At 37.0% G+C, this 72,089-nt stretch overlaps 3 protein-coding genes across 3 annotated transcripts; 2 read left to right on the top strand and 1 right to left on the bottom strand.

Moving 5' to 3' along the window:
• Positions 1 to 4,572: 4,572 nt before the first annotated feature.
• Positions 4,573 to 9,790, top strand: MEE50 (ARM repeat superfamily protein). Its single transcript, XM_089999744.1, has 3 exons — positions 4,573 to 5,124; positions 5,964 to 6,636; positions 8,200 to 9,790. The coding sequence occupies exons 1-3, from the start codon at positions 5,041 to 5,043 to the stop codon at positions 9,198 to 9,200; spliced, it is 1,758 nt and encodes a 585-aa protein (XP_089855870.1). The 5' UTR covers positions 4,573 to 5,040; the 3' UTR covers positions 9,201 to 9,790.
• Positions 9,791 to 18,986: 9,196 nt separating this feature from the next.
• On the top strand, positions 18,987 to 39,823 carry LOC149843365 (26S proteasome regulatory subunit 7-like). Its single transcript, XM_090000898.1, has 4 exons — positions 18,987 to 19,229; positions 21,067 to 21,210; positions 21,371 to 21,552; positions 39,450 to 39,823. Exons 1-4 carry the CDS (start codon positions 18,987 to 18,989, stop codon positions 39,454 to 39,456), a joined length of 576 nt encoding a protein of 191 aa, XP_089857024.1. The 3' UTR covers positions 39,457 to 39,823.
• Positions 39,824 to 49,317: 9,494 nt separating this feature from the next.
• Positions 49,318 to 50,999, bottom strand: LOC149843364 (uncharacterized). The gene has a single exon (XM_089999746.1). It carries the CDS (start codon positions 50,282 to 50,284, stop codon positions 49,520 to 49,522), a length of 765 nt encoding a protein of 254 aa, XP_089855872.1. The 5' UTR covers positions 50,285 to 50,999; the 3' UTR covers positions 49,318 to 49,519.
• Positions 51,000 to 72,089: the final 21,090 nt, after the last annotated feature.

Raw genomic sequence — 72,089 nt, 5'->3', positions numbered from 1 at the left:
TTTTGTTATGCAGTTTTTACACTTATGAATACCAACTGCCTAGTCGTACTCTACAGATTTGATGGGTATTTGATCTGTTTGCATGTGGATGCCAATAGTATGAGTGTATTATGCATAGAGATTAATATCATTATTTCTTCTCTTAAAATATCATGGATCTTGACATATGAATGCTCAAGATATGCCATGTTCGGAGTATGGTTCCATGATCACACTACCACATGTTCTGACAGGTTAATACTCAGATCCCAGTGTATGTTGAGAAACTTTGGGTTTTGGCACAAGTCAGTGTCTAAGCATGTACAGGACATACATAAGTTAATTCAATAAATATAAGTTGATAGCTCTATTTGTTATATATATGTAGCTAAGTTTTGAATATTTAATGGCACATGTTAGCATGCTTGTAGACTCTGCATTTTTCTACGTAAACTCGATATGCAATTGGTTCTGAAATATTGATCATGCCTGCGATGCTTTTACCTGTTAAGCTGCATAATTTTGAAGCTTACGTACCTATTAAGCTGCATATTCACTTATGCCTATTAAGCTACAAATGCTCTAATGCTCAATGCTTATTTAGTTGTATATCAAGTTGCTATTCAATTTAATAGTTAGCTACATATTCAGTTGTGGTTCAAATGCATATTTAGCGGCATAGTAAATTGATGATTCAAATGAATATTAAGGGACATAACTTTTGATGTTCAAATGCATATTTACTGAAATGTCCAAAATGCCCATTAAGTTGTATATCATCTAGAACCTAATGGTAGATTGTGGCCATTTGCTATTGAAAAAAAAAATAATGATGAAGAATGATGATCTGGTAACCGAACTTACGGGTCGATTTGTTGTGGACACATGAGTGTCAAGCCAAGTTGTTGAGGGTTATGCATGGACCATCAAAATTATAAGGTGAATTCACATGAAAATTGGAATATATTAATATTTTTGCCCGACTGGTTTAAAGGTACCAGGGCATTCGCGTTTGACGGTTTAAAGGTACCAGAGCACTCTGAGTGGGTATGCGTAATTAAATGAATAAACTTTGGTTAACATATCTATTTAAGGTATGAGTGATTGGAGATCTACTCCTAATGCGGTATGATTCAAAATTTTGGAGAAATCTAGTGTTGTTGTGTACTGGGTTCAAATCAGGGAAAACCCTGACACATTGAGAAATACAAATTAATAAGAGAGCAACCCACTCAGATTCAGGCTTACCTTGGAGAGGGTAGGTGGTATAAAAATCTGGGGACATGTGTTTTTTGCTTTGAGCGGCAATGACTCATTGGTCCCCAGTTCTCGGAGTTAGTGGACCCAGACTACCAAATTTGTCCTAGGTTGCAGTTCCACGTTCTTTTGCAGAAGTTAGGGATGCATCCTGTTTGTTTGGGCCTTTGGGAGGTTCTCTCGGTTACAAACCGCTCCCTTAGGATTACAGTTTCGGTTAGAACGTTCGGGTTAATGAAATATTAATGCGTAATAAACCCCTGAATGTTCTCTTTTGTTATGGTTGCTTTGGCCCGCGTGTACCCGCGGGATAATTAAAATATATATATATATATATATTAAATAAAAACATCTTGGGTACATCAGTTGAATAAAGGATCATTAGGTTTGCACTTTAACATGTTAATAGTTACTTTTAGCTTATGGTTATTTGGATTAGCATGAAATAAATTTTGTATATTTGTGAGTTTGATTTGAGCTTGCTATTGTTCACATATGCTAGTTAGAGACTTATAATTGTAAGATCGGACAAAACATTGTGAGCTTTATACCTGAACTTGATTACTTGTGATTAGAAAATTGAACATGTGATTAAGTATTTAAACCAATGTTTACTATTTTGATTGGATGTTAATTCCTGTTATGTTTTTGGTGAGTTAGAATTGTGATATGCAATAAGTTAAATTCATGTTACTTATTTCTTATGTCATGCTTAATATCATGCTTTACTGCTTATATTTAATCATACACATTGCATACTTGTTACAGAGTACTTCTGCAAAATCATAGTATTCTCCTACGTAGACTGGTTGTAGTCTGTCACAAATTACTTTATTATTTTTCAAGAGAAGAGTAAAAGATCAAGAGTGGTTGTGGGGTGGTGTGCGAACCAAGATATATGATCCATTGTGTTTCCGGGATGTCAAAATTTATTTATGTTATTTCAAACTCTGATCTTCTGTTTCAAATGGTTATTAGTAATGAAATGAATGGTAATTGCTTTGAGGATTCCAGTGACGCGCCTGAAATGTTTAGCTTATTTAAATTTGAATATTGTTGTTGCCTTCAAAAAAAAGAAAAGAAAAATTCTCAAAAATTTGAGTTAAATTTTGGGGCATTACAGTTATAGTATCAGAGCCTCGGAATAATAAATCATAAATCATGGTTGTACAAAAACCCGACAAATGCTCTTTGAGTATATGTTATTTTATTGTTTATGTTACTTGCATGTTCTTTGTATCATGGTGCCATACTCTTTTATATTCGTAGACTTTATTGGGTGTAAACATTGAACCAATGAAGATTGTATTAGGCGTATATATCCCTAACAGATATAATTCTATGTGTGTAAACTATATACCAGACGTAAATATCATTGGATGTAAAGGAATTACCGCTGACCTGACCCTACTAGATATGATTAAGTAAGATGACATATTGGATATGGATGAGTTATTTGAATATCACGCCAATGTTATATACCGTCAAGGTTAGATGCTAATATTATGGTACCGACGAAACCATATAAGAACTAGATATTATATGCATACACATACCTATACAAAACTTCATTCATATGAATATAAACAATGTTTGCACATATATATCTTCAAACTGCATGTGTATACATTTTTTGTATATATTATATATACTTTTCATCTTCTATTTTTTTTTTAAATTACATTCTCAAACAGGGTTCACTGTACCTGATCTGAACTGACCTAGGTACAAATCGGGTCTGAACTGAAACCAGGTTCAGGTCCAGTCTGAATTAACATGGGTTCATACCTTATCTAAACCTAAACCAGGTTTAGGTTTGGTCTGAATTAGCCTGGGTTTAGATCTGACCTCAACCGAACTAGGTTTAAGTATAGTCTAAACAAACAAAAAAAAACATGATATTAATAATTTTTTTCTTTAAAACATAGCATATTTAAAAGCTGCTAAGATATACATATATATTATATGTTTTTCCTTTTTAACAAGACAATCCCTTATGAGTTGGATCTTATAACTCTTGTGCAGTTTGACATTTGAAACATGCACTTGGTTCATCCTTGAATCCAACGTATTTGTGTATTGCATATACACATATGCCTACTAAAAAAAACATTTATTATAGTTTTTTTTAAGGTTCATACATGTGTGTACACGATGATTAACATGTATCAACATGCATCTATATGAAAATGCAACCATTAAAATGTAAGATACATGAGAACTAACCATGAACATGTATTAAAAATGGATAACCATCATTAGAAATTCAATTACATGAGATCTAACTATGAACATGTATTACAGATGGAAAGCCACAATTAAAATCCAAGATACATGAGAATTAACCATGAATATGTATTAAAAAGGAAAACTCATCATTAAAATTCAAGATACATGAGAATTGACCATAAACATGCATTAAAAATGAAAAACCACCATAAAAAAGCAATATGCATGAGAACTAACCATGAACATGTATTACAAATAAAAAATCACCATTAAAATTTAAAATACATGAGAACTAACCATGAACATGTATTCAAAATAAAAAAACCACAACTAAAATTCTAAATACTCTCATGCGATTTTCAAAGCGCCTCTCTTTCCCATGTGCACATGGCATAGGGAAGGTATACACATGAGAAAGTCGACCCCCTATTTGGATTGGGTTGGGTTCAATCCCAACCCAACTCAAAATCCAAGCTCTAACCCCATTTGTATTATATTTTATTATTTTGTTTCTTTATATGTGTGTGTTGAGTTTCCAAGACTTGGGTCATCCTTCCTCATTGGATTCCCATTTTGAATTAAGACGAAATTGGGTCCAAATCCAAGCCAATAATGTTAAAATAATTGATCTATGATTTTCTCTCTCTATATATATATATTGGCTATATTGTTTAACTAATTTAGTCACCCTAACCAATTTAATTTAACCAGACAAATAATAATTTGATTTATTTGATAAATAAATAAATTATTTGTAATTTACCTATCAATTAACCAATAATGGCCAACCTTACTAAAACAAGCTAGAAAAATCAAAATAAATCTTTAATCACTCATATAGGTAAATCAAACCTGAAATCAGAATTTCTCATTTATCAATAAATTTTCATTAAAATTCTTGAAATTTTGTGGGTCTTACAAATTTTGGAAATAACGTGTTGGACTCACTCGAATTGAATATCTCAATATATTTGATTTTTGGTGCCTTGATTATGGAAATCTAAGAATCTAAATTAGGGTGGGCACAAACACATTGTAGTATTTGTAATCTCTCTCTCTCTCTCTCTCTCTATATATATATATATATATATATATATATATATATATATAGAGAGAGAGAGAGAGAGAGAGAGAGGGTTTTTGATCTGTTTTTTTGGATCCAGTATTACCACATGTATTTCGGATTCAGATTCAACATTACCTCATCTGATTTTATTCAAATTCGGATCCAAATTCAGATCTACTATTTGTATTTGGAAATCAGATTTCGGTCCAGCAAGATCCGTTCAGAATTCGATCCGTTTGCACTCGCTTTCAGTTGCGCCTTGTCGAAGAAACTAGAATGCGAGGGATCGAACTTAAGCAGTCAAGGTTATGTCGCACGGATCACAATTTTACTTTCGTATCGTGTCTTTTTACGTAATGTGTCATAACTTATGCCAAGCTCGACTCGAGCTTGAGCCGGGCTCCAACCACCCAAGCTCGGCTTGGCTCAAAAATCTGGATATAAATAAAAAAGAGTGAAGAGAAGCATACAGAAGTTAAGAGGAAAGAGCAAGAGGAAGTGATGGCGGCATGGCGCCCAAACCAGAGGAGGAACTCAACGAGAAGAATCCTCACCCTCTCGATGAAGGCGACATCACCCTCCTCAAGACTTACGTAAGTTTCCTGATTTTGCTCATCATATATATTTTTTTAGTTTTAATCTTTGCATCGATGATTCTGTTATCGGTAAAGAATCATCAAACACAACGAGGAAAGTTGAGATTTTGCATCTTTTAGGAAAGAAATCACAACATTACCTTATTTTTGTGGAGTTTTTTAGGTTAAGATGTTCTGATCTTTCTTTTGGTTGGATTTTATTGTTAGGGTTTTGATGATGCATTTGTTATCGGTAGAATTGTGAGTTTTTTCTTCCATGAACTGTTTACTTCTCCGTTTCAGTGAAATCGAACTGGGAATCAGGATTTTTTTCAGGATCGTTTATAGATTTTGCGATTTCGTGATTTCTTTTTGGTCTGTTCGCGTTGAATCTTGGGTTTTTTTATTGCACGTTTTATTCGAAAGAAGGCGGGAACCGTCATTATTTTTTTGTCGAACTAGCGTTGGTATCAGATTCAGGGGTTTAGCTGAGGCTTCCGACTAAAAGAAAAGGGGATTTTTTTTCTAATCTTTTGGTGGTTTTTTGGTTTATCTCTGTCGTGAATTTATTTGCTTGTGGCACCTCATGGTTTGGGTTCAGATTTGGTTGGTACCAATGTCTATTGCTTAATATCTCTTTGGTTAAGTTCTCTCTCTTTTCGGATAGTGTTAGCTCATTCTTAGCAAATTTCATTTGCACATCTTGATTGTGCTTCAGCTCTCCCATTTTTGTTCTTTTATTTTAAATGATATTGGTTGTGTGGCTTTCTCCTTTGCTTTGTTTGTGTTATTAGGAGCATCATAGACTTTCTTTCGAAAAAAAATGTTGACTTGCCTTATGCGTTGTTTGGGTGCAGGGTCTTGGACCTTATTCTAACAACATAAAGAAAGTGGAGAAGGAGATCAAAGAGATGGCAAACGCCTGCGATGGTGAGATGTCAAACGCCTACGATGGAGACGACGACTCGCCAGAAATCCTCCTGCAGACCCTCCCCTCTCCTCTCCGCGACCGAGATTTCCAGACCCTCATCGAGATCTCGAGGACCAGAGACGGCCGGTCGGAACTCTCCGCACTGAACCCTCTCCCTACCCTTCTCGCCCTCGTCCGCGCCCTCCTCGCCCGACCGCCCCACACCGGCTCTGACCTCCTCGTCCCCGCTCTGAAACTCGTTCGGAACCTCTGCGCCGGAGATGCGCCGAGCCAGGACTCCTTCGTGGCAAGCGGCGGCTCGAAGATCGTCGCGCTCGCCGTTGGCTTCGGTGAGCCTGCAGATGTTGTTAGATTTGGTTTTGAGGTTTCAGCGAATGTGGCGCAGGCCGGCGAGGCACATCGATCCTCTCTGTGGAGCGCTCTGTTTCCGAGAGGTTTTGCGAGGGGTTTGTGCTCCTTCGATGATCCAAAAATCACAGATCCCTTGTGTAGGGCCCTGCACGCGTGCATTAGCGGAGCTCGTGGGAAGTTGGTGGGGCTATGTGGGATTGAGGGGTTTCCGATTATGGCGGGTTTGATCCAAAAATCACGCAAATATGGTAATTCTTTTTCTTCATCTTCTTCTTTGAATAGTTTTGGTATTGCACGGTCCTTCATTTGGAGTACCTTTTCTTAATTCCAATGGATTTCCAGCGTGGTGAAGTATGTAGAAACCAACACCAAGTTTCGGTCCGGTCTGGTGGTCGGTAACCAGCGAATTGTAGCTGAGTTTTGGGTGCCTTCAAAGCCATTGATTGACGAGCTTAAATCCTCTTGCATTGACTGTGATACTCGGATGGAGATTTGGTGTTGAATATAACTAACATTGGAAGATGATCCATGCCAATGTGTTTTCCACATCCTATTTTTGTGTTGTCAGCACCAGAAGCCTGCAGGTTAAATTTTTATGTGCTTCTCCAAATGGAGAATAGTTTGACATAAGCTTCTACTCAACATTTCCTATTGCAGAATTTAATCTTTGGTTGTTGGATTGGTTTGAATCAGAGTTACGGGAAGCTTCTTACATAGCTGTTAAGCCTGCTTCCAAGAAACGAAACACTATACTCTTGGCTTCCGAAACTTAATTAGCTTCATAAACTTGCTGGGAATCTTTATTCTCCCACCCACGCTTTCCCTATGCTTTTTTCCACTAGCTCATTTATTCTTCTTATATGTTTTCTCAGTCTACTTTTCACTTGTTTTATGTGTTTCCTTTCAGGCCTCTCACTTTCATGTGCTTCTCTCGCTAACTTTCATGTGCTTTCTCTAAATTGGCAGTCATTATTTTTAGATTTTGTTAAAAATTTAATTTTTACACTGAAAAAATCATGAAATTTAAGAATAATCAATTTTATTTTAGTTTTTATTTTTGTTCCATTTCTATTGCCATTCAATTCTTATATTGTTTTTTTATTCCTCGCTCCCAGTTTCCTATACATTATTGCTTCTCGCTTCTGCTTCCTAGTGTGGCAACCTTGGTTTGAATTGACTGCTATAATTGGGAATTTGGTCAGATGATACCAGTGAGTTCTGAAATCTTGAAAGTTTAGTCTTTTATTTCTTGTATTGGATATACTAATGTGAAAATTGTGTAAATGTTCATCCTTCAAAAATATTTCTTGAGAAGACTTCGTATGCATAGTGTGGCAGTCAACTGCTGAGATTGATGCATTGTTTTTGTGAGTGCAGCTTTCTCATCCTACAAGATCATTAATCACATTGTGTTTGCTTGCCAACTATCATAATTTGAATGCTTAACAACTATCATAGTTTTTTCTCTTATTTGTTCTTTGAGAAAGATTGCTTCACCATTTCATTTTTATAGTGTTGAACACATATCTCTTAGACTCAAGCTCTGTTTGGGAGCCATTGTTGGGAGGGGTGACCAACTCAGTGGATCTGACAACATCCTTAAATCCGCTGATTTTTAATGTGGGCACCCCTCCCAATGCCGTTCTCATCTCGTCTCCCCTCCCAAAGCAGTCAAAAAGGGATGAATCACCCATCACTGCTCTCAACTATGGCTCCCAAACAGAGCCTTATTTCCCAAGGTTTTCAAGCAAAAAATTGCTATTTGTTGTGTGCTTGAGATGATACTGGATTCACTTCAAACTTTGTTGCAGAAAATGGGCTTGAAGCAGAGTGGCTGAAGTTGCTTCTTCAAAGAATCTGCCTAGAAGAAGCCTGTTTTTCTAGGTTGTTCTTGGGGTTGGGTTCGATGGGTGTTTCAAATGATGGCGAAAATAATAGTTCTGGGGCTACCTATACCGTGAACCAAGCATCACTATTGTATGCAATTTCAGATAGTTTGAGCCAGCAAGGGAGAGAGCTTGTTATTTCCAGGGATGTTGCACTATCTGTTTTTAACATATTTCAATTAGCTGCAGAAGTCGTTTGTGATAGCTCCAAAAGACAAACCACTTTACCAGCTGGTTTGCCTGCAATTGATGTTTTGAGGTATTCACTGATGATTTTAAGAGAAATTTGTTCTCTGGAGGATCCAAGTGAGCCGCCATCACTGCAAAAATCATCTCTACTAGCTGTGCAAAACCTGCAGAAAGAAGACTTATCCACAGTTGATTCACTCCTGTCTGCTGGCCTTGTGCACCTAATGTTAGGCTTGCTACAATACCTGGGGGAGCCAACAATTATTCAAAAAGCGAAAGCTCAATCGAAAAAACATGGTGGTCTTGATTCTGCAGAAAACTCAGGAAGGCAAGCAACGTCTCAAGCATCTGAAAGTGTCTCACAATCATGTAATCAAGAGGAGACCGCCGTTATCAGATCACAAATGTCGTGCCCATTCAAAGGTTTTCGAAGAGATATAGTTGCTGTTATCGGCAATGTTGCGTATCGAAGGAAGCATGTCCAAGATGAGATTCGAAGACAAAAAGGACTGCTGCTGCTGTTACAACAATGTGTGGTTGATGAAGACAACCCTTTCTTGAGAGAATGGGGCATATGGTCAGTGAGGAATTTGCTGGAAGGCAATGCTGAGAACCAAAGAGAGGTGGCTGAACTGCAGATTCAAGGGTCTGTGGACACGCCTGAAATTGCAAGGTTGGGGTTGCAAGTCAAGGTTGACCCCGAGACTGGACGTGCAAAGTTAGTAAATGTCACCTAGTGTAAAATTCTGATATTTATAACTAGCCATGATGATAGAAAGATTGAAATGTTTCATTCATGTTGTAAGAATTTCCAGTCTGTTTTTGAGGTTCCATAATGACATCAGGGATTTGCTTTGGTAGAAGGTCCTGCCTGAATCAAGTCGCTTATATTATAGGCAGCTTCAACTGAAAAGATGCCACTTAAGCTGCTGGAGAAGCGACTGTAAGTTGGCAGGCACCGACCAGCGCGACCGGGTCTCCTACTCCGGGGTTGGTTTCTCTGTTCCACATGGAAAAAAGGATGCCAATTAAGTGGGATTCACAGATTTTGAATGCCTATATGATGAAATTTATCAGCCCAAGTGTTTCCTGGATGCAATTACATCATCAGGTCATCAAGATCATGTTGATCCGGTATGGACTGCCCAAAAGATTAAGCAGAACTCATAGTTGTTGAAAGCTTTGAAAAAACTATGCAAATGTACTTCTCAGGAAGGTCTAGTTTAAAAGCATGAAACCGTATTTCTTTATGCTTTCAAAAGTTCATGAAGAACTTGTTTACAATGGATCTTATTTTTCTCAATACAAAATTAAACGTATTTCCTCTGGATATGTACTTTTGTTGAGTTAAGAATTGTACTTTCTGTTCTTTTGAAACTAATGTAATTCTTATAAGGTATTTTTGGACTTAAAACACATTTTCTTATTTGGAAAATGATCCCACTGTATGGTAAATTTGATGGGTTTTCCCAAATGTTCCACAAATTTCAAAATCCGCCAAATGTTCACTATAGCATGTTCTCTAATTTTTTAGGACCGCTTTACTCTTAGAATGTGCAGCTATGTTACCATAATCGCGACAACTCTTGCAAAAATCTCTTACATGCGAAAATCATGACGAATTTTGCATGTGGTAGTTGCGGAAGTCAATTTTTGATGCGAAATTAATGAAAAGTTGTAGAATTCATGGAATTTTGCATGGTATCGACTTTAAGAGATTCAAGATTTTGTTTTATCGTGCGCATTTTGTTGTATATATAGGTGATTAGGGTACAAATTTCATCAAGAGTTTTGCATGTGGTAGTTGCGAAAGTTAACTTTCGATGCGAAATTTATGAAAAGTTTACGGAATTCAAAGAATTTTGCATGATAGCCACTTTAAGAGATGCGAGATTCTGTCTTACCTTGCGAAAATCTTTTCAAGATGAGAATATCGCAAGCATTTAATGAAGTCATTTTGTTTTTTAACCCTATTTTTTTCAATCCAGTGGTCTCCAAACCCTATTTTTGCATAACCTAGGGTTTCTGGTGCCCCCCGAAGATCTTTCTCTCCGAACAAAATTATGGCAACTATTTTCGATGACTCACACATCGGCATCACTTCATCAATGACTGTTTTAGACAATCATTCAAGTTTTTTTGGTAAAGTCATTTTTAGCGATTCATTTTTTTTTGAAACTGAAGGAAAAGCAAAACAGAGATAAAAACAGAGAGATTTGTTCATGTTGCAGATATTCTATATTTTCAACTACATGAGTTTAGATATATGTTGTTTTGTGTGATTTTTTGTACTCTATTACCATATGAGATTATGTTGTTTTTTGTGCTCTATTAAACTGCAACGCCCCAAAATCTTAACTCTAAAAATATATATATTTTAATACACAATGGAAACTTAATTTGAAATTTTGTGGGTAACAGACTTTGGACAAGTTACAAGTGTGATATGAACTACGAATGATAGGATCCAACTTTCCCTTAAGACTTGGATCCATGTTCAACAGTAAGTGTTTTATTTCAAAAAATATTAATCAAACCATTCACAATTTAGAACACGTAAATTAGGACAATTGTTATTTCATTCAAAAGGTTCAAATATGTCAAAATGAACAACTATTACTTAGGAATAAAACTAGTATAAAAACATCCCAAGTATGTCTCCAGGATCCTGGAAGTTCTGGTTCACAAATCCCTACCTTGCCCCCCATTCACAGTTTAGTACCTCATTTATCACCTAGAAGTATAAGGAATCATACTGCATTCAGGCTGGTAGGTATACACCAAAGTACAAAAAATTATAACATTATTTAGATTCGTCAATGCATTTATACATATATTCATGAAGCATGTCAGATATGAAAGGTTCAAAACACATTATGCAACTTGCAACTTATAAATGATAAGCAGTAATATTCAGAATATGCTCATAATCATGCTTTAATTGATTGAATTAATAGGGCATAATTTTAATACAACTTGTGTGAATAAAAAAGTTTTTGTTTCACTTGTTACCATCCACCCGAGCACATGGGAGACAACTGACACAAATAATTAAGACCATCATGAGAGTATATTAATCAAGAATTGCATTTTACCCAGGTGATCGACTGAAGCTGACCCACATCAGGCGGTTTGTAACTGAGAGGTTAACCCCACTATGACATAACGTAAAGTATAAGATGCATTCAGAACTAGTTGCAGTAGTTAGGGACCTATCACCTAGGACATATTGATAGTCACAGTCTTCTAACCTACGAGTGACTAGAGACCATCTGGGATGTCGTTGCTCCTATAAAATAACAACTGATTGTCACTCGAGGTTTACCACATACACTCTCTAAGGTAAGTAATTTATTGAATAGATTATTAGGTTTTTTAAAATAACCCATACTATGCTCGGGTGTCTAAATTGAATGAGAGCATATTGCCTGTGAAGGCAATCCTCACTCAATTATTATGTGTGCATGCTTATGCTCGAGTGTCTAAACCCAACAAGCATCTCGCCTGTGAAGGCAATAACCGTCTTAATTATGTGTGTATATTTTTGTTTTATAAACTGGTGCACTTTATACATCTAACTGGATTCTCAGTAATCCCTTGCTCCCGAAGAGCGATTATAAGTACATGCATGTCATTGTACACCGTAATTATCAATTCATAATCAGGTTTCTTGAACCATAAGCTCTCACGTGAGTCATAAACATTTCATGCATAAAAATCTAACATCACAGCATCATATATCGTAACATGCTTGCAAAAAGTGTTTAGATTTTTCAAGTAGTTCATGCATGTACATTCCGTACGTAAACATTCAATAAAATATCATGCATGCAGATTTGTACGTAATATTTCATTCACTAATATGCATGTGAAGTTTCATACATGAAATTTCTATTAAATTGACATGCATGTGAAGATTGTACATAAAAGCATACTTAACTAATATACATGCGAACTTGTATATAGATTTTTCATTAAATTTTTCATGCATGTGAAAATTGTACGCAAACTTATGCTTAATTATCATACACGTGGACTTGTACATAATTTTTTTATTAAATTAATCATGTATGCGATGATTATACATAAAATCATGCTTAATTATCCTACATGGGAACTTTTACATAAATTTTTTATTAAATTAATGATGCATGCAATGATTGCACATAAAATCATGCTTAATTATATGTATATTTCATACGTAAAACTTTAATGAACTATCATGCACGCAAACTATCATACGTAAAATGTTATCGAAAAGTGTGCATGTGAGCTATCATACATAAATTTATAAAAAAGCACGCATGCAAACTATTTTACATAAGATTTTATCATAAAGTATGCATGTGAACTATTATATATAAACTTTTATTGAAAAAGATGCATGCAAACTATTATACCTAAAATTTTATTGAAAAACATACATGCAAACTATTTTACATAAAGTTTTTCAATTAAATATTAGACATACGAAGTTCAGATAAAAAAATAATAGTTAATTTACAAGTATACTGAGTTTTGCATATAAAGTAATATTTAATATATATGCAAACAATGTTTTTTGTACTTAAATATATACGTATTTTTGTACAAAATTTCACGTATCTTCAACATGGTAATTCTCAAAATTTTTTACATACACATGAATATTTTAATATTAGAAAATTTCTAAGTAGAAGGTGTAAAAATCCCTACCTCATAGTGTGTGTAGTTTTACTAGAAGCAAAAAATCTAAAAAATACCTTTAGGGATTTTTCTCCAAAATATGAGTTTGTCTAGCGAGGTGTGTGGCATTCACGGAGGAGGTTTATTTGCGCCTCAGTATTTTTGTTGGAGGTACGTGCGACATGCAAGTTCGACAACAGAGGTGATAGAGGAGGTCACGGAGAAGGAAACGTGGTTTGGCGAAAGACCGACAAGGGTGGCCACAACTAGACTGTCCACCAAACATTTAGGTGGTGGTTGCCATCACCAGAAAAGAAAGAAGAAAGTGGCTAGGCTGGGTGTTGCTGGCTGAGCGGTTGCTTGGCTTGGCACGACCCAGTGGCACTCAAGAAAACATTGCCTGCTGCAATATTTCACTACAAGAAATCTGTGGATTAGCGACGACCTCAATCCGGCGCTAAACAGTTTAGCGACAGATTAGAATCGACTTAGCAACGGATAACTTTCATTGCAAAATTATAGTTGCTAATTACCGATGAAAACTATATGTCGCAAATTCTATCGTAAATTTGCGATAAATTAGCGAATGCCATGATTTGTCGCAAGGCCGTCATTAATATACAGAGATTTTGGTGTGGCGACGGATTAAAATCCGTCACTAATTCTGTCACTATTGTAGCGACGAACTTAGCAACGAATTAAAATCCATCACAAAAACATTGGCTGATTCATTTTTGCGACGGATTAATATTCATCCCTAATCCGTCGCTAAATTGGATGCCGATAATAAATAGCAACGGATAATATCCGTAGCCAATCCATCGCAAACAATAAAAAAAATAAAAATTGTTTAAAACATTTCACTTTTGTGACAGATTAATATTCGTCCCTAATCCATCGCTAAATTGGATGCCGATAGTAAATAGCGACGAATAATATTCGTAGCTAATCCATCGCAAACCATAAAAAAAAATTAAAAATGTTTAAAACATAAATATCGAGAAAAAATTCTCGTGATACAATTTATATTTCCTATACAATTTATATATCTTGTGTATAAAAACCAAAGTACACATAAAAAATACATATAAAAAGCAACTAAAACAATTTATCGATCCACTATAATCCTCGTCAAGTTCTAATTATTTACAAGTGAACATTTATAAAGAGTTTTTTTTAAACAACAAGAAGGCACAATAAATTCAACACATGAATCTAATCATCGCCAAGATTCTGTGCGTCATCTTATTCATTGTCTCGATCTGCCCCTTCAGCTCCTCTATGCTGATTATCTTCAACATCCTACAAGAGAAAAGAAATGTTAGTATTGATAAACAAAATATAATGAAATAAATTATATGCAATGCACCTAAGTTAAGGCAATCAAAGTAACATGAAATCTAACAACATGCAATACATCACATGAAACTTTCATACCTGAGAGGCACCTACAGACGAAGTTTCCCTGTCCCAAAAAAAACTGCACAACTCATTACGAACAACGTCGGAAATCGCTTCATGTAAATAGTCACGCATTGTGTCCTTAACAAGCTGATGTATACCATCCCAAGAATCAGGCAGGTCAGTCGGATGCTTGGAGCTGATGCTGGCGGGCGAACTCTGTGAGCCGTGATTGGAGGATGCAACGATTGATGAGGTGTTCATATTACTCTCAAATCTGAACACGCAACCCTTTTTGGGTTCACCTGTTGCAATCACCCATGCTGCAGGATCAAAAGGTAGATGCTGAGTGGAGTCATCGATATATCGCTCTACCATCTGTTGCTTATATGACTCTTACAAAGTAATGATTATAGTATGAAATAATAATTAAGAATTATAATATTTATGACAACTTGTATATTATAATGTTTATTAATACAATAAACACATATCGTTGTCGTTCTCGCCTTCTCTGATACGAACTCTCCTGTGGTCTTACATTTATATGTTTCAACAAGCATATCCTTGTATGGCACAATGCCTCTTTTTTCTATTTCCTGTGAAGTTAAATGATAAAAGAATTATTTAATAGGTATGTAACAACACTTATAAAATTGACAATATATATATTGATGAGTTACCATTTTCTTCAGGTGGCTCCCAAAAGTCCTAGATCCACCTGTGTGTAGATGGGCATCAAGCATTTTCACTCGATTTTGTGCAGCCTTTGCTGAGCGGTTTCAAAATTCATGCATCGCCCACGTGTCGCACATTGCATCCCAAACAACTAACCTAATAGTAGGAGGTCCATGTTCCTTCCACTGCAGTAGATCATCTATCCCGCCAAATGTTTTTCTTGCTGCAGTTTTCATATTGTGCAGCATGTCTGCAAATCGACTGGCAGCCACCTTCTGCCACACCTTCCTCGCGTCCTGCTCCTCTATCGTAGTCGCAAAGCGATTCGAAGCCTATAAATATTTTCAGAAAGTTAATAGACATGACTATAACAAAAAATTAAATATGAAATACATTAACTACGAGAAATGATTGTATACCATGAATGAGGACCACAATCTATCCAACACCTCCTTCAGGTACTCTTTTCATTAAGCGACCAGTCCTGGTAGATGTTGAACTAGTAAATTTTTAATCTCTCGTATTACTTCTTGTGGCTCGAACCTCGCACTGCATATGAATTGGTACACATTAACTATCAATATACAATATTTATAAGATAAGTATAGGACAAGTGAAAATGAAATACTTACGGTCGATTATCGATATACACTATTTGAATAAGTCTTCTTGTGTCAGACTGAGAAGACCCTGCATCCAGCGTTATCTCGTGACTTGTATGAACAACTGATGTAGGTGGGTTATGTGCAGGCGAAACATCATTTATAGAAAAATGAGTTAGAAATTCACACAATGTGCATTTAAACTAATCAAGTATATAATTAGTTAAATGATATACCTATCGAAGCAGCTCGTGAAGATAAAGGTTGAGACTGGTTATCACTAGGTGATCGACTACTGTAACCTCCACGAACCATATTCTAATAAATAACAAATATCATACAATACATTCAAACATTGCAATACCTTCAAATCATTGCAATACATTTCAATATATTCAAATAATTCAAATCATTCACTTCAAATATTGTAATATATTTAAATCATTCAAACACGTTACAATACATTCAAATCATAACTCTATATGTATCGAAAATACACAATCAAAGAATAAAAAACGTCATGCAATACATTCAAATCATTCAAATCATTGCAATACATTTCAATACATTCAAATAATTCAAATCATTCACATCAAATATTGCAATACATTCAAATCATTCAAACACGTTACAATACATTCAAATCATAACTCTATACGTATCGAAGATACATAATCAAAGAATAAAAAATGTCATACAATACATTCAAACATTGCAATATCTTCAAATCATTACAATATATTCAAATAATTCAAATCATTCACATCAAATATTGCAATACATTCAAACATGTTACAATACATTCAAATAGATTTCTTTGTCCAATTGTGATCCTTCTCAAATCCAAGGAAGGGCGTCGGGCTACGAGCATCTGTCAATCTATATGGAAAGTATTGCAATCTTCTTAAAATTTCTATGCCAGACAATCTTATGGGTGAACCTTCCATTTCAGTTGTGCCTGCTCAAAACACATTTCTTTATCATCGAAACAGATGGTCACTGGGTAGAAATCGACGATGACACTCAAACCAGCACGGCTTCCTTTCATGCGTCAATCTAAAAGATTTTGTATCCTCCATGCAGTACGGACATGCTAACCTCCCATGTGTGCTCCAACCAGATAATATACCATATGCAGAAAAGTCGCTGATTGTCCATAGAACAACGTCAACAGGATGTGTGATCTTGTCTTCATCATGTCGAACTTTATTTGCATGTCATCTCATGTGTTTAGCTGTTCTTGAAGATATATACAATCGTTGCAATCTATGAGTGAGAGGGAAATAGCGGAGCAACTTGTATGACACTTTTTTTTATCTCGTGCTACCATTGCCCCTTGTCTTTGGCTTGAACCGAGGATGCCCATATGACGGGCATGATCTGCTATTTTCCTGATCTTTGAAATATAACATGTAGTGATTTGGATAAGCATCTATCTTTTGATACCCCATACCTAGAGAGTTGACCATAACCTTCTCACGATAGAAATTTTATGGCAATTTTTCATCTTTGGGTAACATACTCTTCATAATAGAGTACAAACGGTCAAAACATAATTGACTCAAATTAAACTCGGACTTCAAATTCAGTAGTTGAAGAACTACAGACAAGATAGTGTGACTCTCGCAACCATTCCAAAGTGGCTCATCAACATCTCTAAGTAAATCATAAAATCTACTAGCTGCATCGTTTGATGCTTCTTCCTCTACCCCAGTTGTTACATCAAAATTGTTCCTAAATTCTTCACCATGAAACGTTCAATTCTGATAATCACTCACAAAACTCTTCCTGTATAGGTGATGTCTAACACCATGAGGTTCTATAAATCGATTGTTCTTACAAATCTTGCAGGGACACCTAATCTAACCTGTGGAATCCACTGTACTAACACTTGCCGTTGCAAATTCAATAAAACTTTCAACACCATCCATATATTCAAGCTATACCTCATTGTCAACTATCTTACGATACATCCATTCACGGTTTGCAGTCATTTTATCGTATGATGTTACGAATATTATCATAACCAGTTAAAAGAAAATCATCAGAATGCTATGATGAAGAAAATATCAAATTTATCATGCATTCGTGGTGGATGTAATGATTTGATATATCACACACACACACACACACACACACACACATATATATCTATATAATGTCACACAATTACAAGAACTGTGATGTATGCATTGATAACTTAATATTTTCATGTGTAAACTATTCATAACACAATACATTCATTTGAAGCATGTTTTCATGATACAATTTCACATGAAAGTCATAATTAAATGAAAAGTAACTTCATACAAGCATGGATACAATCACATCAAACATTGCAATACATTCAAATCATTCATATCAAAACAATGTCAAACATATACCTGCAACAAACACACTCCAATATCCCGCTAACTACTACCATGACTAACATGAAATCCGAACTCCAAAAATAAGAACACTTCTATTTTCATACATTAAAATCATGCTCAGCATGATCTCCGAACTCCATCAAAGTAATCCTAAATATCCACAACTAAGTGAGTGTGTAACAGAAAAGTGTTGCATCAAAGAAATTAAATAACTTGTGATGCACATGCATCACTTACTAATCACGGGTATTTACCCAATTTGCATTGCTTTTGTCACTTACCACGGGTGGCGGAGCACAAGCAGGATCCGTTGAGAAATCTGCAAGAGACATTGTATTAAAATGAATTTTATTACCCGATAACAAGGAGGGTGATGCTCCCTATCGGAAACGAGCCCGGACAAAGAGTCACAACCCTCTAGTGAAAGCAAGACAGACAGGGGCGCTGCCCCTACCGGCAGTAAGGTCAAGGCAGGGAGGTCTCACCCCCTCCCGTATCAATCATGAGGCAGGGGGGTCTCTCCCCCTGCCGAGGCAAAATTTCTCGGCAGGGGGATTCGCCCCCTCCGGGCAAAAAAGACAAGGGGCAAGGGGGCTTCGCCCCCTGTCAAAATTATCGAGGAGAAAGGGGTGAAGCCACCCCTTGCCAGGGAAAACAAAAGGGCAGGGGGCTTCTCCCCCTGTCGATCATTATTCGACAACGGACAGGGGGGGGGGGGGCTGTCGGCAAAGTCAAGAGGACAGGGGGGGGGCTGTCAGCATTCAAAAAGACAGGGGCGAAGCCCCTTGTCATGCCAGAGAAAAAGATGACAGAGGCGGAGCCCCTTGTTTTGCTGAAGAGATCAAGGGCAAGGGGAGGGCCTGACAGAGGCGATCAGGGCCTCTGCCAGCCCCCGCTGACTACACAGGGGTGGGGAGGGCCCGATAGAAGCTGTCGGGCCTATGCTGGCCCTCTGGCAACCGTAGGGGGAAGGGGACGGCTACACCATAGGGGAAAGAGGAATGGTTACCTGTGGACGGGGCTCATCGGACAGGGCTCGTCGGAAAATGTAGAGGGGGAAAAATGAGAGAGAGAACGAGACAGGGAAAGAGAGGTCGACGGGCGTCGGTCGGGCGGGTGGGCCAACGAAGGTTGATGGGTGACGGGAGGTCGTTGGTCGGGCGGACGATGGGAGGCCGACGGGCGGTGGGCGGGCGGCGGGCGAGTGACGAAAGGTAGACGGGCGACAATTGGGCGATTGACAAAACAGAAAGGGAAAAGGGGCTCGCATTAGGGATTTATGAAAAATTTAGTGATGGATTAGCGACGAAAAAATTTCATCACAAATGTCGTCGCAAATATGTGACGGAGTAGCGATAGAAAATTTCTGATGCTGAGTCGTCGCGAAGTTGCGACGAAATTTTGTCGTCGCTAATTCACGATGGATTCCCGACAGAATTTTTTCTGTCGCTAAGTCTGCAAATAATTTGAATGTTAGCGATAGATAGTTTTCTCTAGCTAATCCATCGTAAATTGATGATGCAAAAAATCTGACGCAAATTTTTGTCGCTAATTAGAGTTTTTCTTGTAGTGTTTGAAACAAGAAAATGGAAAACAAGAGGAGGAAAGGTAATCTCATATTTTTTAGTTTGATATATATGCAATCATTTTTTAGTTACTTTTATATGTTAATCTCATATTTTTAGAATAATCTCATATATTTTAACTTTTGTTGGTTAATCTCATATATTTTCGAGTTATGTAATCAGTTTTTTGGTATATTTTATCTTTTGTTGGTTAATCTCATATATTTTTCAGTTACATAATCATTTTTTTAGTTACTTTTATATGTTAATCTCATATTTTTTACAATAATCTCATATATTTTAACTTTTGTAGGTTAATCTCATATATTTTATAGTTATTTCAGTTATGTAATCAGTTTCTTAGTATATTTTAACTTTTTTTGGTTAATCTCATATATTTTTCAGTTATATAATCAGTTTTTAGTTACTTTTATATGTTAATCTCATATTTTTTAGTACTTATTTGTGATTTTCTATTTCTTATTGGTTGTTATTTCATTAATAAAGTATTTTATTTATTTATTTGTGTTTTAAATTTTTTTTTATAATTTTTTTAAAGTTTTCAAAAGAAAATTTTGAAGCTTACGCTTTACGCCTCTAGGTTTAAGCCTCGCCTTGGTTTTTGGTGGTGCGCCTCGCTACGCCTGAACCCTTTTCACAACACTAGTCACAAGTATTTGAGGTAACTTAGCGCGCCACGATTTTAACATGATAAATTAAAAAAATGAAATTCCTGATAAATTCACATTAAATCTACTTTATAACCTGTGTTTTCAATAGCTCATGATTTTAGAATAGTTAGTGTGATATACCGGATGTTTTATTTTCTTTGAATTTCAATCAATTTTATTTTTATATTCTCATATTTGTTCCAATATTTTTCAGATAGATTACCCCAAAGGCGATAAAAAAATTTGTGGGGTTTTCCTTGTCAAGAAAATCCCAAGAACATGATTTATGAGTACGATTCTAGGTTTCCAGGTTACCTAAGCAGAGCATCTCTTCATGCTCATCGAGAACGTTATGCTACACATTACAGGTTTCATTAATTGGAACATGAGCGTTTTCAGCTCAGAGCCTCAAAACATTTGTCGTACTACATTGGTGTAGTGGGAAATATTAAACCATTTATTACTTTTTTGACTTTATTAATTTGGTGGGCACATTCAGTTTAATGCTGTTGCCTGTGCAGGAGTTACATGTGGTTATTGTCCTTTTATTATGTTAGTGTTGATAACACTGGCTTAATTGGCTTCTCCTTTAAGCTCCTAAGCTGCAGCCCTTGCTTTGTTCTAATGTTCTATTGTTCTTTTTGAACAGGTTGTTGAGTTGCCCATGCTTCATCCAGAGAAATTTGTGAAGCTTGGAATTGATCCTCCAAAAGGAGTGCTGTGTTATGGCCCTCCTGGAACTGGTAAAACACTTTTGGAAGAGGGGGCTCGGATGGTTCGAGAACTTTTTCAGGTTGTTAACTCGTGGTAGTTTTAGATTGTTCCTTTGATTTATCTTGTCAAATTAGTGTTGCAGAGGCATGTGTCAAAATTATCATGTAATCTAAAACTTGAATTTGGTTATTGAGCTCATGATGGGTTAAAAGTTGAGGTTATGGTTTGATTTGCACTAGATGGCCCGTTCAAAGAAAGCGTGCATTGTGTTCTTTGATGAAGTGGATGCCATAGGTGGTGCTCATTTTGATGATGGTTTAGGTGGCGATAATGAAGTGCAACGCACAATGCTTGAAATTGTGAATCAAATTGATGGGTTTGATGCCCGTGGAAACATCAAGGTTTTAATGGCAACCAACAGGTTCACCCCTATCTCATATATGTTGTTTTGCTGATTGGTCATTTATGCGTTTTGGCATTCAGTAGTCTGAATTAATCAAACCCGGATCTGTTGACAAGTGCTTTGGTTCACCCCTATCACATATTTTCTTAAGCTAATTGATCATTTATATGTTTCTGCATTCAACATCTGCATTAATAGAATCCAAATATCTTGATAAGTGTTTTGGTTGATGTTTCTTATTTGAGAAGTAGAATTTTGTGCATCTTTTTGTTATGGTGCTAATGATTTTTTGTTGTATTAAGTAATACTGCTGTTCACATGTCATGCTTATAGTTCTGCTGATTGATGATGCCTGTTATGATGTATATATTCAGTACCATGGGTGATTAGTATTTTTGACTGCTGCAATGCTGATTATAGATATAAGAAAGCATTTGGTACCCTCATGGGTAAGGAACCCCTTAGTTGGAACTCATTGAGCGGTTGTTTTGACCCAATCTAACCCCATGGATGTGTTCAGCATGGTCAAAATAGTAGGTGCTTGATGCAGAAGATGCTGAAGAAACATTTGTTATATTAAAGACATTCTATTAGTCCTACAGAAAACATAAAACCTTTGGTGTCAAAGGTTTTTGTTTTATTTACTTTTCTGCACTGGTTGTTATGCATATTGCTTAACACTTAGCTGATGCTGGTGGTACTGTTTGTGAAATATATTTTACATTATCTTTCAGGATGCTGCTTTGTCATTGTAATCAAACAAGAGTGCACTATTACAACTCCAATGAAAGGCTACACAAGTGGACGAATATAAAATGGTCACTAATGGACCAATAACAATCTCACGAAGGTGATACCGAAAAATCACTCTCACAAAAATAGCACAAGGCTTAAAGCCAAAGGAGAGTTTTATTAACACACAAAAATGCTTTTGAAAAGCATAGCATACAAGAGAGAGGTGAGGCTCTATTTATAGAGCCTCACCTAATGAATGGGAGGCAGTCCAGCAGACGTTGGACTGCCTTCCAACCTTCCAACAGTCATTTTTATGACAGTTGGGAGGCAGTCCAACGTCTAGTTGGACTGTCTCCCAACAGTAAAAAAAAGCTGACATGTACAGACAAAAAAAACAGAAAAAGTAAAAAGTGAACAAAAAATAAAAATTACATTTCACTCCCTAGTGGACTGTTCTAAATAAAAGGACAGAAATATCCTTGTCAGGTATTTGTATACACTTTAATTTTTACACTCCTCAAACTTGTTTGCTAAGAAGATACAAAAATATAGGCAAAGGAAGAGCTTTGGTGAAAAAATCTGCAATCTGAAATTCAGATTGAACATATGGCAATGTAATAGTCCCCTTCAAATATTCTTTGCGAACATAGTGAAAATTCATCTCAATGTGTTTTGTTCGCTTATGGAAGGTATGATTGCTGGCAATATATATGGCACTTTTGTTGTCGCAGCATAATTTTGAAGGCTCTAAAATATCAACTTCTATATCTGAGAGTAATACTCGCATCCACACAACTTTAGTGGTTGTTGTAGCCATTGCCTTATACTCAGCTTCAGTAGAGGATAAAGACACCTTTTGTTGTTTCTTGCATCGCCAAGAAATGAGAGAATCCCCTAAAAAAACACAAAAACCAATTGTTGAGTGACGATTATTGGGATCTCCTCCCAGTTAGAATCAGTATAAGCAATAAAATTTAAAGATGAGGAAGATGATAGGAATAGCCCTTTAGAAATAGTTTTCTGGATGTATCGAACTATTCTTAACACGACACTCATGTGAACTGATGTGGGCGCATGTTGAAACTGGCTTACATTGTGTACAACATGCGCAATATCAGTTCTAGAAATAGAAAGATATATTAGTGATCTGATAAGTTGTCTATAAGGTGTTGTAGCATCTAATAGTACTCCATCTTCAGCTCTCATTTTTGCATTTATCATCTCAGGTGTATCCACACACTTTGTATCGGTGATTCCCGAACGTGCAACAATATCTGCTGCAAACTTGATTTGAGATAAAATGTATCCCCATGGTGAGTAAGCCACTTCAATGCTTAGGAAATATCTCAAAAAATCAAGATCAGTCATATCAAAAGATTTTTAAGCATAACTTTAATTTCTTCAATTTTCTTTTGATCATTGCCAATAATGATCATGTCATCAACATACAAAAGAATAATAATAAGAGAGGTACCTGTTGATCTTATAAACAAAGCAGTGTTAGTGTAGCAGGATTTAAAACCAAATTTCAATATGGTATTACTAAACCGATCATACCATGCTTTAGGAGCTTGCTTAAGCCCATACAAAGCCTTTTGAAGTCGAAGAACCATGTTCTTTTCAATAGTCAAATCGAAAGGAGGATCCATGTACACTTTTTCAGTTAAATTTTCATTCAGGAATGCATTTTTAACATCTAATTGATAAATAAGCCATTTTCTAATGGACGCTACTGCAACTAAAGTCTTAACTGTGGTCATACAAGCTACTGGAGCAAATGTCTCCTCATAATCTATTCCATATTCTTGGGAGTATTCTTTTGCAACTAATTGTGCTTTATACCTTTCTAGGGACCCATCACTTTTTGTTTTGATTTTAAAGACCCATCTACACCCTATAGTCTTCTTACCCTTGGGAAGAGGTTGAATAGTCCTGGTATGAGCTTTATGTAGAGCATCTAACTCTACCTTCATGGCTTCTACCCACTCATTTATGTTTTTAGCTTCATTGTAGTTAGATGGTTCATGATATGCATGGACAACTAGAAGATAAGCTCTATAATTTAGAGTAAAAGATTCATATGATACAAATCTATCTGGAGGACTATGGATTCGTTCAGATCTCCTAACATTAGTTTCCTCGATATTTGTTAATTGATTATATCTTTCTAAGGCACACGGATGCTCCCCAATACTATGCCTAGAATATTGTAAGAGATTTTGGCATGGTTCTCTATCTTCACTAGAGTCATTAATAGATTCGACATTTCAACGTCATTAACAATTTCATTATTTGATTTAGGTAGTAAATCAAATAAAAAGGCATACTCAGCTTCTTCCTTGGGTTTTTCAAAATCAAATCTGTTTTCTTTTTCAAGAAAAATGACATTTCTGGACACATAAAGTTTATCATTTGTTTGATCATAGCATCAATAGCCTTTTTTATTCTCAGCATATCTAAGAAAGACACATTTTATGGCTTTGGGAAAGAGTTTGTTATATTTTTCAAGAAGCACAAAACACTTACATCCAAATACTCTTAGTCTTTTCAAGTCAGGAGAGATTTTAAAAAGTTTTTCAATTGGAGAGTTGTTTTCCAAAACTTAAGAAGGCATTCTATTTATTAGGTATATTGTGGTAAGTTTAGCTTCGGCCCAAAATTGTTTTGGAATATTCTTTGAGATAAGAAGAGTTCTAGCAGTCTCAATAATGTGATGATGCTTTCTTTCGAAAATTTCATTTTGTTGAGGAGTCTTTGGACAAGATCGTTGGTGTAAAATTTCATGAGTTTTTAGATATGATTGAAATTCATTTGAGAGAAACTCTCTCCCTGAGTCAGAGCGGAAGACTTTAATATTTGTTTTAAATTGGTTTACAATAAGGTTATAAAAAATTTTAAAACACGAAAAAAACTTCTGATTTAAGTTTAAGGAAGAAAATCCAAGTATGTCTATTGAAATCATCTATGAATGTAACATAATATGAATACCCTTCTTTTGACATAACAGGAGAGGGACCCCACACATCCGAGTGCACTAATTCAAAGATTTCACTAGATGAGGAAGTTTTTGATCCAAAAGGTATCATTTTCATTTTACCAAGTATACAATCTTCACATACAAAATCTTTATCTTTAAAAAACAAATCCAAAAATGGAAACTGAGATAATTTAGATATACTTGGATGTCCTAATCTTTTATGCCAAAGATCTAAATTCATGTCTTTGACATGATTACAAATTTTTTTTTTTGGTAAACATAAAAAGTTCATATAATAGAGATCTCCTCTTCTATGACCTTGCCCAATCAGCTTCCCTAACTGGAGATCCTGCACCCAACATGCCTTAGATGAGAAGAAGACTTTACACCCATTATCGGAAATTTGAGAAACTGAAAAAAGGTTTAAATCTAATTTTGGAATGACCCTTACGTTTGGAACAAAACAAATTTTTTGAAGTGTCTTTAAGATTTCCAATGCTTTTGACTTTTAAAGAAGTGCCATCAGCGGTTGACACACATGAAAAGTATGAATTGGTGCAATCGGATAAAAGGGATTTATTATATGTAATATGAAAAGATGTTTCCGAATCCAAAATCCAATTAGACTTACCTGGAGAAGAAGATGAAGAGATGGCGGCACCCGATGTAGAAGTAGTAGCCTTAAGGATATTTGAAACAACCTCCACTATTTGGGCAATTGTCAAATCATTAAAATTGCCTTCTTTCTTGATATCTTGAGTTTCTTCACTTAGAGCGGCTACTTTCTTGAATTTGGGGCAATCCGGTCTTATGTGTCCCGGTTCCTTACAATGATGACATATGATTTTGCTCTTGTATCCTCCATGATGTCCTTCTCCATTGTTTTTTCATTCAAAATGAGGAGGTTTATATGTTTTTACTTAGTTTTCGGGTCTTTCTATAGCAAGAACCTCATCATTTGACTTGTGCATGCCAAGTCTTGTTTCTTCTTGGCAAATTTGCTCAAGATCATCACTTATAGAAGGAATTGAGGTCCTATGAAGTAAAGAGGACCTAACTTGTTCAAATTTCGGCCGAATGCCATAAAGGAAAGAGAAAAGATTTTCTCTTTCTATTTGAGCTTTTCTCATTTCAATAGCTGAACCTTCCCATTTAGGTTCTAACATGGCTAATTCATCCCAAATGGGAGATAAAATTCCATAAAAATCTCTCACACTTTTGTCTCCTTGTTTAGCATTACGTACCTTGTCTTGGAGGTAATATAGTCTAGCCATATCCGTTTGAATGAAGGAGTTCTTTAAGAAGATCACATTCATCATATGCCAAGTCTAATTTCACTGCATCTTTCAGGGTGTGCTTTCTTGAAGTATGAAACAAAAGATCAAACTGTTGCAACTATAGAGGCCCTCAACGGGAAGCATAAGATGGAGGTTTGTATTTGCAGCTGCAGATGTATTAGCATATTTCATGATCTTATTGTTTATGTCGAATAAATCCTGCTACAATGTTGATTTATGGCTTTATGCTTAACTTGTGACTCCTTATAATGGATTTGTCTTCATCCATTAGATGGCTTAAAAGGGTTTTTAGTTTTCAAGGAATTATCTCTCTTTGCCTTGGTCATGAGATCCTTGTATTTGCTAGGGAAAGAGTGTACTTCATGGTTCAGTAGGTGTCCCTTCACTGAAACTTAAATTGACCGAATGTATTTACAACAACAGGTGTATATTCGTGGACATGCAGGCGTGATGTTTTAATAGGTAACTTCAATTATGCTCGTTATATATATGTACATAATATATATATATATATATATATATATATATATATATATATTATCTATTGTATGGAAGAGGGAATAGAGTCAATCTGGTCGAGTTGGGATTCTGCAACCAAACAGGTAGTTAGGAAGCCATCAGCACTAATATATTTCCAAACTTTAATAGGTGGTCAGAAGGCCTCAGCAAATACATCTCCACGCTTGCTAAATTTCTTATTACGAGTGGTTCTCTGGATTTGTTCAAGAGGATATGATGTGTTGAAGCCACAAGTTCAACTGTAGATTTTATGTTCACTTTGATCCTTGGACCAAGAACTAGTGTTTGGAGGATGATCCTCATTATGGAAATAATGCTTCCATCTTTTGAGGGTTTTCAAGAGCCACTCTAGCTTTGATGCTTGTTGCAGCATTGAAGCCTGATTTTGGATGATTCAATTAGGGCTTCTCGTTACTAGTGTCTTTCTTGATAATGTAGAAAGTTAACAGTTTCACTTCCTATAAATGTGTTTAAGTATAGTGAAATAGTAACCAGGTATCTGTTTTGATTCCTGTTCTTTGAATTCTTCAGATTTGATTGGGGTACAAAATGGTGGTTAAACCAGTTCGAGTCAGGTCTCATCGAAACAGCGATGGATAAGTGGTTTCACTTCTTTGTTGTTGGAGGAGAATAACAAAAGAGATATTGGGCTCTAGGATCTAGTGGTTGTTTCATTGTCAAATCAAATTATGGCATTTGACACTAGTATTTGGAGAGTTATTTGAGTCTGACCAGAGTTACCAAAAGCTTCTTCGATAGGTGGGAATTGAGCTCCTCGGAAGCTCGCTTTGGAAGCGCAATACACCGCGCTTTCGAAACTTGATGGGAATCTCGATTCTTCCACGGTTCTCCTATGCTTTCCACACACTCCATCCATGTTTTTAATATATTCTCCCATGCTTCTTTTCATGTTTTTTATGTGCTTTTTCTCATGTTTCCTACTCACTTCCCGTGTTCTTTATCCACATTGGTAGTCATCAATTTTAAATTTTGACAAAAATTAATTTTTACACTAAAATCATGAAATTTTAAAATAATAATTTTTATTTAGTTTTTATTTGTATGAAATTCAATTCCCAAACATATATATTGTTAAAAATATATATATTATATATATATATGTGTGTGTGTGTGTGTGTGTGTATTTATCTATATGTTTACATATTCAAATATGTATATATAGATATATATGTATAGAATATATACATTTTAACATATATATATATATAGCGTTGTTTGAAAAATATGCCTTGTATTGTTTCAAGATGGTTTTAGGGCCTGATTCTAGATCATTGTGGGAAGGTTTTGATCAGTAAGTAGCACCCAATATGTTCAATTTGTCTCTTTAAAAAGCAATAATGAAATATATATTAGACTGACCTTTATTTGCATTTTTAACATCCATTTGATATATGTACTAATTTTTAATTGAAGCAATTGCAATGGGGGTTCTAACTGTGGTCATGCGGGGCACAGGTGCAAATGTTTGTTCATAATCTATGTTATATTCTTGGGCATATCCTTTGGCAACTAGCCTAACTTTGTATCTCTCAAGTGTCTCATCACTTATGGTTTTTATCTTATATACCCACCTACAACCTATGAGTTTATTTTCTTGTGGAAGATATTGAATATGCCAAGTTTGAGCTTTTTATAATGCATCTAGTTCTATCCCATTCAGAGTATTCTTTGGCTTGAACATAAAATGAAGGTTCTACATGAGTCAATTAAAGCTATGCATGCTTGGTATTTAGATGAAAAATAATCATATGAAACAAATTTTGATGGATACTTTGAGACTTTAGATGATTTTTTAGTTTGCAGTTCTTCTTCACTTGAGTTAGAGAAATTTTCGAGTTCACATGGAGGTGTGGGACATCCCTGTGTAGAGTATTGTAAGCAAGTTTGATCATTATAAGGAATTTCATCAAGAGATTCCCCATCTCTTGATTCAATGACATTTTAAAAGTCATAATCACAATCACAATTATCAATATCTTGGTTAGAACCAAAATCAAATAACAATGAGTACTCATTTACTTCCTTAGTTTGATCTTTATAAAAAAAAATTCTTTTTCCAAAAAAAGTTACATTTCTAAAAATATATAATTTTTCAGTCTAAGGATCCTAACACCAATATCCTTTTTAGTTGTCGGCATAACCAATAAATGTACAAGGAATAGCTCTAGGAGAAAACTTATCATTTTTGTTGGTTATGTGGAACGATGAACCAATAAATGCCATTGGCGATAAAAACATTTGACACACTTGAGTTATGATATTCAGATAATATATCATGATTTGGGGTCATGTGAAACGATGAACCGAAATCAAGGAGCCAAGAAAATTTACCGGGGTTAGGAAAAGATGAAATGACAGCTCCAGTTGAAAAAGATGCTTCCTTGAAAAGATGTTGAAGAAGTTTTACTAGTTGAGCTAAAGGCATGATTCCAATAGATGATTTTTGGGATGTGTGAATGTCCCTTGACTATTGTGAAGAACCAACCAAAGCAACCTTCTTTTCAAATGTCCTTTTAGTTTAAAACATTGGGGCTTGGTGTATCCTGATTCATGACAATAATAACAAATCATTTTCTTTCTCTCATGGTCATTTCCTGATCTTCTAAGTTAGATGGTTTATATGTATGAACATAATTTCCTAGTCTAGAGATGGCTAAGACTGAGTCATGTTCATTTCTAGCCACATGCTTTTTTAACCTATTCTCTTTCATGCTACTCTTCTATAGTGTCTTTAATAGAGGAAACTTTTCCTCTATGAAGAATAATAGACTTAGTGGCTTTAAATTCTAGTCTTAAATTGTTAATAAATTGATAAAAATGCTTTGTATATATTTGTTTTTGGTGGAGTTCAATATCTTCGGGACAATGCCATTTTGGCTCTAAAATAATCAATTCTTCCCAAGGTTCGGACAAGTCATTATAGTATTCTCTAATACTTTTTCCACCTTGGGTCATAGTTCAAACTCTATCATGCATGTTACATATATGTTCAACATCTTTAAGAGAATATATTCTCTTAAGATACTCTCATGCTTTGTTTGCATGTTCAAACTTTGCAAGGCTAGCACATTTTTTAAGATTGACACTACTCATAAGCCAAGACATGATCTTGACATGTTAAATTCTCATTTCTTTTCACTTCTTCTCATAGTTAGTAATGATATTGGTTTTCTCACTTTCAGTTAATGTAATCTTTTTCTCACCTTCTAACTTGGTGAGAACTGGCTTAGGTTCCGGATCAGACCCATCTACTAGTCTTCACAACATTTTTTTTCCAAATAAAGTGCTTCATGGTAAAAGCCCATGTTACATAGTTGAAATCATTGAGTTTCACGAGTTTAATGGTTACATTTTCATTGTCATCCATTTTACAAGGGGTAGAGGGAGATGGATAAAGAGAAGAAGGGAGAAAAAGAAGAGAACAAAATAAAGGCACGAGCACTCCACCAATATCAAGGAATCACTTAAATCTTGTAATGAAGCATGATCACGATCCACAAGCACTTGCACAATCACGATCTCACGAAACACTCTACCAATGTCTCAAATCTCAATCAATAACACTTAAATGAGAATGAAAAAGAGCCAAGCTCTGATATCATATAAAATATTCAAAGGATCTTCTATCACGAACCAAAAGTCCACCAATCTTCAACTTGAATGGATGATAACAAAAGTGTTTTCTAAGAAACACACTCACAAACTCCACAAAGGGGATACACACAATAAGGCATACAATGTAAAAATTATATATTTTATTCAAAAGAATAAGTGTGCAAAAACATAACTTTACAAAGGGGAAAACACCCATATTTATATACTGTCAGATTTGCTGCATAAATCAAAGACGTGTGAGAGAGAGAGAGAGAGGGAGAGAGAGAGAGAGAGAGAGAGAGATTTGCTGTTGTTGGGAATCGGCAGCTATGTTTTCTCACACAGGCTGCGTTAATACTCTATTAACATTAATAGGGTTACAATAATGTGTACATAGACAAAAGTGCCCCTGTATTAGTAACTTATATTACATTAAAATACAAAACCTGGAACGGATATGGGTCCTTTATTGAATGGATCCATATCCAGCCCACATTCTAATATATTCTAATACCCTCCCTCAAGTTGAGCATGGGAATGAACCATGTGCAACTTGTTCTTCAGATACCAGAAGCGTTGACTTGTAAGACCTTTTGTAAATAGATTAGCAACTTGGTCTTCTGAAGGCACATAAACTGGTTCAATCTCTTTGTCTGCTATCTTTTGTCTGATGAAATGTTGATCAATCTCGATATGCTTAGTGCGATTGTGATGAATGGGATTGAATGCAATTTGTATAACACTTTTATTATCACACATAAGTGTCGAATTTGAGATATCCTCCCCCATCTCTGTAAGTAGATGCCTAATCCAGGTTACTTCTGCAGTGGTGGCTGCCATAGATCTATATTCTGCCTCTGTGCTAGACCTTGCTACAGCCTTTTGTTTTCTGCTACTCCATGAGACAAGATTTCTTCCAATAAAAATACAGTACCCTGAAATAGACCTCCTCTCATCTGGATCCTCTGCCCAGTCTGCATCTGTATAGGCTAGTATGTTATGTTTTGGTGACTTCCATGAAGATTGAGTATATGTAAGTCCATCACCTATCGAGCCTTTTAGATAGCGGAGGATGCGCTTGACAGCATCCATGTGACCAGTCTTTGGTTCATGCATGAACTGAGATACTTGATTAACAGAATATACAATGTCTGGTCTAGTAAATGTAAGATATTGCAACATACCCACTAAACTGCGATACTTGACTGCATTAGGATATAACTCACCATCACAAATACTGAGCCTTTGGTTGACAACACTGGGTGTGGATAGAGGTTTACAATCTGTCATTCCTGCTTTAGCCAGAAGATCAAGAGTGTATTTGTGTTGAGTTAATGACATTTTGCTATCTCGTCTGTCCACCTCTACACCAAGAAAGTATCTCAGTTCCCAAATGTCTTTCATTTTGAACTGCATACTCAATAAAGCTTTAATTCGTTGAATGTGGTCAGGAGCATTACCAGTGATCACAATATCATCAACATATATAAGTAAGAAAACCAGGGTGATATCATTATAAACAGAGAATGATCTAGTTGGGAACGAAAGAAACCATGCTTCTGAATCTCTAAGGAGAAGCTTTCGAACCATGACCTGAAAGCTTGCTTCAAACCATACAAGGCTCTGGTTAATTTGCATACATAATTCTTTGGGTCTCCTTCTGTGTAACCTTGAGGCTGCTCTATGTAGACCTCTTCCTTTAAGTTTCCATGAAGGAATGCATTTTTAACATCAAGCTGACTAAGGATCCAACCATGTTTAATTGCCAAGCCAAGTATGATGCGAATAGTACCCATTTTCACCACTAGGCTGAATGTCTCATCGTAATCCTGATCGTATTCTTGAGTGAAACCCTTGGCTACAAGACGCGCCTTGTACCGTTCAATGCTACCATCCGGTTTATATTTAATTTTATATACCCATTTGGAACCAACAACATTCTTATCTGGAGGACGACCAACTATCCCCCATGTTTGACACTCATGAAGTGCCTCGATCTCCTCATTCATCTCTTCAATCCATTTGTTGGATTGAACTGCTTGATGAAAACCGCGTGGTTCATCATGTTTCTTAATCTTGGATAGAAAAATTTGAAAGTCCATAGAAAAGTTGTCATAACTAACCCATTTTTCAATAGGATGTCTTATCCTGCCTGATCTTCTTGGTACTTCTTTGTTATCAGGCAATGCAACGTGTTCTTCAGCTGGGGTGTTCATTTGCTCTCTGGGTCTCCTGGTGTACACATTACCTTTGTATCTCAGACATGTTGTTTGTGATGCATCATCTAAAACTGTCTCACCATGTATGCCCTCAGGAGTCAAAATAGTATCTTCGGCAGTATGTGAAATAAGTTCAACACTAAGCCATGGATCATACCAATTACCAGCTGCGTCATCATGTTCTCGATTGTGATTTGCTTTACTTTCCAGAAAACTATTTTCATCAAAAACATTTCTGGAAATTCTAATCTTCTTATTGGCAGGGTCATAGCACCTGTAACCCTTATGTTCATCTGCATAACCAACAAATCGGCATATAGAGGCTTTGTCCTAAAATTTAGTTCTCATGGATTTGTCAATGTGTACATAACATGTGCATCCAAAAACTCGTAACTCATCATAATTAGGATGTGCACCAAAAAGAACATAATAGGGAGACAGATCTTCAAGGATAGGCATAGGGAGACGATTTATCACATGAGTGGCAGTATGAAAAGCTTCTGTCCAAAGACTAATGGGCAAATTACAACCATGCATCATACTCATTGCGCTTTCCATAATATGTCTATGTTTACGTTAAACAATTCCATTTTGTTGCGGAGTGTACGGGCAAGAAACTCTACGATGTATCCCATTATCTTGAAGAAAATCTAAAAATTCTTTGGAGGAATACTCACCACCTCCATCACATTGAAGAATTTGAATGTTTTGGGAGAATTGAGTTTTAACATAGGCATGAAAGTGATGGAAGATGGGAAAAACCTCTGATTTGTGTTTCATAAAGAATAATCAGGTAAAACGAGAAAAACTGTCAATAAAAGATACATAATATTTGCTTCCCGAAGAGGAAGGATTGGGAGCTGGACCCCAAACATCAGAACATATTATTTCAAATGGCATGGAGGCTATTTTATTTATTTAATGAAAAGGAAGTACATGACTTTTGCAGACCTGACAACTGGGACACATTTTATCCTTCAATGAAGGTGAAACAGACTCTGAAAAAAAACCATTGGACCCTAACTTGTCAATAAAGACTTGACTACAATGACCAAGACGGGAATGCCAGAGATCTGACTTATTACATTTGGATATACTTAAGACGCTTTTGGAGACATGATCAGACTTGGGCTTCAGGACATTGGAGGCTAAATCTTCATCGAAGACATACATGTTTCCACGTCGCTCTCCTTTAGCGAACATCTCCTTCGTTTGAAGATCCTTGACAAAGACAAAAGTAGGAGTAAATTCCATAGATGAATTGGTAGAGTCAACAAGCTTAGAAACAGAGATAATATTTTTCTTTATATTTGGTGCATGAACAACATCAGATAAAGGAATAGATGACTCAGACAAGGAATGAGAACATTGCCTATGTTTGAAATAGGGTGCTGAGTCCCATCTCCAGTTACAATATTAGATTTACCAAGATAAGGAGCCAAAGTAGAGAACTTACCTGCATTGCCAGTGACATGTGCTACTGCCCCAGAGTCAACATACCATATTCCATCATCATTCTGTTTTAGATTCAAGTTGGCCATCGCAGATAAGAGAAGATCCTTAGCATCATCACTAATTCGAAATGTACCTGCAGTTCCTGAAGCAGCATTTCTATTATTTTGTGTTCTATTCCGATTTTGTGGATTGAACCAGCAGTTGACTTTGATATGACCACGTTTGTTACACTGGTAGCACGTGGGAACATTCCTTGAAAAACTGACATTGGAACTTGGTGTAGGTAGTAACCCACGTCCACCCTGGGTTAGAGTTCCTCTGCCACGTCCTCCTCGTGAGCAATCAGTTATTATTCCTGTGGCAAGAACCTCATGCGTAGATGGTTGTCCTGCTGAAGCATCAGACATGCTTTTCAGAGTCATTTCGTACTGAAAGAGTTTGGCACGTAATTCTTCAAAACTGAGTAGTGTAGGTAGGCACAATAAAGACGTCACAAGAACATGATATTCTGGCCCCAGAGCATTCAGTGTCTGTTGCACCTTTTCTTTGTCTGACACTGGATATCCAACCATGGCTAACTGATCTGTAATGCTTTTGACTTGATTCAAGAATTCAATGATGCTCATTGCTCCTTTCTTTAACATTTGAAATTCGCGTTTGAGAAGCAACACTTTGGCCTCCGATATCTGAGAGTAGGTCTGAGCTAAATTCTCCCACAAAACTTTGGATGTGCAAAGTACTTCTTGTGATAACGTGGAAGTGATGTATGCGACAAGGGCCTGATCGCGCTTCATCCAAGAAACAAATGCAGGATTGCGAACAATATTCGATAATCCCCCATCCTCTTTGGCTTCGGTTGTGATGAATTCTGGAGGCATTGGAGTGGAGTCATCCAAGTAACCTTAAAGGTCTTGACTTCGAATGAAAGGAGAAATTTGCCTTTTCCAAGTCAGATAATTGTTTGTAGTTAGCTTTTTCGAAACTAGCTGCCTCAGGAAATTGGAAGAAAGACCCGAATTAGCTGAAGTATCCATTTGTAGGCTAATTGACAACCTCCCTTTTTTTTTAAACACTAGTGGCAGAAACTTGATTGTTTTATCATAAACTGACACAGTTGACAGAAATCGGCACAAAGTCACGACGAGAGAAATGGGAGCTCTCTCTCTCTCTCTCTCTCTCTCTCTCTCTCTATATATATATATATATATATATATATATATATATATATATATATATATATATATATACCTCCTTTTTAAGTGTATGGAAGATTGTCAGAAGATAAATAAGGGATCAAAAGAATAGATTTTAAATGTATCAACAGGAAACCAAAGAATATCACAGACTAATCAATATCACAGGCAAATCAATATCACGACAGAAACTAGAAAGAGAGACAGAAACTAGAGATAACAGTAAACAGCCCCAGATCTGACGTGATCTGTTCTTTAGACAGAAGACAGCACGTCAGATCAGACCTGTTCTTTGAACAGAAAGAGGCACCAGAGAAACAACACCAGATCTGACGTGATCAGAGGCAGCACGTCAGATATGTCCTTAAATAAAAAGAATAAATGGTAATAAGAAGTAGATTAAAAGCAGGAATAAAAGAAATCAGATCTGAAAGGAACCCACATCTGTCGTGAAACAGAAAATAAAAGTGGGAATAAAAGAAAGAACGAATAAAGAATAGAGAAAACCAAAGACGATCTGTTGAAGAAGATGATGTAAGGCTCGACTTGGCTGAAGAATCTGAAACTTGACTTGTTTCGGCTGAAGAGGATGAAGATGACTTGGCTGAAGGACTCGGCTGAAAAGGAAGAATCTGAAAGAGAAGGACTCGGTTGGCTGAAGAAGATGGAGGCGTGTTATGACTCAGTTGGCTGAAGGAGGTGGAAGCGTGTTATGCCCAGACCTGCCGCTGCTCTGATACCATGTCAGATTTGCTGCATAAATCAAAGACGTGTGTGTGTGTGTGTGAGAGAGAGAGAGAGAGAGATTTGCTGTTGTTGGGAATCGACAGCTCTGTTTTCTCACACAGGCTGCGTTAATACTCTATTAACATTAATAGGGTTACAATAATGTGTACATGGACAAAAGTGCCCCTGTATTAGTAACTTATATTACATTAAAATACAAAACCTGGAACGGATATGGGTCCTTTATTGAATGGATCCATATCCAGCCCACATTCTAATATATTCTAATATATACAATAGGGAGAAGAGCGTGAGGTAGAAAGGGAAGAGATAAAGAACATAACAAAGGGTAGAAAGGCCTTCCAATGGCTAGAATTAAAGCCGTTGGGAGCAAGTTTAGCTGATTTGACTTGGTCTCAACTGCTGGAATTCTAGCAGTTGGGGTCAAAGTCAAATGAGTTGACTTGTTTTCCATTTATATGATAAACAATATATATATATATATATATATATATATATATATATATATATATATATATATATATATATATATATATATATAATTTAACATAGACATGTGGACCAGGTATACTAGGTTCAGCTGGCCCTTTTAACTGAATAGAGTGCCACATAATTGATTGAGGGAGTTCCCCAGAACGTCTACTCAATTGGGTGGGATTCCCAGAACCAGCAGAAGTTTTACACGTCAGACTCACATGTGGTGTCTCAAGAGGAATGGATACTTGTTCCATCAGAGTATGATGGGTTCCAGAAATTTCCTTGGGGCAAACATCAGATGTGGAAGGAAAGTCGGTGACAATGCCCATTCCTGGTAGCACAACCGACCTCTCAATGGGCACCAAAGCAACTGGAGCGGATGAAGAGCTAAGGAGTGGCTTCAGTTCAGCTTCCTGGGAAACTGATGGTGGTGATGTTGATTGGAGTTGAGAACTAATGCACATGGATCACTAGCCTCCACTTGGGTAGATTCAGATTAAAAAATCTGAAATCTATTGCTTGCAGTAACTGATGGAGGCTCTTTCTTCCTCCAAGCTTTTTTAACAACTGGTTTATAGGATTGCAAATCCGCTTTAGAAGACTCGGTCTGTTTAGAAGAGCGGCTTTGGCTAAGGCAGACTCCTTGGTGGTATGGAGAACCACGTGTTATAATATGTCAGAAAAGATTCATATACTACTGGTTGAACAACCCTTCTATCGTGCTCAATCTGAATTTGAACAGAGTATAGCCTAGGAGCTTTAGTAGGCAAATCAACCTGTATCCTTGCATATGCTTTGGAGTTTTTTCCTTGTTAAGGTTATTTTATTTTTAAAAATATAGAATATGAGTACGAGAACATGGTTATGGGGCTATGCTTGGCAGCTTCTTGTGGGGAAGGCCAGAACTTTACGTGGAAGATGAAGCAAACAGAAAGCTGAGAACTTTAAAACAAAGTATTTGATTATGCATATTGTGAAATAATGCTTGATGATGCTTTCAGAGTTTTTGCTGCTAAGTTCTACTCCTAGGACTTTGAGGAGTCCGGCCTGGTCATGAATGTTTCTTGTGTTGTAAGGTCCGGATCAGAAAACCATGTTGACTTGTCTGGAGCAGATGGAGTAGCTGATGGATTTTCTCTTGGCCAACTTCACAGGTCAATAATCATTGTAGATGAGTTGGTCTAGTTGGGTATCCAGACATTTGATCACTAGGTACATATGCAATTGATTAGCTATTTTTGGTTTAAACACAAGGTTTGGAACTTGATTCATTGCTTTTTGTTAGTCATGCATCAAGCCAATTAGCATCATGAAAAACGTTTCAGCAGCTGGAAATTAAATAATTAGTTTAATAGCTCTGGTGTGATAATTGGATTTGCAAATCTTTTCTTAAAGCATGAGAATTTGATAATTAGGTTCACACATCAAATTGCTGCAAAGGCTAGGTTTGTCTTACTCTAGTCTCACTAATAACATCTGTGATTTCTTTTGTATTTCAGGCCTGGCACATTGGATCCTACACTGCTTTGTCCTGGCCGACGCAAAGTTGAATTTGGATTGCCTGATCTAGAAAGTAGGACTCAATTTTTCAAGATCCACACCAGAACCATGAATTGTGAGAGGGATATCCGGTTTGAGCTCCTTTCTCGGTTGTGTCCCAACTCGATTGGTATTGAGTAGACTCTATTTTTGTTTTCTTTTGATTGAGTTTCATACCTCTGGTTTGTTTAAGTATCTTGCATGTTGGCTTCTTTGAATTTCATTTCTATCTATAAAGGAGTTTGGTGGTGGTGGTGGTAACATGGTTGTGTCATTGGCATTTTCTTGGGAACCATGGTAATTGGGAAATCACAGTTAATTGGATAACCTTGGTTAGTCAGTTTGGTGAATTCTGATTAATTGGAAATGTGCTAAATAAATCAGGATTAGTTGCAACTAGTGAAATAAGCTAAGGTTTTTATATTGACAGTTTAATTGTATTGTTTGTAATGTTAATTTTCTTTTAAATCTTAATTTAAGAACCACATGAGCAAATGGGAGGTATTCTCTAAATTAATAACTCAAATTGTGACATCAAAAAGAAGAAATCTTTCCCTTAACTAAAACTAAAAGTTTACAACATTTTAATAAATAAGATATTATAAGAATAGAATCCATGCGACTAGGAAAAATGAAACCTAAAACATTAAACGGCCATTGATTTATCTCTTCACAGCCAACCACCTGGTAATTTACCAATTCCAATGGCATCAGCCATCTTCTCTATTTTCTTTAAGAAAAATCCATGATAATTTGGTGATACTCATGTCTCTGCGTGTGCATCTTCACGATTAATCATGAGTAAACATGCTATTTGGCCATTGGACAATGAAACAACTATCATGCAAAATCATCACTTCATTGCCTAGTGACTGACTTGCCCTTCATGCTACTATGTATTATGTATGGTAGTGCAGTATTAGTGGGGCGTCTTTTAGTAACAATGAGGCATTTTGCTACAGAACACCTATTTCTGTAATTTCTGAACATATCCTAAATATCCTTCTTATTTTCTCACACGAATCTTACTTTTCAGACCTTTGAATGCCCATATTTTCTGCATTTTGAGTTCAATAAATACTTTTAATTGTTTTCATTTTTTTCCTGCATCTTGACTGTCAACACATTTTATGTTATTCAGGAGCTGACATAAGAAGCGTCTGCACTGAGGCGGGCATGTTTGCCATCAGAGCACGAAGGAAGACAGTTACTGAGAAAGATTTTCTCGATGCAGCAAATAAAGTCATCAAAGGTTACCAGAAGTTCAGTGCAACACCGAAGTACATGGTGTACAATTAAAACCTACCTGCCTTCACCAGGCACAAGCATCAGAGCACAAACACAGCCAGATTTTTTGATGACCTTGAGCAGGATGGTTGTTGCTTCTGAAAAGGTGTGCTATGCATTATGTGAGCCATTTCTAGTTGCATGTCATGCTCTTTGTTATAAAGTAAATGGTCAAAAAACTTTTACCGTGTTGTTATTAGTGATGTTTTATTTATTGGAATTCTTCTATATCATTGATTTTTTGTTGTTTAAAGTACACTTTGCTCTTTCATAAGTGAGTGGTCTCATGTTTGAATCCCACAAGGCATTATCCTCTAGCTTCCCCATCAGAAAAAAACAAGAATAACTTGCTCTTGCAGATTAGTCTAAGGATCTATCTAATAACATATTATAATAATATTATTTTTGTTGTTATCATTAATATATAAATCAGGAATTTAGTTTAGTGCTAACCAACCCTTTTTTATTGTCAATGTTGTTACCTTTTTGTTTTTTCATCTTTTTGCCTCTCGAGGCATTGGGTTGCCCATTAAGTGATAATCTAATAGTATGGTAGTTGTTACTAATCAATAAATTACAATGGTAACTTATTATTTTATTACCATGGTAATACTTCATTACAATATTTATTTAAGGTTTCATTTCTCGACCAATTTGGTTGGAAGAGAGAGAGAGCATAGTAGAATAGGACAAAACATTATCTTTCTTTCAGTACAATTAGATTAATATTCCAAAACATGGTAAATTTATTTCTATTTAATAAATATAATGCAGTTATCATTTTATTACCTTGGTAATACAGTAATGCTACTAATAGACTTTCAACAACAACAACAACAACTACGCCTTCATCCCAAAACAATTGGGGTCGGCGATATGAACCAAAAAAGAAAATCATTCTGGGTCTTCCACATGAATCCTTCTCCTCCAATCATTTCTATCCAATGCCATGTCCTCGGTGAGGTTCAAAGCATTCATATCCTTTCCTATCACCTCCATCCATGTCTTCCTAGGCCTACCCCGACCTCTTTTAACTAATATATTTTCTCATTTCTCCATCCTTCTAACTGGAGCATCATTAGGCCTTCGCCGAATATGTCCAAACCACCGTAAACGATTCTCTCTCATCTTATTTTCAATGGGTGCAACGCCTACCTTCTTACGTATCTCCTCGTTTCGAATCTTATCTTTTATTGTATTTCCACACATCCATCTCAGCATACGCATCTCAGCTACACTCATTTTTTGAATATGATGTCTTTTGGCAGCCCAATATTTCGTACCATATAGTAAAGCGGGCCTAATAGTCGTCCTATAAAACTTTCCCTTCAACCGCAATGGCATTCTACGATCGCACAATACTCCAATTACACTTTTTCATTTCATCCACTCAACCTTTATCCTATGATTTACATCTCCATCAATTTCTTCATACTTTTGAATGATAGATCCCAAATATTTGAAACAATCATCCACCGGTACTTCTTGCTCACCAAGCTTCACTACACTCCCATCACTACTTCGTTGCTTACTAAACCGACATTCCATGTATTCTGTCTTACTCTTACTCAACTTAAAACCTCTTGCTTCCAATGTCTGTCTCTATAATTCTAACTTAGCATTAACCCCAGCTCTAGACTCATCAATCAAAACAATATCATCAGCAAACAACATACACCACGACACATTTTCTTGAATTGATCTCGTAAGCTCATCCATCACTATAGCAAATAGGAAAGGGCTTAAAGCAGATCCTTGATGTAACCCAACCGTTATAGGAAAATTGGTTGTCACCCCTCCACAAGTGCGGACATTGGTTACTACTCCTTCATACATATCTTTAATTATACTAATGTACTTGAGAGAAACACATTTCTTCATCATTGTCCACCAAAGAACGTCCCTAGGTACTCTATCGTAAGCCTTCTCCAAATCAATAAAAACCATATGAAAATCTTTGTTCCTCTCTCTATTTCTCTCAATAAGTTGTCTAAGAAGATGTATAGCTTCCATAGTTGATCTTCCAGGCATAAAACCAAATTGATTCTCCGATATCATGACAATCTTCCTCAACCTAGACTCAATCACCCTCTCCCAAAGTTTCATAGTATGACTCATGAGTTTTATACCACGATAGTTTGTGCAATCTTGTATATCACCCTTATTCTTATATATAGGCACCAAAATACTCTTCCTCCACTCATTAGGCATCTTATTTGTCTGTCAAATCTTGTTAAAAAGATTTGTCAACCATTCTAAACCTTTCTCTCCCAAGCATTTTCAAGCCTCGATAGGTATACCATCTGGGCCAACTGCCCTTCTTGATTTCATTTTCTTCAAAGCCTCTGCAATTTCTTTCTTTTGAATCTTGCGCATGAAGTCACGATTCATCTCATGAAAAGGAATGGACAAGTCTTCAAGATCTTGAGTATGACTTTCATTAAATAGCTTATCAAAATAATCTTTTCATCTCTCCTTAATCTCCTCATCTTTGACTAAAACCCTTTGTGTTTTATCTTTGATACATCTAACCATACCCAGATCCCTCGATTTCCTATCTCTCATCTTTGCAAGCCTATAAATATCCTTCTCGCCCTCTTTGGTATCCAATTTGTCATAAACCAACTTATATACCTTATCCCTCGCGTTCCGAACTACTTTTTTAGCTTCCTTCTTTGCTATCATATACTTCTTCAAATTCTCATTATCCTGACTCTTACTTAGATTTCTATAACACTCTCTTTTAACCTTAATAGCTAATTTGACATCCTCATTCCACCATAATGTATCCTTATCTAGCGGTGCACCGCCTTTAGACTCACCCAATACCTCCTTAGCCACCTTTCTCATGCCACCCGCTATCTTATTCCACATTGATTCTGAATCCTCCTCGAGACACCAATCAGCTGCCTTAACTATCTTCTTTACAAACATTCCTTGTTTAGCTCCTTTCAGTGCCCACCACTTAATTCTAGGATCTATCCTATGTCTATCCCTTTTGTGGCATTGTCTAATTCTAAGATCTAAAATTAAAACTCTATATTGTGTAGCTACATTTTCTCCCGGTATAACCTTACAATCGATGCAACAACCCCTATCTCTCTTTCTAAGTAGGAAAAAATCTATCTGCCTCGTATTAACCCCACTTTTAAATGTTACTAGGTGAGACTCTCTCTTCCTAAACCAAGTGTTTGCTAAGATCATATCATAGGACAAACCAAAATCTAAAATCCTTTCTCCACTTTCGTTTCTTTCTCCTATACCATAGCCTCCATGGATACTCTCAAATCCATCCCTACTAATGCCTACATGCCCATTAAGGTCACCGCCGATGAAAAGCTTTTCTCCATAAGATATCCCTTGTACTACTCCATCTAAATCTTCCCAAAATTGACGCTTAATGGAATCATCTAAACCTACTTGAGGAGCATAAACACTAATAATATTAATAATCTCCGAACCTAATACTAATTTAATAAGTAAAATCCTATCACCCTTCCTACGAACCTCAACTACATTATCTATAAACTCACGACTCATAACAATCCCTACTACATTCCTATTCCTATTTATTCTTGTATACCAAATTTTATATCCCCAAGGTTCTATCACTTTTGCTTTCTCACCTACCCATTTGGTCTCTTGTAAACATAAAATATCAATCTTTCTCCTACACATAACAGCTACTAACTCTACCAACTTACCAGTTAAAGATCCTATGTTCCAAGTGGCTAACCTAATTTTATGGTCTTGGACTAACTTCTTTACCCCCACCCGTCCAACAAAGTGAGGGACCCTTGCCTATTTGACGCCACACCCGGGCGCCGGTGTGACACGTCGCTTCCGGGCGACGACCTAGCAACCCTTGCCCATTTATCACTGCCTCTGGGCCTATAGAGTACATCGTGTCGCTCAGTAGGGAACACCCCAACGAAATTCTCATATTGGTTCATATTCATAGGGTATGACTAAGTTTTTATGCTGGCTGTCACAGGCCTACCACAACCCTCCTCCTCTATCCGAGCTTGGGACCGGCAGTGGATAACTAAACAGTTATACACATACGGAGTTGCTACTAATAGACTTTGTTTTATTTATTTGTAAATTTAATCTCCTGAACTGTTATAAAGAGAAATAAACAAAGTGATTAATATGGTAACTGAAACTCTCTTTCCCTTAGAGTTGAGACTAATTATGCATTCTCTCTTTTGTGTATTCTCATCCCATCTCTTAGGAAATTTATGGTCCTTCAGATGTTTTTTCTCTTTCTACTTACTAGGGGCCTTTTGCTTATCACGGAAGAGGGTGCAATGGCATCTCTTCTGCCGACTCTCCTTCCACTGAAAAGGAACGGACTCTCCTTGTGGAAAGGGAACCCAATGTCTGTTTTGGCACTGTGGGCCCCACGGAAAGGCATCCACGGGCGTGTGTTTTCGCGGAAAGCCTCAGCTTTCCATGACAAGCAAACACCCTCTAGAGAGGTCATCCAGATGACTGGAAAAAGTTTTAGTATAATTAACAGAAAACTAGTTGCACCAAAAATACTTGTGGATATGGAAAGGCCCCATGCTGCATAAATAACCCCTAGAGATTTGGTTGACTTTGGAGTGATAGACTTGTTCATTGAAAAACTATTGCTAATTTACATCTTCAAAGGGAAGCATTTGTATGCATGAACCGTACAAAACATTAGTACATTTCAAGTCTAAACCAGAGGATAGCTAAAACTTGCCTCCTCCCTGATCCACTCAATAATGGTGGGTGTGTAGACCATTGCAGCTTCCTGAAGCAAGTTACAATACAACATGATTGGCGTACTTTGATTTGCTTTGATATCTTCTTGTAATTCAACAAACCTCTTTTCTTCAACCAATGTATCGTATCGTTTAAGAAAATGTAAAAGACCAACGTTTGAAGTCAATAATCTTTTCAATGTAGCATTCATGCTTTCACTCCTTTGTGTTGAAACCATATCAGCACAAAAATGATCACGGCCATATGCTAAAGCCCATTTTTCTCTATTTTTGAAAGTCTTTGCCAACCAATCACTATCTAGAAGATCATACCTCTCTAACATTGTTTGCCATGAATGCAAAAAACTCACATCATCGTCACATGCAAATATACAATTGCCAAAATCGTTCTTAAAGTCAGGTTCACTATTGTATATGTGACCCAAGTGTTTAACAGCATTTTGATACATATGCCACACACATAACCTATTATGTGTGTATGGCCACACTTTTCTTAGTGCACTTGCAATTGCTTGATCTACATTTGTTAATATTACTTTTGGGCATCGCTTTCTCATGGCCCTTTGAAATGTTTCAAATACCTACTCAAAAGACTCAGTTGTCTGATCATACATTATTATAGCTCCAAACACAGTTGTTTGTTATGGTTTACACCAACAAAAAGTGCAAATGGCCTATGTTGATTTTTTACATTGAATGTGGTGTCAAAACAAACGTCTCCGAAATAATCAAAGTTTATTCTTGATTTTGCGTCTGCCCAAAAAAAGTTTGTGATCATATCATCACAGTCCAACTGTATTAAATTGAAAAATGATGGGTCAGTTGTTGCTTTGTCTCCAAGATACTGCATTACAGCTCCAGCTTCTCCAATTTCGGGATTGATTGACCGTTTTGTCCTCAAATAGTTTTTTAGATCCATTGGCAAAAAAGTTAGGTTTCTAATTCCTCCAACTCCTTTTCCTAAACACCTCATCGCCGCAGTAGGTGTTATGCCAACACTATCAACCATATTTTTCCATTGTCCGATGAGACCTTAGTAGGGGCTTTCCTTGGAGTAGTGAGTGCATGGTTATGGGTAGGCAAAAAAGTAGACACAAAAAACTTTTCATTCTTTTCTTTTTTAACAACCAATTTTGCAGTACAACCACATCTTATGTTTGCTCTCATCTTACTTTTGTTACCATCTTTTTCCTTAACATTAAAGCCTTCCTTACTACATGTGAATTCCTTATGTGTCACTATACCGTACTTGTTCTTAGAAAAGTTCTGCCTTCGAACACTGAAACCTTGATTTTTTGCATATAAATTATACAAATCATATGCACTCTCATCGTTGTCAAACTCAATACCAATCTCTGGAATGCAACTACTTCCCACATGTACCTTTTTTGTGGATATATGCACATTTGATGATGTAGAAATCTCGTCTTCAATGTAATGACTATTTTTTTCTGCATTAGGAGAAGCCATTGTCTGAAAAGACATTTGTATTAGATACAATGATATACAAACACTAATATAATTTTTGAAAAGAGAATGGACATCATTTCAAGAATATTTTCATAAAAATCAAGATTGCATAACTCGTTTAAAATCTTTGACAAATAAAACATACACAAAAAAGATGTATTTATACATTGTGTCAATTCTTTCAAAATGTAGATTCATACAATACAATAAATAAATCTCAATAAGTTAGTCAAGCCTTGAAAGGAAGCAAAAGAAAGGCCAACACTACAGCTAATCATCCCAAAAGAAGACACTTTGAGAATCACCAGATTACAGAATTACTATTTCTTGGTAACAAGCAGATCTACCAAATTACCTATAAAGTTCTAGCACATAGGTTGGAAATGAAGTAATTACACAAAATTTCTTTGTCGAAGTACTTACACTGAAGATCACCAAACAATTAATGTTCTAGTGGTTATGCAAGGTCTAGATGGTATGCACAACACAGAGGATTCATTTTTATATCATACATGAGGCGAATATCATCCAGTAGAACATCTTTGGCTTTTGCATCTACCAGATCATTGTTTTAAATTTTAATATGTTTTCAGAAGACATCTGGATGTTATACTCCACACCTCAATCATGAATCTTGATTAAACAATAAACAACATAATCCCATTGGCCGCTGCAGATAAACCGAAGTTCAAAAAGTATCCACTTAACAAGCTTTAAACTGGCATCAAAATGTAATGGCTACTTAAATGCATTTTAGCATCCAAAATTGCTCAGCATGAAGCATGATCAGTGGAAAGAACAATTGTGAGCACTTTTTCAGGTTGGTCATACAAAAACAAGCCATGATAGTGGAAAGAAAAATTGTGACAGGAATGTACAGGGAAATGATACTAAAAGTACAAGGATAGTTGGAAAAATGGTGTATGTAAGCTGCCAACAGTATCTTTTTTATCCACTACAGACCGAGACGAATCAATGTATTTAAGGGAAAATTTTGTGCAACAATACAGAATTAGCAGTTAGCAGTTCCATCACAATGAAGAAAACATACACAAACAAAGTAACGGGTATCACAGACAGAGGCGTATCTACCAATCCACTCACCACAAGAAAAAACAAGTTTTCAAAATAGTACTTCGAAAATTCTGCCGGCTTATTAATCAAAACCACTCTCGGCTTTAATAAGCAGAGCAACTAAAGTCAGAATAATTAGAGGATCTACAAAATATTCCATTCACCTACTTATCATAAGATATGAAGATGCTCAACGACCATATCTCCACACAAGAAATTTCGCTTAACAGCAAAAGTAGAGCCATCCTCATTGTGACATCCACAGCCAGAGATATTCAAGGTCTAGCTCAAACTTATTTATATATGCACTGGAAGTATCAAATCTACTAACAACATGTGCAGCTGCAGCCTGGTTGGCCTCTTTTTGGTGGGCAACTGGGCTCAGCTTCGGTGGCTTGCTTTATCTTTGCCATTACTTTCTTTAAGACTTTGTTGGCTCGAGCTAAATGGTTGTTTTTACCGAATTAATAAGAAACAAGCATCCTTTGACAGGAAAAAATCTATACAAAACCTAGGAAGTCTACAAAACTTATAGCCAAACCTAATGGTCTGCTCATGAACTGAAGGTTAGCTTTAACTTCCTGTTTTAATCATTGTCTCATGAAATCCTCGTATCACTCAATTATCATGTTGGCACTGTACTTTTTCTCTTGACAATCCAACAACTTTGAAATCTGGTTACCACAAAGACGATTCGATGGGCAAGATCCATTACAAATTGGGGAAGCCATGTGACATAGGCCAAACAATTGTGTTGGGCAATCATCCAACATCCAAGTGATATAGACTATACAGAACGGGCTTTAATGGTCTTTGCAAGGTGTTCATGGGAAAAGTTGAAGAACTAAGCATCAAATCATATGCACAAGGAAAACAATGATAGCATGGGCAATAACAAATGCAAACAATGTAAGCAATCACTTAAGAAAGCAAATCATAACAGGGCACCGAGAGATTTTGCTTAGAAATCCATGCCATGCATAAGAGAAAACCATAGAAGAAAGAGAAGGTTTAAGTCTAAGACAAGTACTAAACAGACGAGGATTAGGGTCAGACAACCTGTATTGATGTAATTACATAAATTACAGTGACAAATGTATAATTTACATAAGCCCCTATCAAACTTGAAAGACAATATTGTCTATGTTTCATCATAACATACACAGCCATTTATTACCGATTCCCAACAGATCCCACAAACTCTACATAGGCAAGCACCATGGAAAAGTTTGCCTTTTGACTAACAATGTCGATGTGAAGTCAAAGGCTTAGTAAAAAAATCCCACAAACTCTCCTATGATTCATCATTACATTTTTTATGCCATTATATTTTGATGCATTACAGAAGCCATTACAATTCTTTCAAAAGAAAGCTAACACGCAGCAGCGTACCACCACGATCACCAAGCACAGGAAGAAAACAAATCTACGAATTCTACATACAGAAAATCAAAAGCATACGATCACAAACGGAGACGAGATATCGAATCCCGATTAATCATCAGAGCAAGAAAATCCCTAAATCCCCGAATTCAGAAACCCTAAACCATATTCAGATCAAAAGATTAAAGCTTAACAGGATCCAAACATCTTATAAAACATGGCTGAAGATGATTCCAACCGATGAACGAAAACCAATGTCTAAAAATAGAAGAAGACGAAAGCCGAAGCTCACCGGCATTGATCGGCACGGCCGGTGGCGGCACCGGGATCTCGACCTTCACCTATGCCGATAGACTCGACGGAGGGCTCCCATCCTCTGCCTCATGCTCGGGCAGCTCAAAATCAGAGAACTAGCCGAAGATATTGATCGGCTCCACAAAAACGAGAGAAGGATCCCCTCCACCCAGAGAGAGAGTCTTTTCAGGGTCCGATTGGCACCCAAAGAGAGACTCTTTCGACTGCACTCCACCGCAGGCGCCGCCCCCGTCCATCCTGAGAGAGAGTCTTTGCAGTGTCCGTACGGTAGTCCCGTCAAATATATTATATTTAAAAAACTTGACGGAAAAGCAAATCTTAACAGAGCGCATTAAGGGCCACGTGGCGACCATCCCCAAATGTGTAATGGTCGGCCACGATTTCAGCATGAGCTTTTTGCTCATTTGCAGCATGACCTGATCTGCTTCCCAAATTGGGCTAACTGGCATCTCGCAAAAAAGGACAGTTCCGTCATATTTGGTTAATGTCTCGTTCCCAAAAAATGATCACAACGTACCCACGGCATCATTCCCAACAGTGGAATTTCGTCAAAAACACTTTCTTCGCTCGTACCCATAACCTCCTGTGTGCATCTCCCCAACCCCCACACTACACTACCTTTTAGCTGGAAAAAAAGAAAAGACCGCGAAAATTTTCACACAATTTGATAGTTTGATTTTTAACAGCGTATGGACAAAATGACCAAAATACACATACACGAAAATATCGAACAAGGGCACATTTGCCATTTAAAAAAAAAGTCATTACAATTTAAAAAAACAGAAAAAGAGGAAAAAGAAGGGACTTTCTTTCCGTGCTTCTCCCAACAAAACAAAGGAGTCAAACACATTCCGTATACGGTGCGGGAACACAAAAAGGAGAGAGAACGCTGCAGACGGGAAACCGCTTTCGTGAAACGGAAAACCGCTCACGAGAACGCGTTACCGCTGAACACGACAAAGTCACCGTCGGCAACGTCCGAGTAGTCGAAGAGGCCACCGAAACCACAACCGTCCTCGGCCTCCTCCCGACCATAGTTGGCGTCGCAGAACCGGAGCCCAGGGACTCCCATCGCCTGGAACTCGTCGTCGAAGTGCCAGTCGTCCGCCACCAGTCCGGCCGCGGGATCCAGGACAGCCGGGCTCCTCGGAGACTCGCGCCCACTCGAACCCGACGGAGGCAGGCCGAGCTCGTCGTCAGACGCGCCCAGGAGGTAGCCCAACGGAGACGCGCTCGGGCCCGGGCCCCCTTCGCCCGAGCTCGTAAGCTGGAAAACCGGATCCAATTCACTTTCCGGCAACTGATACGTCTCATGGCGCCCAGATCCTCTTGCCGCAAAATCCATCTCCGTCAAGAGGTCGGCGGAGAATGTCGTCGTTAAGAAACCGTCCTCGTCAACGAGAGAGTCGAAGATCGAGTTGTTGCCAGAATCGGACGCCGGATCGTCCGATCCCTTCTCAGATGTGGACGTTTCGACGGAAAGCGAAGGCGTCAGGAGAATCTCTTCTTCAAGGCTTCTCATAACACCGGCAACGAGTTCTTCCTCGGTCGCGTCCTCTCCGGCGGGACTCGTCACCGAGCTCAGATCTCCTTTGGGATCCGAGTCGTCCAGCAAGCGGATGACCTCGGCGCGTACCTTCTTCGCGTCCGGCGCAGCATCACCTTCATCCTCCCTGCTGCGCTTTGTCTCCATCGCCACGCGCTATCGGACTCCAAAAAGCACACCCCGACGGAATTCGGAAGCAATAAAATCTGGCGCAGACTGAGAAATGCAAAGAAACGTATTTCCACGGTAAGACCGATGAACAAGGCCGTAAAGCAACCCCAAGCCAGAAGATTCCGGTCAAAACCGGCAGGAATGAAGTTGTTAAAACCTAATATAACGCAGGAAAAGAGTCTACTCAAACACCGGAAAACTCATTCAAGCCGGATTTCGAACTCAAAAAGTACGTTAGCAGCCAAAGATACGCCGGAAGCAGAGTAAATCGGCGAGGACTGGGTGGAAAACCCACCCGCAAAAGTGGGAGACACGCCGTAAGTATATCTAAACGGCGGGTTCTGGATAGAAAAGCATCAACCGGAAAGTGATAACGACGTCAAAGCCAGATGTCAGACGGTTTAACGGCGTCAGTATATCTAAACGGCACGCCGACGCAAGTGGACGAGGGAATAGAGTCGGAAACCTAACGGAAAAAAAGATGGCGTAGGGTGGAAGAAAGACGGTAACCTAACGGAAAGTGCGCGGGGACTTTAAGCTAAAATGAGAAATGGAGTGGTGGCAAGGGACGGAAACCTAACGGAAGAATGACGGTGTGAGGGGAATTGAGACGGAAACCTAACGGAAATGAAGAGAGAGAGAGAGAGAGAGAGAGGAACGAGGGACATTGAAGTACAATTCCAAAAGATGGGGGAAGGGGGTGGGTAAAGGCCGCGAGGGTGTAGAGAGGGTATATAAAGGGCGGGGGACAGGGGCAGGTGGGGATGAGGGGGGGGGGGGGGGGGGGGGGCGGGGGCTCGATTTATGCGGACTCGAAGGCCGAAGGTAATTAATCGGATTTGATACCCCCTGGCGTCCGACGGGTGGGCCCCGCGACAGGCGTGAGTGACACGCGCGGGGGCCACGGGCCTCGCGAGAGCGGGCTGCTTATCCTCCTCCCTCTCCACGTGACCGCGACCGCGACCGCCCCCTCTCCTTAAGAATGTTCTCCATCTCTCTTCCCGTTTCTTTGACTTTCTTTTTTTGTTTTTTCCTCCTTTAAAAAACGATTCGGATATGGGTGGTGTCCAGGTTGATCCGATTATCCGAACTCACGTCAGCCTGGGTGTGGGTCCGATTGGTGTCTTTCAGAGTCGTTTCGATTCGGGCCCTGAATTTCTTTTGGGTTTCAGATAAGAAAATAAAAAAGGGGGGAATGGTCCAGGGGGTGTAGTAGGTGACGGGGATCAAACGGCCGTTTGTTTCGGAGGTGGTGGTTTGACGGAATCCGTTTTTTTGTCTCACACGTGCCTTATCGCGCCACGTCATCCGTTTGAAACGTCAGTGCCAGATATCGCGGACATGCCGATTCTGTGGAATTTGCTTAATTGCAATATTTACTGAAATACCCTTCTCATTTGACGAATTCCATCTCTCTTTTTTGGTGGACCCGAGGAGCAATCGATGCCGTTGGTTTTGGTGATGGAGGGTGGTGCTTCGAGGCGTGCCTACGACCGTCCATCGACTTGAAGAGTGATTGGGTGAGATGTGCCCATGGAAGATAGTGAGTACTACTCGTGCTTGCGTCGTGTGTGAATTTATGACGAAGAAAAATGTGACAAATCTCACGAACTTGATATGATTCTTGTGACTAAAATAGGCTAATGTTTTGATCAAGTTCATGAAGTTGGTCAAGTGTGAAGGTGCTAAACAAACACCCAATATGACGTTAAAATGGTAGATGGTCGAACTTGGTGGTAGGCGAACTTTGGGTTATTGTCATCGTTTTCAGGTAGAAATATGGATTGGCTAAAAGTTTATTGAGAGGATAGATATTCCCATCCTGTGTGTTAGGTTAGGGGCTTCTTTTTTTTTTTAAGGCAAGCTGGGGTTAGGCAGGCCCCTACCAGTTATATAACTATACCATTGGGTTTTGAACTTGCAACGTCCCACCACAAGGTGACGTGCACTAGCTGCTCTTACCAGACAAGGTGTAGCTTGAATTGGACCATGAGATATGGACCATCAGATTTTGAGAATTTTTGACCGTTAGGAAATTCTCTTGAGGAAGGAACTGATTTTCTTTGCATACAATATATGTGGTCCACGGTAGATAACGTTCTGCCATTTGCTGTCCTGCCACAGTTTTAAGATGAGAGATACAAACAGGTTGGACGTGTACCCACCAAGGCCTATGTAAATGGTCATCAGAGTTCATGTTGTTCAAGTGAATCATGTTGGTACCTTTTACCTCAGAAAAAAAACACACACACACAAGTTGGTGCTTTTCTGTCCAGTACTTATCTTGTGGAAAGAGATCTTGGTTGGGTTGCAAAAGAGAAAAAGCATTGACGATGATAAATGGTGTAGGGAGGGAATTGAGATCAGGTGCAGCAACAAACTATAAAAGTGTGCAAGAAAAAAAAAAAAAACACTGAGACTGCACCTGGTCCTCCCTCTTTGGGAAGTATGGTTTATCTTACTAGGCAAGTATAATCCTGTTTTCTTTGCCAATTCACCCAAGAAAAATAAAGTCTTTAGGCTAGGAGACTCATTTTGGGGATCAACTTGGATGCATTCTACTAAACCAGATTTCACCAAAGTGATTGTTGAACGAAAACTCAGCAAATAAGTGTTCCAAGGTGCAAGACTGTGTTGGTTGATGTCTACGGCCACCTACTTCCATGGAAGTTTTGCTTATCTTGGATTGAGTCCGGATCAGGTGCAATCACATGGCACAAAATATGTGCATTCAGAAAGAACCTGACCGCCCTCCATCAGGCCTTGGGCCCCACAACTGACAGGCCCTGTTCCCAAGATGGAGGGTGATCAGGTTCTCAATGCACAAATATTTGTGCAATAGTTTGTTTTCTGACCTGGGGTTAGAAGGACTACACCAGTTATACAACTCGTACCATTGAGTTTTGAACGTGCAGGTGGGGTGCATTAACTGCTCCTACCAAAGTGATAAAATCACGTGGGTTAGAGCTGCTTGCCACATTAAATTTGATATTGTAGAAATATCTCTACTCTATTGGTATGATTTCTTATTAGGATGTGTTTGAATGCCTTGGATCTTAGATCCTTGGATCTTGAATCTTCAATTTTAGATCTAAAATTGAGAAAATTAAAGTGTGGTTGATGCCTTAGATCTCCCCTGATTACAGGGGGTGGTTTGGTCTATGGTGGGGAGTATAAGGATCTGAGATCAACTGCTTAGTTAAGGTTTGGATTAAAAGTGTGGGCTTCATGCCTTGATCTGTGTGTCAATAGATCTATTCAGATATCAGCAGCACTCAAAAGCAACCTTGGGCTCTTTTGCATGTGAACATGTGGTGGCTATTTGTCACATGGACACGCTATTTTGGTGGTGTGCCACTGGCGACATGAGTGGACATATTTGGACACTGTGACAGACGACATGTACAAGCAATATTTTAATATTTTAGGTATTATTTTAATATAAATATATTTTATCATATTAACAAGATAAAAATGGATTTAATTGATTAAAAAAAAAACTTTGTGTCCTCGTGTCGTATTTCCAAAAAAAAATCATACTTCCAACTGGAATTCCCATCATGCTTCTTCGCATCCAAGTGTCTTTGTGACATGGAGTGGAGTTGTTCCCTAGTTTGTGAATTGCGAGCGCTAAGGAGCTCAGATCAGAAGGCACCCGCATGTGAACATGCGAAGGTGCACTCTAGTTTCCAAGAGCCAAACCTCCTTAGAAAGAGGCAGAAGTTTCACAATTTGGGTTTCCCACTAAATTTCTGTGCACTTTTATTTTTTTTTTTATAATTCAAGGGAACCCCCCCCCCCCATCACCGACCACACCTTGGCTCAAACCCTCCTTAAGATCCTCCTGCCCACTGAGGAGTACACCCAGCTTCGACCTTGCAATAAGGGACCTCACCTGTGGGTTTCGAACTTGTGACGTCCCGTCAATTTGGTGACATTCACAAGTAGCCCCTACCAGATGAGCGGCGCCGTGGGCATTCTGTGCACTTTGGCTGTGCATTTGGTGGCATTCTCTATCTCTCTCTCATAAAAAGAAAGTGGCCAATATAATCAACAATGGCAATAATAGGTAAGTGGGCAATATAATGAACAATAATGGACTGGACTGGAGTGCACAAGGGCATGAGTCATGCATGTTCCTCATTTTCCTCAACAACTTTATGAAAGATTAGGTCAGTCGGTACTAAATAATAAAGAAAAAAGCAAATAATGGAAACATATTGCATTCTAGAAGAACTCTTCCACCTCTCCTAAACGACACTGCTTTTCAAGTTTATTTATTTATTATTTTATTATTATTAATTTTTCATCTCACCAAATTGCAAGTGTGTAGGACCACCCCCAGCCCCATACCATCAGGAACCGACTCCCCTTTTTTCAATGCAAGAAAGATCCAAGTGGACCTGGCACATGTTTATCTGGTCAAGTTTCATCTGGTGGGGTCCGGACTTAGATCCAGATCTATTTAACCTCACTCATCAATATTCTTAATACAATAAAACGTATTATGTCATGTCAGGATCCATATGAACCTACTAGATAGAGGCCCATGCAGAGTGTCAATAAGCGGCCTCTGACCAGGCTGAAACTCATTTTTATAGTTTTTTATACAAGACAAAGAGGTGTGATTATCCTTTAAAAAAAAAAGCTTGGCTGGGGTTGGTCTTAGTGAATTGGGATCAGGTGCAATCATATTGTACAAATGCAATGTGCCGCTGCACCTGATCACCCTCCATCTCCATCTGCTGTTGGGCCTGTACGATAGCAGAAAAAAGGTGATCAGGTGCAGCGGCAGATTGCATTTGCGCAATGTGATTTCACCCGGCCGATCCAACCCCCATTTTAGCTGGGTTAAAAAATATGAAAACTTTGATCCAACAACTTTTGCATGATTAATGGTCCCCCCAGAATCCCACGGTGTGGATCATGTATCTCATGTCCTCATTCTTTTCAGCATATTTTTTTGATATTGTATACTGATTTTTTTATATTCAAAAAAATGAGTGTATCTGAGATGCGTATGCTTAGATGGATGTAGAAAAATAGAAAAATACAATAAAAGATAAGATTCGGAACGAGAAGATACATAAGAAGGTAGGCATTGCACCAATTGAAAATAAGATGAGAGAATTGTTTATGGTGGTTTGGACATATTCGGCGAAGGCCTAATGATGCTTCAGTTAGAAGGATGGAGAAATGAAAAAATATATTAGTTAAAAGAGGTCAGGGTAGGCCTAGGAAGACTTGGATGGAGATGATAGGAAAGGATATGAATGCTTTGAACCTCACCGAGAACATGGCATTGGATAGAAATAATTGGAGGAGAAGGATTCATGTGGAAGACCGAGAATGATTTTCTTTGTTGGTTCATATCGCCGACCCCAATTGTTTTGGGATGAAGGCGTAGTTGTAGTTGTTGTTGTTGTTGTTGTACTAGAGAAACCACCCTCAGGCACATAGACCTAGTTGTGCTGTCTTAGCCTGTCGTACTTACGATCGCTGTCCTGTCAACATAAAACTCCGAGGGCTTGCCCCTCGATCTCAGGGAGTCACCAAGCTTTGCATTCTTTTTAGGATCTGATATTCAATTTTCAGTGCAAATTTGGTGCAACTTCACAAATATCTAACCTTAGGGGAATGAGAAAATTTTAAAACTGAGGCATTCACACACCTGACCTGAGTCATTCTTAGACACAGTTGTTCTGATAGGGTGGCAAGCTAAGATCAACGCAGTCAGGTCTTTGATATTGGGGTGCAGAGCTCCAATTTTCATTTACCAAAATCCAAATATGCCAAATTTAAGATGAGAGCTGCAAGTCCATCCACTTTTTCATTCCTAGAAACTTTACCAAAATTTGTAGAAAGATATGTTTATAGACATAAGGGAGAATAAAGAGGAAATGGCCTACTTGCAATTCTTTATATAATTTGATTCGATAAAAGGGACAAAATGCATAAAAAAATTAAAGAGTACAGTGGATGAGCATATTATTATTATTACTGTTGTTGTTGGGTAGCGTAGTTGCTAATCAGAACCAAGTTGCTGCACTTTCATATGGTTGCTGAACATGCCCCAAAGGGGTTTGGCCAAGTGGGATGGGACTTAGGCCGCTAGGCAGGTGGTTTAGGTTCAAATACCATGGGCATTACCCCTTGCAGAAGCTGAAGCGTGACAAATCCGTGAGGGCAAGGGCTAAAGCCCATGGAGTTTTATTCTGCCAGGACAGCGACTGTAAGCACGGCAGGCAAAGCCAGAGCGGATAGGTCTCCGATCATAAGGGGTGATTTCTATGTGTATATATATATATATGAATGCTTTGAACCTCACCGAGGACATGACATTGGATAGAAATGATTGGAAGAAAAAGATTCATGTGGAAGACCCAAAATGAATTTCTTTTTTGGTTCATATGGCTGACCCCAATTGTTTTTGGGATGAAGGCGTAGTAGTTGTTGTTGTATATATATATATATATATATATATATCATGTTTGCCTAAAATGCACGGTCCAAATGGGTTCCTACATGGTACATAATTCCCTATGTCCAATAATTATAGGTGACTAACATTTAATTTGTTTTTTAGTGAACGTTTAATTTGTTTTTATATAGAAATTTTCTGACTGCAGATCAAACATTTATTTAGAAGCATGAAATTCAATTATTATGGTCTCAATGCTTTTAACAGAAGATTCACGATTTAATAATAGTATTATGGAAAATGAACTGTCTATTTGTATTAGAATTACCAAAAAGGCACATGAATGAACATCATGTTGGTGAATTACGAAAAAAAAATGTAGTAATCCTTATTATTTTTAAGATTTGTCCAAGTTTGAAAATTCATGTAAGATTTTGTCTTGGATGAATAATTGAAGGGAATGAAATATCTAGCAGCATCCTTTGTACGACTCTTGGAAAGGTGACGACACGGTTAATTGTCACCGTGATAAACATTGCCATTCTTATTTTGTGATCATTATAATATTTTTATCTTTTTTGTTAGTTACGTGGTTAAGCAAGAATAAGCAAATTAAATGAATTACATATATTACAAATATATATATGTAATTTGGGCGGTTACTTTTTTTTGGATAAATACTTTTATTATTACATTTCAAGATGTTTAGGATAGTAAACTTAAAGGATTTAACTTAAAAACAACCTATATTTCACAAGCCTTTCTTATCTATGCCAATTTTTTTCACCTTTTGTCTCACTGAAATATTGTGACAGCAATTTTCACCAATTTTTAGTATTTAATGAATTACATATATTACAAAAAAAGTGAATAGCGACCTTTTATTAGTGACTTGCTTTTAAATGTAAAAGAAAATCATTGATATAGTAAGCAATTTTGTTTTTGGCCTTCAAATTTAGTTTAGGCAATTATTTTTTCATATGCAATATTTAAAAAAAAAGTATCTATTTTAAATGCGTACATAACTTTATGCTTCCATTGATTTTATTATTTGTCATACTCAAAACCTTAAAGTAAACCTCGTTTTTTCTAGAGCTTGGCCATATGGACAAGTTGTAGCATAGTCCTAGTATATATAAAAATAACATCCTTTTAATTTTTTAATAATTAAGATCAGGTGATTATCATTATGAGGCTATTCATGGACCTAGATCGAGCCATGACATCTTAAAATTCTGAGGGTGCACTTGCACAAAAAATGTGCATTAAGCACTTCATGGCCTTCCATCAGGTTTTGGGCCCCACACCTGACAGGCCTATCACCAAGATGGAGGGTGATCGGGTGCTTAATGCACAAAATTTTGTGCAATCATATTGCACCTGATCTGTTGGTAAGAATTCTTACCGAGAGGATCACGTGCAATGTGATTGTACATTTTTTGTGCGCTACTGTACATAATTAATACGCACTGTCAGCTGTGGGGCCCAACATCAGACGGTTGGTGATGAGGTGCGGCAGAAGTGTGCAATCATATCTCACTCTCACCTGATCTCAATTCATTTTTACTAGGCCTAGGGTTTTGTTGTTTGGGTAAAATTGAAAACTGTAAAAAATAAACTTCTTACTTTTAACCAAAAAAAATATGACAACATTAGCCTTTCTATAAGTGCACTTCCTTTACCACCACTGTAATGCAACTCATCAGAATGTATTCATCACACCACCTAAATTCTCCAACTAACCAACCCAACCGCACCCTAAAACTAGGCTTGTTAATGGGTCGGGTTTGACCCGGACCAAACCCTATAGGGTCAGGGTATATTAGAATCAAGGTTGGACACGAAGGGTCCGATTAATACCAGACCTGGGCCGGGCCCAAGTTCTGACTAAGATCCATAAATTTTCAATGTAAAAAAGTTAAAAATTCTTATTTTACCCCGTATGATTTTGGTCTGGTTCATGTAATCTTTATAGGAACCGGATATGGTTTCTTCTATAGTGTGTCCGATTGAACCCAAGTCCAGACACAGTACTATCATCTCAAATCAGGCTTGGGTCTGGTTCAACCTTGGTCCAAACCAAACCGGACCGGCTGACACCCTTACCTAAAACACAAGAAATATGTTTGTTATTGAATCAACTGACATGAATTTTCCTTGTGCATGTATCCAAACTTAAGTTCAGTATATATTGACTATCGGCTTTAGCTTGTGGCCGATAACACAATTAATTTTAGGATGCCTAACGGATATAAATTTACTACATGCAATCTAGTAGATAATCGTAATTTTTCACTGTTTTTTTAGACCTAACCTCGTAGATGTGATCTAGTTTCTTTAGTAGTGAACAGGTTTTAGATCATGTTTTTGCATTATTAGGAATGTCAATGAGTTGAACATTATCTAACATCTGACCCGAATCTAATTAATTGGATCCAGTAGCCAAATTAAGTAGGATACCGACTCAGTATTGGATTTGTGTCCAAATCCAAGTCCAAGTCCGAGCTCGATTAAGATCTGAAGAATCCAAATTTGAATACATGTAGATGTCGGAATTGAAGTTAACAGGATTCAGATTCTGCTTTAGCTTATCCCATCAACCCCGAATCTGAATCCTAATGTGATTAGGTAAGGGCTTGTTTGGAATCTTAGCACTGGGATGAGCATTTATGGATTTGGGATGGGAAGTGAGACCCTTTCTCCTTTGTATTTACACTAAATCATGGATTTGGCAGCTGTCACTTCTTCAAATGCATAAACTCCATAAACATTCAAAACAGGCCTTAAGTTTCTATTAGCTCAGACATGAAATTGCTTAGATTCAACCGGAGTCTGGTCCATCTACATCCCTATGAAATATCCAAGTTGCTGAAAATGATACGGACCTGTCTTGAACAACACACACGTGCACACAATTTACTGTGGTTCAGTCTAACATGACCTACATCCAGGATAACCATCTCTCTCTCTCTCAATATATATATATATATATATATATATATATATATATATATATATATATATATATATATATATATATATATATATATATATATATATATATATATATATATATATCACGCAGAGAGGAGGGGAGCCTCTTCCATTTATGTAGGTAATAGGAGTAAAAACAAAATTATGTGGGACTCTACAATTTTCAATCACCTTGGAGTCTCTTGTAATTGCTTTGTATTTTGCTTATGTGCTGGATGTAGGGGTGGCAATGGACCGGGGTGGGGGACAAGGTCTCCACCCTCACCCGTCTCAAAATCCGAACCTCCATCCCTGCCTCCATCCCCATTTCAAGTCCTCCATCCCCGGTCCAAACGGGGGTGAGGCGGGGCCAGGGCCCCATTTCCACTCAGTCTATAGTCATCCCTTGAAGGATTGGAGACGGGATGGGACGGGACAAGGCAGGGACGGGGTGGGGGAAAGTGTAAGTTCATCCCCGCACGGGGATAGATTTTAACCTTCATCTCTGCCTCCATCCCTGGTCCAAACGGGCTGAGGCGGGGCATGGCTCGTTGTCCCCCGATCAGGTGCCATCCTTAGTTGGACGTGACTATAGTATGTTGTTTGGTTGAGCTTCATGACAGTAAATTTGGTCCCATAAAAGTCAAATACCCACTTGTAGACTTACGATCGCCTAGGCATCCTACCCGATCGACATCAGAATAAGCATACAAGCGAAGAAAACAAAAGTTCTTGATTTAAAGACTCAAATTTAAAGTTTTCTTGAAGTATCTCTGAGTATGCTACATCTGTTCTAATGAAGGTCATATATGAAACGTTGCCAACAATGCTTTGATATTGAGTGTCATCTTCAAGTAATGTTGACCCATGTCTAGATAGGATAACATTGGGTGCAACTAGAATGATCATAGGCTTGCAATCTATCATGCATGTTTTGAGAAAGAGATCTAAAATATATTTTCTTTGGCACAACACAATTCCCACAAAATCATGAATCCCTCGATGCAAAGTTGTCAATAATGTGTTCAACATTATCACATAAAATTTTTATAATAATAATGTCATCAAAATATATCAAGCCAAATGTGTGACAACCCTAGTTGTGACAAAATGATAATGACACCTAAGAAGGACAACAGTCCTAAACGTGTTCCCAACCACCAATATACACAACTAATGCATACGCCCTAAACAATGCCTAATATATGTTAATAAGGCCTAAAACTAAACATGGGTAATGAGAGATGCACAAGTTGTCCTAAACAATTAAAATTTCTAAATAAATGTAATCCATCATAAATAATTATATTCTAATGCATGCAACGATAAATTAGCACAATAAACGAGGATATGCTAATGATACTTAGGACTAAAAATGACTATGCATTGAACATGGGTAACCAATTCGGGTACCTAAACAACTAAAAAATGACATCAAATACAAGAATATGTATTCTTAAATTAAATTAAATATGCAACAAACAAATCAGATTTATCTTAGACTTGCACGCTCATTGAGGCATTTTACCAAAAAACTTGATGAGTGCCATCAAAACAGATTTTTAACAAGTTTTTTCCTTAAAGTTTAAACACTAAAGTTTGTGAATAACCTGTCCTAGCAATACCTTCTAAATAAACAACGAACAAGTTTATTAATTCACAAAATCGGACATTCATAAACATGAAAAATGAAACACAAACACAAAACAATCCTCAATATGCCATGTCCTAAACAATACCTTCTAGGAAAGATAAAAACATATTTCATTCTAAAACAAAGATCAGATTTAATGATTAAACAAACAAACCATGAATGGGGATTCAATTCAGTCCAAATGGCATTCAAACAGACTGACAATGCAACGCAAACAAAACCAACAAAGCAGAAATGAACAAAGGGGTTGGTCAAGGGGACAGGGGTTTGCTTAGCTCCAACGATGTGCGCTGGCCAGGAACACAACTCCTTAGCTTCAATGGCACACAAACACAACACACAGAAAGGACCTTCAGAAGGGTCAACTTGCCAATAAATCTTCATATCTAAGGAGTGATTCCATGATGATAGGAAATGGTAAGACTCTCCCTATTTCTCATACAGGAGACATGATTATTTTATCTAAAGAGTCTTAGTTCTCACTAAAGAATGTTTTTCATGTTCCTGCCATTGCAAAAAACTTATTGTCTATTGGTCAATTTACTCACAAAAATGACTGTATTTTGTAATTTACCCTATCTCACTTTATTGTTAAGGATCGTTAGACAGGCAAGATTCAACTTCAGGGATCAAAAACCAGTGTGGGTTTATTTTCAATAAAGGCAAGCATTGACTCATCGTTGTTGGCAGCATATGCGAAAAAACACAAATCTTTTGACATATGGCATCGACAACTTGGACATGCCAATAAGACTATCATGTCATTCCTTAGATTTATCAATCTTATTTCTCTTAATAAAGATAGGCAAATAAAAACCTATGTTGATTGCCTCATTGGAAAGGTTCATAAACAACCTTTTGGTCACTCACAATCCTATAGTTCATGGGCTCTAGAACTCTTGCATACAGATGTCTGAAACCCTGCACCTGTGGATTCTCGGGAAGGTTTTTGATATTACTTGTTATTAGTTGATGATGGCTCAAGGTTTTGTTGGTTATTTCTCATCAAAAATAAATCTCAAGTTTTTTATTGCTTTAAAAATTTTAAGCCTATTATTGAAAACCGAGTTGGCTTTGCTATCAAATCTTTTAAATCTAACAATGGTGGCGAATTTACAAGTTCTGAGTTTAAAAGTTATCTTTAAGATCATGGTATATTTCATTGCTTCTCGTGTCTGCATACACCTGAGCAGAATGGTCTCATTGAACCCAAGCACCTACACATCGTTGAAACTGGTCTTAGCATGCTCAGCGGTATAAGTTTAGCCGTTGAATACTAGGTTAATGTGTTCCAAATGGCTACCTACATCATTAACTGATTACCAACCTTGGTTTTAAGACACCACACACTGCATGAACTCCTTTTCCACTGCAAACCTGATTATTCTCACATGCGCGTATTTGGTTATCTTCGCTATCCCCTACTCACTCCCTACAACAAGTCCAAGTTTCAGCCTAAAACTTTACCGTGTCTTTTTCTTGGTTATGCATCTTGTCATAAAGGTTATCTTTGTTTTCATCCTCAAATTGGTCGTACATATATCTCTCAACATGTATATTTTGATGAGTCTTTCATAGTTCTGGAGTCGCATCAACTTTGTCTTCCCTGTCATACTCAAATGGGGCATTTTCCTGTCAGGTGTACCCAATGTCTCATCTTCACTGGTCTAACCTAGTCTGTCTTCTCCCTCTGCCAGTCTGTGTCCCAAATATTCTAATCCTTCTCAGTCCTTTTTGTGAACACTATGCGTGATTCATTGTCCCAGCCTAGTTTTCATTCTCTAGTATCTCCTGCTCCTCAACCATCTTCTACTCTCCCCCTCCCCCCCCCCCCCCCCCAATCCCTTAGAATCGCCCGACTCCTCTCCATCCTGTCTCACTATCTCTATGTCCCCTACTTCTTCTTTCGTTCTTGAGTCTAGCACATGCATTCATCGTCTCCCTGATCATTTTCATCCCATGATCACTCGGTTCATGACTGGATCTTTAAAACCTAAAACATTCATGACCTCTCTCTATCCAGTTGTATTTACCGGTCTTCATGTCTCTCTTATTGAACCTGAACCTTCTACCTTTAAACAAGCGTCTCGACTACCCCACTGACAAAAGACTATGCAAGTTGAATATCGTGCTCTTATATGTAATCACACCTGACACTTGGTTCCACCACAATGTCATTTTAATGTAGTCGGATGCAAATGGGTTTATCGCATCAAAAGATACTCAGATGGCACTATTGCTCGTTATAAAGCTCATCTTATGGCAAAAGGGTTTCATCAGAAGGAAGGGCTTGATTTCTTTGAGACTTTCAGTCCCATCATTAAGCCAACTACTATTCGGGTTATTATCTCTCTTGTTGTCTCCTCTAAATGCATCATGCATCAACTCGACTTCACCAACGCCTTCCTCAATGGCCATCTTGATGAAGATGTGTACATGAGCCAACCACCAGGCTTCAACGATGACAAGTTTCCTCACTATGTTTGCAAACTGGACCGTGCCATCTATGGTCTCAAGCAAGCCACCCCCGGGCGTGGTACCAACGTCTGAGCATGAACTAACTGTCTCATGGATTTATCATATCACAGTCTGATGCCTCTCTTTTCATTTATAAAGATTGTCATCTTATTCTTTTCTTACTAGTCTATGTAGACGATCTCATCATTACAGGTAATTCTCAAGAGGCCATCATCTGAGTGGTCAACAATCTTGGCTCTACCTTCTCAATCAAAGATCTTGGGTGTTTGAGTTATTTTCTGGGTATTAAGGTTCACTATCTCAACCCTGCTATGCACCTGTCTCAATGGCTATACATTCTTAATTTTCTCAAGAAAGCCTCTATGGTTGATGCCAAGCCGGTTGCCACTCCAATGAGTTCACCTCTAAAGCTCACCAAAATTGGGACTTCGTTCTTTCCAAATACAACACTGTAACACAGTATCATGATAGGTCTGTAATATTTGTCTCTCACTCGCCCAAATACTGTGTTCACGGTCAACAAATTTTTTCAGTACATGCACCAACCTCAAGAGGATCATTGGTCTGCCGTCAAGCGCATTCTTTGCTACTTAAAGGACACCGTTGAATATGGTCTACTTATTCGCCTATCTTCCTCTCTTGCACTCAGTGCTTTTAACGATGTTGATTGGGCGGGGATTGCAAATCCACTAGAGGCTTTGTTGTTTTTTAGGCAATAATGTTATCTCTTGGTCCTCCCGCAAACAACACACAACTGCTAGGTCCAACACTGAAGTTGAGTACAAGTCTCTTGCCTGTGACGCCTCTGACCTGCTATGGTTAAAGTCCTTACTCATGGAACTTGGCGTTTCTCTGCACAACCCGCCTATTCTGTGGTATGATAATATTGGCGTATTATTCTTAGCAGCCAATCTAATATTTCATACTCGCACGAAACATGCCAAGATCAATTTTCACTTTGTTCGAGATCATATTCGCACTGGCAATCTCCAAATACAATTTATTTATTCTGGTGATCAGCTTGCTGATGGACTCACCAAGCCATTGTCCATAACTAAGTTTCAAGATTTTCGTGCCAAGCTCAATGTGTGTGCCCCCCCCCCCTCCCCGCTGAGCTTGCAGGGGCATGTTAAGAATAGTAGTCGACCCGAGGATAACGAGAAATCATTATCCATTGATTCTGTGGAGTCCTCAATACTTGGTAAAGCAAAGGCGATTGTGGATTCCTCAATACTTGACAAAGCAAAGGCAGCTAATGGATTCCTCAATACTCGGCAAATGTAATTATACCGGATCTTTGTGGACTCCTCAGCAAAGGCATCAAGGATTATGTTTCCACCAAATGTAATTAGTTGTTCGTTACCGCATACAACTGAGATAAGTTAGTCATTGCATATCTTGTAAAGCTACCATGTGTAGCTGAGTTAAGTTAGTTATCACATATCTTGTAAAGCTACCTCATATCATGTAAAGCTACTATGTACAATTGAGATAAGTTAGTCATCGCATATCTTGTAAAGCTACCGTGTGCAGCTGAGATAAGTTAGTTATCGCATAACTTGTAAAGCTATCACATATCCTGTAAAAATTGTGTATATCTGAGATAAGTTAGTGAGTAGTTTATTAATAAGATAATACACATCTCACATAAGTGTGTGAGAAAGTGTATTTCCTATTCTTTGTTGCTGAGTGTTTAGGTTATTGGTTATTCAACTTTCACTTGATTCCCTTGCTAGATTAGATGGATGGTGTGAATCATGTAGTCTTGTATGTTTCTTCTTATGTTAGCAATTTTTCACCTATAAATTGGCAGAATGTGGATTCAGTTCACAACCCATCCTAGTTGACGAATGGCAAGTTACTGTCTGTGCATGATCCATCCAAGATGACAAATGGTTCGATGTATTAGGAATCCAGTTCTTCTCATACTTTTGTTGCAAAATTTCCTATCATGCCTCCTTCTCTATCCAAGATGACAGATGGTTCTAGGGAGGTTGTCCATATTCATCCTCTTGAATCACCTAAATCTGATCTTGGCAAGGGTATCCTGAACAATGTTTCGACCTTACCTAAGCCTGATTGTTGTTGTGCTCAAATTATACGTTGCAATTCGATTGATCTGAATCCACTTTGGCCTAAGCCAACAAAGGAGGATGGAAAATTAGTTTTTCACATTCTTCAAGGATTATACATTAATCATATGAAATCATATAAATTTTCTTTGGTGTGTAAATGGAATACACATCCTATGGAACAAGAATTTTATATTGTTAAGTTGTGCAACGGATGGAAGTTGAATGATAAACCATCTTTTGCTAAAAGCTAATTTCTTGTTTGCTTAAGGAACAAGGAGGACATGTCATCGGTGCTTCAACATTGGCCTTGGATGCTAGCAGAAAGAACTCTGCTAATGGAACAATGGAATGGTTCGGGGATTCCTAAGTTCCACAGGTTGAGATCCCTTCCTATTTGGGCTCGTATTTGTGGCCTTCTTCCAGCTATGTGGTTTCAGAACATGTTTGCTATGCTAGTTGAAGGGTTGGGTGGTAAGTTTGTTGTGGTCGACGAACACATGAGTGCTAAGGTACATCTTCATTTTGCTAGAATCTTAATTAAAGTACATGTAAATTGTGATTCACTAGATTGTGTGCCTATTGTCTGAGGTGAATTCTTTCACGGAGATCTAAAATTTGAGTATGAGACTTTCATAAAAGTTTATAGGGTTTGCCAATCTCGATCTCATGGGACTGAGTAATTCCCTCATAAATCTAACCCTGTTTTCAAGAAAGCCATAGGTGATGGATGGCAACTGTGCCCAAAAAAAGAAAAGAAAATTTAGAAGATTTGGGTCCCCAAAGTTCTTGTGAAAGAGTTTATAAACTACTTTAATATTCTTAAGCACTTGACATTGGAGGCTGACATAGGTGAACAACAATTGCAGATTGCTTCTATGGAGGTTGACGTTGGTTGCCAGTCTTTCAAGAAGAATCCTCCAAGTTCTTCGGAGAATCGTATTATTGCTTTCAACCATTTTGGGATTTTATCTTATGGTGATGGGGAAGTAGTAAATATCCAACATGATCAACATCATCTGAGGAATGTCAAAATTTTTCTGCAATAACAATATATGTATCTTACTTATAATTTAATGAATAAATGCTAAAATTCAAAAAAAATATACATATATAAAGAATATGCATACCAACAATAATGTCCAAGCATCCTCCTTATAAAAATTTGATAATGCATGTCAGGAAAAAATATAAAGGTGTGTGGTCAGGATCTCATGCGATTGTTCCTATGAAGCAACTTAAATATTGTGTCTCTCACCCTATGGGTTGGCCATATGTATTGATGTCAACCTTATATTTTTATCCTTGCATCGATATTTTTTATGATACATGTCTAAAAAGCATTTATTGAAAATTTAATAATAAGTTAACAATATTTATGACAAAATAAACATTTAAAATAAGCATGCATTCAATAATATATTACAAAAATATATATTATAATATAAAATCCCTAAAATATAATTCATACATGTGAAAAGAAATCAAATTTAGCATGCATTCACTAATAAAATTACAAAAATATGGATTAATATGTAAAGCCCTAAAATATAAATATACTTAAAAAATCTGATTTTGATTGCATTCAATCAATATATTACAAAAATATAGATATCACAATAAATCATAAATATATCATCAAATAAAAAAAAACTACCGATATCATGTAGACATTCTTCTATAGGTGTGTCGATTGGGCTTTCAATGTTTGTTTCAGAGATATCTGTCTTGACCCAATTTATATCAACATTTTCATTTATACTTTGGACAACATCAATAGCATGTGATTCACTAGCCCAATATGCATCTGACACATTGTCATTCATGTCGTGCAAGACACCTATCTATTTGTTGTGCATATCAAATAAATTCTGCAGTTTTGTTCTAATAACAACCTACCAATCTACAGCAGTAGGATCTTATATGTAAATGACTTGTTCTACTTGAGATGCAAGCACATAGGGTTCATTCTCCATGCAATGCAAGTTCATGTTGACAAGTGTGAAATCAAATTCATCTTTCTTTATTCCCTTTGCCTGAAGATTGAGGACATCGTACCATTCACACTTGAATAAAACAAATCGCATATCTCCATGATATTTAACTTCAATGATGTTAGTAATGTAACTATAATAGATGACATCACCAACTGTCAAATTTTTTATCCCTTGCACTTAAAAAACTTAAGGTTTGGACACTGGCAATGACACTACTATTTTATAACATCTTTCTTTCTTCATGTCATTTCGTATGAAATCGAAAACCATTTATTATAAAACTCATCTATCTTCTTGCAACTTTTCAAGTATACTAAGAAATCCATATTATCTTTTTTTTGAAGTTCAGCGTTGGTACCTCCATCACGTAGTTGACAAATCTATTATATTAAAAATATGATTAAAATGTATTAAAAATATGCATGAGAGGATAAGATAGTAGTTTCTTATATGGTTTCCAAACCAATCTGCAAATTTGACCTTATGAATGAGCTCAAGTTCACGTTGACCCCTTGATTGTTGACTCTAAAGTGATATTAAGTGTTGCCTACAAGTCCAAAGATTAGCACAAATGTTAGAAAGTTATTTAATTATAAATAACAATTGAATATAAAAACATTCATAATCTTACTAAAGATACAACAATATAGATTCATGCTTGAATAAAATGTATATATGAACTTTGTTTAATGTTGATAGTGAGATATTAAACAATTCACTTGCATTCAATGTATGTCCCCTTTGCAATATTAAATTACTATCAGCTGCAATGCTATCTTTTTCATAATTTTGTTTCTAGCCCATTGAACCTTATCTTTACACCATGTAAATGCCTTGAGCAAAATGTTAAACTTTTTTCAGCCAGGTATCCCTCAACGATTGTGTCTTCATGCTAACTTTTATTATGCACAAATGCTTTTAGCTTATATAAGTACCTAGAATACTTACACATCAATTGTAATCATTGATAATACACAATTGATTAAAAAATTATAATAGTGTTGCATTTATAAAATATTATTATTTATACTTTTGAATATGATACATCCATCGGTATGCAACTGGCCCACCCAACCTAATCTTGTATGCCAGATGAACTGGTAAATGCCCCATGATATCAAAAAATGAAGAGGTACTACATTTCTCCTTTTTTGTCTTGAAATTTCATAGTACACATATTTCTCATTTTTTTCTTTTTCTTTTCAATATAACATACAATTTTTGAGACATGCATCATTTTTTTTATAACTCAATCCCAGTTTCTCAATGTTTTTCTTTGTCTCATAATAATCCTTAGGTAATTATACACTATTAGAAAAAGTTTTATGCAATAGCTCCAACAATATATCAAAAGACTTATTACTCTACTCGTTAATGCATTTCAGATGAAATAAACACATGAGAAAAGATAGTTTAGTAAACTTAGAGCATTGAGGGTATAATTCTTGTGTATTATCATTTAACAACCTGAAATATGCATCACCCTCTAGACTTTCACTAGTAGATACCTTATCTACATGATCATTGACTGTTAGATTTGGATGTGCTCCAAATCCATCCACTATCAACTCATTCATATCATCTAGCATTTCAACGGGAAAATTTCGATGTACTTTAGACATTTTAACTGACAGATCATTCGCACATGGTCTCATAGGTTCACCATGAAAAAGCTAATTGGTGTAGCTTTCTAAAAAATTATTGCACATTATATGATCGAATTCATCCTGCACTGGTTGCTACAAGAGCTTAACATACTTTCGACATGGGCACATGAGATTTTTTTAGCATACTACATTATTGTTTTTGGCAACTTCTAAGAAATTCTTAACTCTTTTCAAATAGCAATCAAGGTCTCTCATATAAAATAAAGGTTATTGAGAAAATGTCATCATCAACTATTGCATCCAATTTCAATCTTAACTTGCATACAAGGCAACTAAAAAAAAATACTTAAAATTACCTTCCAATTTAAATCCAACTTCTAACGTTCATAATGCCTATACACTTCTTCAGATATGCACAATTTCAAAGAGTATACCTAACTAGATATCACATAAAAAATATTAAAATACTACATACATATATATATATCAAATTAATTAGAAAACTCCAACAATCTAATTATATATAAAATATATATTTATTAAATTAATTACAAACATATGAATTAAAATGCAAAGCCCCTAAATTCTAAGTCATATATGAGATACAAAACCCCCTAAAATCTAAATAGCAATAGAAAAAAAATCAGATTATGCATAAAATCAGATTATGCATGCATTCACTGAATAAATTATAAAACTAGCAATTAAAATACAAAACCCTTAAAATCTAAATCATACTTGAAAAAATTTAGATTAAGCATGCATTCATTAAATAATTTTTTAAATTAATAATTAAAATACAGAACTCTTAAAATCTAAATCATTCTAAAATTAAAATCAAATTAAGTATGCACTCTAAATAAAGTTTTAAATTAGAAATTAAAATATAAAACCCCTAAAATCTAAATCATATATAAGAAAAAAAATCAGATTTAGCATGCATTCACTCAATAAATAATAAAATTAGAAATTAAAATATAAAACCCATAAAATCTAAATTATATATGAGAAAAAAACTAGATTTAGCAATGCATTCACTCAATAAATAAAAAAATTAAGAATTAAAATACAAAAAAACTCATAAATATAACATGCATTCATTGAATAAATTACATAGTTAAGAATTAAAATATAAAACTCCTAAAATCTAAATCATATATGAGAAAATACTAAATTTAACATCTATTCATTCAATAAATAACAAAAATAGAAATTAAAATGCAAAACCCTTAAAATCTAAATCATATGTTAGAAAAAAATTGGATTTAGCATGCATTCACTTAATAAATAACAAAATTAGTAATTAAAATGCAAAACCCATGAATATAAATCATAGATAAGTAAAAAAAAATAGATTTAACATGCATTGACTAAATAAATTACAAAATTTGCAATTAAAATTGCACCAACAAAAAATTCTCTTTTACTCTCACACCGGGGGGACACGCCAGTAAAAGCAATTTTTCTTGTAGTGACTTAACAAGCTTATCAGGTTAGTTCAACATGGTTTGAGTGCTAATTGGATATGGAATCGGTTTTTGAGTTTCTGTACTAGATCAAAATCAAAATATGGATTCAAATTAAATAAGGACTATCCATATGTTGTTTTGAAAAAGGAAAAAAAGAAAAATAAAGAGTGTCCTTGTTACTGGGATTGCAACTCATAGTCATAGGCACCACTAGTAGTTATCTTCCCTAGCAAGTGGTACGAAGATATCCTAACCCGAGGAGGTTTGGCATAGTGGGGTGGGGCCTAGGCTGTTAGTTGGGCGGTCAAGGTCTGATTTATGTGAGTGTCACTTGCTTGCTGGCCCTGGGGTGACGGTCCTAGCCTTGGAGTTTTATGCCTCTGGACCGATGACCGCAGGTGAGCCAGTGTGACCAGGACTTCGAGCCCAAACACCATTTCTTCAGCGATAAACCAAAAAAAAAAGAGTAGCATAAAGATGTCCTAATGGGTCGGGACTAGATTTGACCAATGGACCTTCATGAGAAGAACAATGCTTGTGGCTTTATTTCTTTGTTTTATCTTGATGTTGATGTTCAGATGATCTTGTACACAATTAGAACAATGTTCTCATGTGAATTAAGTAAAAATGGATGACATTGGTCTATATGTACATTTTTTTGCCATATGTTTCTTAATTATCATGTGCCTTTAAGTAAAGATTTATCCGAGATTTGATAACATATAGGATTATCGCACGTGAAGTTTATTGTCTTAAAATTGATGACATTAATAATAACTCAATATTCTAGAGCAAAAAAAAGTAAAAGAATTACGACGCTAAACCAAATTTAAGGTATTACTTCTGCACTCCAAGGTAGCAAGCAGTTGGGGGAGCTGAGTTTTCTAAGTCAACAGCTTGATCATAGAATAATTTTCTTTTCAAATTATTGAGTAAATTTCAAAAAAAGAAAAAACTCCCAACTCAACACATGAGCTATATAAAATAGCAGCTTCTTTTTTCTTACTTCCTTTGAGACAGTCGCAAATATTGATGATATTTTCAAAAATTGTGCTTTTACAGTGATATTGTCAGACACCAAATATCATGGCCCTATCATGTTTTTCCTAA

Source organism: Nuphar pumila, chromosome 3, assembly GCF_984573655.1.
Source record: "Nuphar pumila chromosome 3, dmNupPumi1.hap1.1, whole genome shotgun sequence".
NCBI lineage: Eukaryota > Viridiplantae > Streptophyta > Magnoliopsida > Nymphaeales > Nymphaeaceae > Nuphar > Nuphar pumila.
Note: the sequence above shows the minus strand (reverse complement) of the source record. Positions and strands in the feature narration are given on the sequence as shown.

Coding starts and splice junctions, on each gene's coding strand:
- MEE50 (XM_089999744.1), top strand. CDS start 5,041: ATGGCGCCCAAACCAGAGGAGGAACTCAACGAGAAGAATCCTCACCCT. Junction 5,125..5,963: donor TCACCCTCCTCAAGACTTAC/GTAAGTTTCCTG, acceptor GTTTGGGTGCAG/GGTCTTGGACCTTATTCTAA. Junction 6,637..8,199: donor CCAAAAATCACGCAAATATG/GTAATTCTTTTT, acceptor ACTTTGTTGCAG/AAAATGGGCTTGAAGCAGAG.
- LOC149843365 (XM_090000898.1), top strand. CDS start 18,987: ATGACAGAGGCGGAGCCCCTTGTTTTGCTGAAGAGATCAAGGGCAAGG. Junction 19,230..21,066: donor GACAGGGCTCGTCGGAAAAT/GTAGAGGGGGAA, acceptor CTTTTTGAACAG/GTTGTTGAGTTGCCCATGCT. Junction 21,211..21,370: donor TGGTTCGAGAACTTTTTCAG/GTTGTTAACTCG, acceptor GATTTGCACTAG/ATGGCCCGTTCAAAGAAAGC.
- LOC149843364 (XM_089999746.1), bottom strand. CDS start 50,284: ATGGAGACAAAGCGCAGCAGGGAGGATGAAGGTGATGCTGCGCCGGAC.